General features: G+C 43.7%; 2 protein-coding genes and 1 pseudogene across 2 annotated transcripts; all 3 read right to left on the bottom strand.

Annotated features, from left to right (window-relative positions):
• Positions 1-3,439: 3,439 nt before the first annotated feature.
• LOC104667296 lies at positions 3,440-4,568 on the bottom strand (annotated as a pseudogene).
• A 21,127-nt stretch (positions 4,569-25,695) lies between these two features.
• Positions 25,696-56,380, bottom strand: LOC115898642 (melanoma-associated antigen C1-like). Its single transcript, XM_030933662.1, is given in 6 exon segments — positions 25,696-27,328; positions 27,330-28,698; positions 30,574-31,020; positions 31,154-31,343; positions 31,523-31,631; positions 56,301-56,380. Coding segments are annotated over 6 exon segments (3,525 nt in total). The 3' UTR covers positions 25,696-25,998.
• Positions 56,381-63,845: 7,465 nt separating this feature from the next.
• LOC115898643 (melanoma-associated antigen C1-like) lies at positions 63,846-66,995 on the bottom strand. The gene is given in 3 exon segments (XM_030933663.1): positions 63,846-65,181; positions 65,183-66,656; positions 66,992-66,995. Coding segments are annotated over 3 exon segments (2,814 nt in total).
• Positions 66,996-72,089: the final 5,094 nt, after the last annotated feature.

Raw genomic sequence — 72,089 nt, forward strand, 5'->3', positions numbered from 1 at the left:
GTCGTTATGGTATAATCAACTAACACGTGGTGGGTCCTGGCTCTCATGTCACCCAGGAATCCAAGCTGATTTTGCCCTATTGCTCCACATTGCAACAGATGTTAACTCCTAAACAGACATGAAAGCATTTGAATGATGCACTGGCTTCTGTCTAACTACAAATGAACCACTCAGGAAGACAAGGTAGACAAAAAAGCGAGGGGCACTTGTAATCTCTCGCATAAGCCATTATGGTGCTCAATTAAAAGCAGCTATTATAATTCATGACAGTAAGTCTTTTATTTTATTGGAATGGTTTATGGGAATGCCAGCATTGCCTTGAAATCTTCCAACTTATTCTTGTTCTTATGAGGTGACTGGCAATATGAAATACAGGATTACATCTCGCTTTAAAACAATTCCTTAAGTCTTGGCAGGGAGGGTCAACCTTATTCCCTCAATAGCACTTTTCTGCACTGTCCTTTTTATAACTTACACAATTCCTTTAGGCTGAGAATTCTCTCATTCATTTTGGTGTATGATAAATATCCTACTCTGAGAGCCTCTGCTTCCCTCCACATGACTAAACTTTCCTGATCAGCTGTACATGTGCCTGTGGCATGCTGCAAACCAGGATTTTCCTGTGAGGCAGATATACAGACAAGAGAGAGTGGAAAGATGGTTAACCATTGTTGGTTCTTCTCATTAGAGCTAGTATGTCTGCCATGGAACCCTTGTCACCTCCTAGGCAGTCTTCATGATTTTGTTATTATTTTGCATTTTAGAAATTCAGCTTCTAGTATATCATTTGCAAAGAGATTTTATAGTCTTTCCTCATCTACAAAGATTATGAGGGAAACGTTGGTTTTTGATCATCTATGAAAGCTCATTTAACTATGTTTGGGTTCAGTGCACTGTTTCAAATAATGCGTCTTATTAAAATCCTACCACAGATATCACATATTAAGAATCTTTCAAATACTCTGTCTATGCCTTTAGAATTACATCTCTAAAACCAGTATATTATGTGGTAAATCAGATTCTACTCACCGGTCTATGTGGAAATACATTGAGAGTGTGTTGAAGATGCCCAGGATAGGTATTGAAATGTCACTATCCAAAGTGAATAGTCACATCAAAGGGCTGTTACCACAGAGGACTCAGGGGGAGGGATGGATGAGTCAGGGAACTTCTGCACGGAGTAAGAATGGTCTATCTCAGGGGAAGGGCAGGTGATTCGGGGCTTTTGCATTGGGAGCAGGGCACAGCATTCAGAGGGAGAGACACTAGTGACAAAATAGTCCCCTGGACATGTTCCAGAGTTGCACAAGAGAACATACAGGGAAGATCAAAAGGACAGTGCCGTAATGTAGGAAAGTACTGAGGCTGGACAAAAATGCCAGCACCTGGACATAGTCAGTTCTCAAGAAACCTTGGGCTTAGAACACGAGGACTGTAGGTAAAGAAAGCCAATAATGATCCCTGAATCGTACTTTATTCTCATTATCACCTTCATTCTTTAGGCCTAACTTACAACTTTGGCCACAGGGTTCATCTTTATGTTACTTGAGAGACATTAAGCATGAAGAGAAGTGACTTAGATTAAAGACTGTTCTCGGGCTGGGAGAAGTGGGGATAGAGTGGGCCTAGATAAAAATCAGGTCAGGGCTCAAGTCCGAGTCACTTTCTAGCAATGTGATATTGGGGAATTTAACAACAGATATGAGCCTTCCTCAGGCTGGGAATAGTGGGGACAGTATGAGTCTAGATGAATTCAGAGCAAGGCTCAAGTCCCAGCCCTGTCACTCTCCAGCGATGTGATCTTATGGAATTTATCAAGCACTGTGAGCCTCAGGTTCTTCATCTGTAAAAGGGGTTTCATAAGCCTTGCCTTGTAGAATTGCTGGAATGTATGTAATGTGAGTAAAACACCTGGCACAATGCCTGACATATATTGGAAATTTAACAAATGGCAGTTGTTATCAATATGATTATAACCCCAAAGGCTACCACTGTCTTTTGTGAAAATTCAGCTGTTTTTGTTATTCAAAACATTTCAGCATATGTAGTTGAATATGTCATGGAGTACCAACTCAACTAAAAATTCGGCTTCATAAATAAAACTCATCACGTTTTCTTTCTGAAACGATATATTGTATAATTTGGGTAAGGGAAGAATTCCCAAGGTGGAATGCAACTCAATGATCCTAGAATTTAAGTCAAGGACCAACTCCTTTTCACCTTCCCCAATGCTCGTCCATCCAAACCACTACTTTTATTTGTCCCCCACTAAAAATAGCCCTTGCTTAGAGTTGACCAACTTATATTCAAAATAACCTAATTAAATGTCCTTTCCATGAAGTGGTCTCTGGCTCTCCTAGGCCAGGGAAGTTGAGTGCCAGCCTAGAGTGTTCTGGGAAGCACTTCAAGGGATTATCGTTCTATTTCTCAGGAAACCCTTGCAGGTGATGAGTATCAATCACCTAGTTCTCGCACTGTGTTCAAGCTCACCAGTAAGAGAGCTGCAGGACACCTTCCATTACTTCCCTATGTGGAGACTCCTCTCTGCCTCATCCTCCAGCCAGAAGGAACTGCTCAAAGCAGTTTTCCATTCCAGGTTTTTCTCTCACCTTCTGAGAGTCCGGGTTGTTGCCAACACCCAGCTTCATAACAATCCGTTCCCACAGAAGCAACTGCAGTTTTCCAAAATCCCAAGCTGCCTTAGCTCAGGACCTTTATACTCGAAGGCTCACACGAGAGTCTAACCTCCTCAGTCCTTTTTTAAGTTGTTCTTTAAATTGTAAAGAACATCTTACCACCTTCTTGATATGGCTTCTGCTCCAATAATCTCCTGTTTTATGAGTAGGGGTAAGTCATGCTTTTCACACTATCCCTACTATGAAGAGTGCCTTCCCAAAGCATATGCTTAAATAATGTTCAGCAAATAAAGGAGTCAGTGGGGCCTTCTTGTATTCAGAGTTAATTTCTGCTACTTTTTTGAATATGCCAAGCCAGGCAAGGTATACATATTTAATTTTTAAGAGTAAGAGAATAAAGGGTATGAGGAGATGCAAATATTAGCCATCCTTTATTTTGTTCAACTACTGAACTGCAGAGTACTTTCACATTTTAAAGAAAATTCCTATTATAATACCACACTATCCTGTTACAGATCACAAAATAAGAGAGAAGGTTTTCCCAATTTTTTAACAAAATATAAAATTCTTACTTTTAAGTCAGACAAATGGCAAGACGTGTGTAAGTAATATTCATAAATTGAGATTCTGAAACCAATTAAACCTGCTACTAAAGTAAAAGCATTTGAAAATAACCAAAAGAAAAACAGGTAAATCACCCACATGAAACAGAAATGCAGAGAACACTGTTTTATCTCCAGCCCCACCTGGGCCCTCCACTATGTAGAACCTCAACTGCCTTCTTCAAACACAAAGGGAAGAAACTACCCTAGACTTCTCTCAGGACAGGAGAAGTTGCTGGACATGAAACTGAAGCTTGCGCTGGGCGTGGCAGTGGCATCATCTGCGGTGGAAATTATGGCCTGGGCTCTCTCTCCCACATCTTTCAAAGCATCTTTGTACCAGCATGGAAAGGAAATAGGGATACTATTGTTTAGCTTGGCCAAAACCTCTAGTACTTTCTTCTTGGTGCTTTCTGAATGGGCTCTTGGACCCCACAGGAATTCATAACGTGGAGGAGAACTGTTGGGCACCTCCCGATACTCCAGGTAATGTTCCTGCACCCAAACTTTAATGAGGAGCTCCCTGGGCTCCCCATAGACGAAGTGCTCCCTCCCAGCATACACCCCTATTGCCTTCAGCACTTCCCAGATGACCTTCTCAGAGGCACAGCTGCCCTTTATGAAGATCATACTCAGAATAAGAATCAGGAGGCAGTTCTTGGACCTGCCCTTGTCATCACTACCCTCATCGGTGAGGTCTACTGTGTTTGCAAACACATAGAAGTGGTCAGGGCCCACTTCTGTCAGGGCAAGGCCAAAAAGAAGCTTTATGAACTCACCGGCTTTCTCGAGTATCATAGGAAAGTAGTCTTTGTACTTGGTGATGACAATTGTCAGCATCTCTGACTCTGTTATAGGCTCCTTTGTTTGATATTTGAGGAGCAGGAACTCGGCCACCTTTTCATCTAGTGCATATGTGAAAAAAGAACTCACTCTCTGGCAGGCCAGGACAGGTACTGGCATCCTCCTCTTTTTGGCTGCTGGACTCTTCATTCATTGGGCTTCATGAAACAGAAGACGAGCAGGAGCTCAGAGGATTCTGGGGAGGACATTGGGAAAGACCCTGTGGAGGACTCTTGGGAGTGCTCTGAAGAAGACTTGACATCCCAGCAGAGTGCACCTCGTCCTCCTCAGGACCACCAAGAATCAGAGACGAGGATGAGGAGGAGGAAGAGGAGGAAAATACTAAGTAGAAAGTGGAAGAGGAAATGGAGGCTTCCTCCTCTTCCTCATCTGTGGGATCCTGTGCATCTATCCAATCCTCTCTCACAACTGGGTACTGGGAGTCCTCCTCAAAGTTGGGGAATGGAACACTTGGAAAGAGAGGCATAACGACTTCTTCAGGAACAGCAGGTAAACGTATCAACAGGGATATGGATGATGGGATCCAACAGGCCTGTGGAAGAGAGTGACACTGTGAGTGACCTCAGCTGATAAACTCACCCATGATGGCTCAGCCAAAGGCAGACCTACAGCTCCTCTTCTCTTAAGGTGATGTTCTAGGGCCTCACAGGTCGCCTCTCTTCCTAGAGAGATTGTCCCCTGGGCACCTGTAAGAGGATGTGAGAAAGCACCTCAGGGCACAGTTGGCAGGCAGAGCCTGAGGCACCAGGAATGACAGTGGGTGGGTAGGGCCGGGTGCTGAGGAGTCTTCTCTGTTTGTGGGGGTAGAGCCTTTGTTACAAAGTCAGGGTGTGCACTCACCTTGACTCCTGGCACTGCCTGGGCCTCCCCTGCTCTGCTGACTTTAGGAAGTGCAACTCAGACCCAGGTCTTCACATCCTGGTTCCTGGAGCACCTGCAAGAGGAAGTGAGGGAGGGAGCCCCTCAGGCTAAAGACTGCAAACAGAGCCTTGGACCTCCCAGGGCTGACAGGGGCTGGCCAGAATCGCAGAGCTCCATAGTTCTGGGCTGCTTGGCCCCCTCGGAATTTAATTAGCAACCTCACAGCTTCTCAGACAGGGCCAGACCCCCACCACTCTGCTGGTCTGAGGCAAAACCTCAGAGCAAACTCCACATCCCTGAGAGCAGTGGGAGGTGGTGCGGTGGCAGCCACTTCCCAGCACTCTCCCACAGGGGCGGTCGGGATAGCCTCACGCCTGTTCTGGTGCACTTGTCACTCCTCCGTCCTCACTCTTGTCCCCAGCAGGGTCTCGGAATCTTCCCTCTGCCAACCAGAAGCAGCTCCCCTGCTGACTTGCCACGGGACCCCCAGACCAAGGCCTCCCCCTCCCCTCCACCTCTCACCTAGAAATGAGAGGGCTGCGGCTCAGCCTGAGCTGACTGGGGCGCTCTAAGAGGGTTGATTTGAGGAGCAGGGTGGGAGTCTCCGGGAATCCGTCCTCTGAGGTGGGAGTTCCCCGAGTCTCCCTCAAAGTCTTCCTATTTATTCCCTAGAGGGCCGGCGCCTCCTCCCTTCTTCTATCATGAGGACCCCTCAGCCCTCGGCAGCCATTTTCCTGTCTGGGACCTACAGGTTCGACGGCAGGGGCAGAACACCTGCCAGGGTTTCTTCTCTCTGTGGTGGGAGGTCCCTCAGTTCTTCCTCAGGGCCCTTACCTTGAGGATTGGCCAGGTCTAAGACTTCCCTCTGCTGAACTGAGACAAGCGTCCTCACAAAGTGCCTCAGGTCCTTCAGACTCCCAGGGTGCAAGTCGGGAAAGCACATCCAGGAACCCTGCCGGGCTTGACCAGAGCTGACAGCAGGGGCAGCGAGGGGTGGGGCCTCCTCTCTGCGGAGGAGCCAACCGGCACGTGTCAGTCTCCTTCCACCCTTTCCTGAGCACTTTCTGGTCGCCCTCCACCCCTTCCTGCTCACTCCCTAAGCTTTGCTGACCTCTACCTTCTCACCTCCCCAGTCCTTGACACCCTCCTCCCGCCCCTTTTTCCAGGGCTGACAGCAAGGAGTGTCTCTTTGCAGCCTCGGCGTCCCCTCCCTGGTAGGAGGTCATCGTCCTTCCACAGAGTTCTCTTCTTGATTATTGGCCAGTCCTGGGGCTTCTCCCTCTGCTTAACTGAAGCTGCTCTGCTCAGAGAAAACCTCCCCTCCAGCCGACTCCCAAAGTGGAAGTCAGAAAGTTGTAAATCTGGGGACCCTGATGGGCTCCTCCAGAGCTGGCAGCAGGCACAGGGACAGGACAGGGGGCACTACCAGTCATGGGTGTTCCCTTCCTGCCTTCCTGAGAGGCTGTGCCTGGACTCCTGAAACGGCCTGGGCTGCCTGTCTCTGTGCATCTGAGTCTTTCACCTCCGAACAAGCCCCTCCCATCCCTGAGACCTGCAAGGTGCAAGAGAGGGAGAATCCCATCCACCCACAGTGGTATAAGACCTCCCATGCCCAACACAGGGCTCCACTGCCCCTGTCTGAAATGGGGTAGGAAAGCCCCTCAGTCTCCCTCAAGGTATTAGTTCTTACGGGGCCTCCACTCCCTCCCTCTCCTGTCCAGACAGCAACATTTGTTCCTTCAGCCGCTAAGATGCATTCCAACCGTTTCCACTTTAACTACTGCTGAGTGTGAAGTTAGCATCACCTCTCCCATAGCCTATGTTAAAGGCTTCCTTATTGTTGCCTTTTTTCCTATCCTTGTTCCTGAAAACACCGTTGTCTTTTCAGCAGCCCATGTTCCTTTTAAAAACCAGTATGTGATTATCGTTTTAAATACACACATCAGATTTAACTAGAATGTGAAGTTATCTGTGTTTTGGAAAATGCACGTACTCCCATATCTACCAACCAAGTATCATACTGACCGGTTCCACCTGCCTAAAATTCTCCTGTGCATCCCGTTTGAAGTCAATCACTGCACTCTACTAAGCTCCTAGTGAGGAAAGAGAGAGACCCTCTCATATTGTTTTATATTGTTTTATACTCAGTACCTATTTTAAGAAAAAAACAAGGAAGTAAAACCAAAGACAGGCAGCCCCCGCCAGGCCCGAAACCAGGCCTGGGCCTGCCTGGCCTAAACCCAGTAGTTAAAAATCAACTCATAACTTAGAAACCGATGTTATTCATAGATTCCAGACATTGTATAGGACACTGTGAAACTCCCTGCCCTGTTCTCTTTCTCTCTGACCACCGGTGCATGCAGCCCCTGTCACGTACCCCCTGCTTGCTCAATCACGACGCTTTCATGTGAAATCTTTAGTGTGATAAGCGCTTAAAAGGGGCAGAAATTGTGCACTTGGGGAGCTCGGATTTTAAGGCAGTAGCTTGCCGATGCTCCCAGCTGAATAAAGCCCTTCCTTCTACAACTTGGTGTCTGAGACGTTTTGTCTGCGGCTCATCCTGCTACACTAGCAACTCTCTTCTGTTTTTAGTTCCTGTAGTTTTAACTTTTCCAATTTGTCATATGACTAGGTTTGTAAGATACTGACTTAAAAGTGTGCCTGTACTCTTTTTTTATCACAACTATCAAGGAATGAGAATTTCTGTTATTGTATATCCTCTCTTACATTGAGTATTTTAGATTTTCAGGTTTTAGCCATTCTCATAAACATGTATTGGAATCTTCTTTGTGGTTTTTGTTTGCATCTCCCTAATGACATATGAAATTTGTCATCTTTTTATGTGCTTTTTTTTCCCATCGGTATACCCCCTTAATAAAGTGTCTATTCAAATCATTTGCATCTTTTTATAGATGAATAAACTTCATTTTTAGAACATTGCTAATACAAAAATACAAAGAGAAAACCTCATCAGAATTAGAGTTCCTACATAGCTACACCACCCACCCTGCCCTGCTTGCTGCACACACACACAAAGTGTCTCTTTTTATTTATATTTTGTATTATTATGACATGTTTGCTACAACTGATGGACTTGTATTACCTCATTATTAAGTCCATGGTTTACGTCAGGACTCACTCTTAACGCCGAGGATAGTGTATATTTTGATAAGGGTGTAATGGCAAGTATTCATCATTATAGTATTACACAGATTGTTTTACCATCCTAGACCTCCTCTGTGTTCCACCTAATTATCAATCCCCTGTGCACCAACCCCAACACTCAGCCCCTGGAAACCAGTAATATTTTTAGCATATTCTTTGTTGCCTGTTCCAGAATATGGTGTGATTGAAATCGTACATTATGTAGCCTTTTTAGAATTTTCTTCTTTCACTTAGCAATAGGCTTTCATGATACCTCCAGGTCTATCCCAAACAACGACTGAAAGCTCCTGTTGCTCAACACGCATGTCGACATTTGATGTTGCATGTTTGGGATGTCAGCCATTTTCCTAGGGGTAGAGTGCTATCTCCTAGTTGTTTTAATTTGCGTATCTATAATGACATAGGACATTCAACAGTGTTATGTACTTATTTTCCATTCCTATATATTCTTTGCTGGCATAACTTTTCAGATTATCTTGCCCATTTTATATTTGGTTTTCTTTTTTCTCACGATTGGATTTCCAGAGTTTTGTGACTTTCTCACAGTTTTGGAGTCTGGTGGTCCAAGAGCAAAGTGTACACAAGGTTGTTTGGTGCTGAGGGCTGTGAGGGCAGGATGTTTTCCAGGCTCTCTCCCTGCCTTGTAGATGGCTGTCTTCACTCCGTGTATGTTCACATGGTTATCCCTCTACTCATAGCACGGTGTCCAAATTTCCCCTTTTTATAATGACTCCCATTATATGGGATTAGGACCAGCATTAATAACCACATTTTTTTAAACTCTTAGTTTAAGTTCATGATACATGTGCAGGATGTGCAGGCTTTTTACGTATGTAAATGTCTGTCATGAAGGTTTGTTATATATATTATTTCATCACCCAGATATTAAGCCAATATCAATTAGTTATTTTTCCTGACCCTCTCCCTCCTCCCACCCTCTGTCCTCTGGTAGGCCTTAGTGTGCATTGTTCCCCTCTATGTGTCCGTGTGTTCTCAATGTTTAGCTCCCACTTATAAGTGAGAACATTTGACATTTGGTTTTCTGCTCCTCTGTTACTTTGCCAAGGATAATGGCCTCCAGCTTCATCTATTTTCCTGCAAAACACCTCATCTCATTCCTTTTTATGGCTGCATAGTATTCCACAGTGTATATATACCACCTTTTCTTTATCCAGTCTATCATTGATGGGCATTTAGGTTGATTCCATGTCTTTGCTATTGTGAATAGTGCCTCATTGAACATACACTTGCATAAGTCTTAATAATAGAACCATTTATACTCCTTTAAATATATACCCAGTAATTGGTTTGCTGGCTCAACTGAATGCTATTTCTGTCTCTAGGTCTTTGAGAATTTGACAGACTATTTTCCATAAGGGTTGAACTAATTGACACTCCCACCAACAGAGTAAAAATATTCCTTTTTCTCCACAGCCTCACCATGATCACTTATTTTTTGACATTTTAATAATAGCCATTCTGTCTGGTGTGAGATGGTGTCTTGCTGTAGTTTTGATTGGCATTTCTCTAGTGATCAGTGATGTTGAGCTTTTTTCATATGCTTCTTGGCAGCATGTATGTCCTCTTTTGGAAAGGGTCTGTGCATGTCCTTTGCCCACCTTTTAATGGGTTTTTTTCATTTAAATTTCTTTAAATTGTTTATAGATGCTGGATATAGATCTTCATCAGATGTACAGATTACAAAAATTTTCTCCCATTCTCTAGGTTGTCTGTTTACTCTGTTGATAGTTTCTCTTGCTCTGCAGAAGTTCTTTACTTTAAACACATCCTGTTTGTCAATGCTTGCTTTTGTTGAAACTATGTTTAGCATATATGTCATGAAATGTTCTCCCGTGTGTACGTCCTGAATGGTATTGCCTAGGTTTTTTCTAAAGTTTTTATTGTTTTGGGTTTCACATTGAAGTCTTTAATCCACCTTGAGTTATTTTTGTATGTGGTAGTTTCAATTTTCTGCTTAGGTCTAGCCAGTTCTTCCATCACCAGTTATTAAATGGGGAGTCCTTTACCAATTGCTTGTTTTTGTCACGTTTGTCAAAGATCAGATGGTTTTAGGTGTGCAGTATTATTTCTGGATTCTCTATTATTTTTCCACTGGTCTATGTGTCAGTCCTTGTACCAGTACCATGCTGTTTGGTTACTATAGCCTTGTAGTATAGTTTGAAGTCAGGTAGCATGATGCCTCCAGCTTTTTTTGTTTGTTTGTTTAGGATAGCCTTGGCTATTTGGGCTCTTTTTTGGTTACATACGAATTTCAAAATAGATTTTTGTTTCTAGTTGTGTGAAGAATGTCAGTGAAAGTTTAGTGGGAATAGCATTGAATCTATAAATTGCTTTGGGCAGTATGGCCATTTTCACCATACTGATTCTTCCTATCCATTAGGATGGAATGTTTTTCCATTTTCTTGTGTCACCCCTGATTTATTTGAGCAGGGATTTGTCTTTCTCCTTGTAGAGATATTTCACTTCCCTTGTTAGTTGTATTCCTAGCTATATTATTCCTTTTGTGGCAGTTAGGAATGAAAGTGCATTCATGATTTGGCTCTCAGTTTGCCTGTTGTTGGTATATAGGACTGCTAGTGATTTCCGTACATTGATTTTGTATCCTGAGACTTTGCTGAAGTTGTTTATCAGCATAAGAAGCTTTTGACATGAGACAATGGCGTTTTCTAGATATATGATCATGTCATCTGCAAACAAAGATAGTTTGACTTCCTCTCTTCCTATTTGAATACGCTTTATTTATTTATATTGCCTGAGCGTCCTGGCCAGAACTCCCAATACTATGTTGAATAAGAGTGGTGAAGGAGGGCATCCTTGTCTTGTGCTAATTTTCAAGAGGAATACTTCCAGCTTTTGTTCATCCAGTATAATATTGGCTGTGAGTTTGTCATATACAGCTCTTACCATTTTAAGGTATGTTCCCTCAACACCTAATTTATTGAGAGTTTTTAATAAGAAAAAATGTTGAATTTTATCAAAAGCTTTTTTGGCATCAATTGAGAAAATGTTGCAGTTTTTATCTTTATTTCTGTTTATGTGATGAATCACATTTGTTCATTTGTATATGTCGAACCAACCTCACATCCCAGAAATCAAGCCCACTTGATCCTGGTGGATAAGCTTTTGATGTGCTGCTGGATATGATTTGACAGCATTTTGATGAGAGTTTTTGCATCAATGTTTGTTAAGGATATTGGACTAAAGTTTTCTCTTTTTTTGTTTGTGTCTGCCGGGTTTTGGTATGAGGATGGTGTTGGCCTTATAGAATGAGTTAGAGAGATGTTCCTCCTTTTCAATTTTTTTTTTGGAATGGTTTCAGTTGGAATAATACCATTTCTTCTTTAATAACCACATTTTAACTTACTTGCCTCTGAGATAATCCCGTCTCCAAATAATGCCACATGTAAATTTCAACATAAGATTTTACTGGGGATGCAACTGAACCTATTATAGTGGAAAGGGAATTGGCAGACCTATACGTATATTATTACCCATGTTTAGTTATAAACACACACACATGCTCATATACGTATAAATTATATTTAAAAACCACACCTATCTTTCTCAAAATTCTAAATCAGCTTTTAAATGTAAACACCACATGGTTAATTGTGGAAATTTCTGAATAGGGGGCTGAATTTTGGAGGAACTTTCCAAAGGGGAGAATTGTGATTTCTACCTATTTTTAAAATTTTTGCAACAGAAATATATGCAGTATTCATTTGTAAGGAAAGTATTGAAATAAGCCTAAGAAAAGCATGAGGAGCAGTCCAGTGGGAAGATAAAGTAACAGTAAGCTCATGGAACACCAAGAAAAAAAAATCCTTAAAATTTACATGACTTAACACAACAAGTTAATTTTTTGTACATAAATTCTGATTTTAGTTGGCAGGGTGTTATGGGCTGAATTGTGACTCACCCCAAAAATTCATATATCCAAGTCGTCAAGCCCAGTATCCCAGAATGTGACTGTATTTGAAGACAGAAACTTTGAAGAGGTAATTAAGGTAAAATGAGGTCTTAAGGTCAGGTTCATATTCAGTATGACAGGTGTCCTCATAAGAAGTGCAGATTAAGATACAGACACACAGACCGAGGAACAATCATGCAAGAATTCAGTGAGAAAGTGGCCATCCGCAAGCCACAGAGAGACCAGAGAAGAAATCAAACCAACCAACATCTTGATCTTGGAGTTATTATTTTGTAAATTTTCTGTGAATCTAAAACTATTCTAAAGCAAAATTTTTTTGTAAAAATAGTAAATAGAAGCAGGAGAATTAGGGAAGGAAACTAGAATTCAAAGTAATATTTTGATAGGGTGGTTAGTTTCCTTTACTTTTTTTCCTTCTCTGTCTTCCAGCCTGGACTTAAAGGCATATAAAACTGAAGAATTGCACATGATATAGAGACAGAAAGTGATCAATGTCAATTTATGTTTGCATTTTTTTCTAGAAAAACCTTTGTGTTTGAAGAAATAGGATAGGAGATTCCTAAAAGACAAAGAGAACATGAGAAATTCCTTTCTTCTTCAAGGCTGGCCTCCAGGCAAGCCAGCGCCATTCCTGAAGGTATAATCTTTCAATGAGAGCACCAGCCACAGCTGGTCAGGCATCAAAATTCTGAGTGAGGTACATCCTTCCTTCTGTCAAGAAGACCTTTGTTCCAAAAATATGGGAGAAAACCTCTCTGTTATTTTTCTCTTTATATGCTCTCACTATTTAGCCAGGGAGGCAAACCCATAAAAAGTAGGTGGATGGCATAGTGGAATGTACTAGAAGCCCATTTTCTAGTAAGAGTACCAGAAAGAGAGTCAGAGAATGTAGAGGAGTGTGGTAGTCAGTTTGGCTTGCCAAAATGAAAATGCCAAATATTGAGGATTACGTTACAACCTACGCATTTTCATCGGGGAGGTGCACAAACAAAAAAATCAATGTGAGAATGGGATTGTATCAAATAAAATTGATGTTATTGGATCAAATCCAACCTTGTCATGCAGGAATCTTTTATTTTTAATTTATGTTTTATTTTATTATTATTATTTTTTTGAGACGGAGTCTCACTCTATCACCCAGGCTGGAGTATAGTGGCGCGATCTTGGCTCACTACAACCTCCGCCTCCCGGGTTGAAGAGATTCTTGTGCCTCAGCCTCCTGAGTAGCTGCGATTACAGACGCCTGCCACCATACCTGGCTAATTTTTTTTTTTTTTTTTTTGGTAGTTTGAGTAGAGATGGGGTTTCACAATGTTGAACAGGCTGGTCTTGAAGTCCTGACCTCTGGTGATCTGCCTGCCTCAGCCTCCCAAAGTGTTGGGATTACAGGCATGAGCCACCGCACCCGGCCAGCAATCTTAATATAAAAAGAACACCAGAGCTTGGATAACTGAAATAGGAGTAATTAAAACCAAGGTATCAGATTAACTTCTTTCCCTTAGCAACACACTTTTTTTGTTCATCCCTGTCTTTCCATGTCTGGCAGGCCTTTTCTTTTTATGGCTGCATGGTAATCCATTGTATAGGTGTATGACAGTTTGTTTATACTGTTGGTGGGAATGCACATTGGTAAAACCACTACAGAGAACAGCTTGGAGACTCTTCCAAAAATGAAAACAATACTACCATACTATCCAGTAATCCCACTCCTCGGTATTTACCCCAAATGAAGGAAATCAGTACACTGAAGTGCTACCCGCACAACCATGTTCACTGCAGCACGATTAACAGTAGCCAAGATTAGAAAGCAACCTAAGTGTCCATCAGCAGATGACCGGATAAAGAAATTGTATCACATATACACAATGGAGTACTATTCATCCATAAAAGCAATGAGACCCTGTCTTTTGCATCAACATGGATGGCACTGGAGGTCATTATGGTAAGTGAAATAAGCCAGGCACAGAAAGACAAATTTCACATGTTCTCGCTTACTTGTAGAAGCTAAAAATCAAAACAATGGAATTCATGGAGACAGAGTGTAGAAGGATGGTTACCTGAGACTGAGAAATGTAGAGGGGTGTTGGGGGAGAAGTGAGGATGGCTAATGTTTATAAAAAACTGTTAGAGAGAATCAATAAGACCTAGTATTTGCTATCACAACAGGGTGACCGTAGTCAAAATGATTTAATTGTACTTTTTGAAATAACTAAGAGTGTAATTGGATTGTTTGAAACACAAAGGATAAATGTCTATGCTTGTGGATAACCCATTTCCCTGATGTGATTATTACACATAGCAAGCCTATATCAAAATACCTCATGTAACCGATAAACATACGCAAGTACTATGTAAATGATTATTTTCTCAGAAAATAGTGTTGATATTTACCAGGATAAATATCACCTGACATTTGTCCACCTTGATGTCCACTCTGATGACGTTCCTTTTTTTGGTGACCTGTTCCTTCTCTCATGTTGCCATTAATATTTTTTCTTTCATCTTGACATTGAAGAATATGATGATTCTGTGACTTGGGGGTTGTCTTATATAGTATCACACAAGGATTCTCTGGATTTCCTGAATTTGAAGGTTGACCATCCAACAAGGGTGGAGTAATTTTTGTGAATGATATCCTCAAATTTGTTTTCCAAGTTGCTTGTTCTTTCTCCCTGTCTTTTAGGGATGTCAATGTGTTGCAGGATTGGTCTCACTATATGATCTCAAATTTCTTGGAGGTTTGAGGCGTTATTTTTTATTATTTTTTCTATATAGTTTTTTTCTGACTGAGTTGATTTGGAGAACTGGTTTTCAGGCTCAGAGATTTTTCCTCTGCTTGGTCTATTCTGTTGTTAATACTTTTAATTACATTATGGGATTTTTTTCAGTGAATTTTTTGGCCTTACCTGTTCGCTTGGTTCCTTCTTAAAATGGTGATTCCATCTTTCATGTTTCTGTCATTTTATTGGATTCCTTAGATTCCTTGGATTTGGTTTTGACTTTCTCCTGAATCTCGATGATCTGTGTCCCTATCCAGATTCTGAACTCTGTCTCTTATTGTAGCCATTTCACCCTGCTTTAGAACCATTGCTGGAGAACTAGTGTGGTAGTGAGGAGGGAAGAAGAGGCTGTGGTTTCTGGAGTTGCTAGAGTTCTTGTGCTGGTTCTTTCTTATCTGTGTGGGCTGATGTTCCTTTGCTAATTGAAGTTTCTTTACTTTGAATAGGTTTTATATTATTTTATACTCGCTGATGCCCTTGAGGGTTTGACGGTAGTGGGTTTTGTCAAGAGGCTTCATTTCTGGAAGTTGTTAGGGGGCAAAAGCTCAGGTCAGTACTCTTGGGCTGTGTGCTCCACCTTTGGGGACTGGTACCAGGCCCACATCATTGTTCCCTGTCCCTGTGATGTAAAGCAACTACTCTGCTAGAGACACCGAGGTGTTCCTTGTCCACTGACAATAACACTCTGCTGGGAGTTGCTGTCTAAAGTGCTTCAGGGCAGCAGCAGCAGAGTCAGTGCTCAAATGCGCATACCACCAGCAAGAGCGGAACGCTCAGCTTATTAATAGATAAAAATATATAAACTTCTTAGGTATAAAATCAACACAGGAAAAATAAACGTTGTTTTTCTGCAGCAACAATGAATATGAAAATAAAGAAAATACAACCTCTAACCTATCATTTCTTTGGGCATGAAGGCATCTGTGAATCACCTGATTCTAAAATATAAAGACATGCAAATGGCCAAGCATAGTCAACACACTCTTGAAAAAGAGCAATTCATCCACCAGATAGTAAGAATTCAAAAGAAGCTATTGTAATGAAGAGTTTGAGATTTGGGTGCAGGGATTAACAGAGAGACCAATGGAACTGAATGGAAAGTCCTGAAAAACAAAACCAACAAAATGTATGAATGCAAGCTTAATTGATTAAAAAGTGTTGCAGCTTTAGAGCTGGAGACTGTCTTATTGAAATAAGTATCAGTGGAACTACTAAATATCCATATAAAAAATTTGATGTAAGTAGAACCCTTTTTCATATTATCCAAATATGCCATTATAGGGATATTTAATACCTACTTTAAAAATGTTTATTATAAAAACTTCAAAAACACAGAAATGCACAGAAAAATAAATAAGTCTTTGTATAGATTATCTTTTAGTGAGTCACCATTATGAGTAAATTAGAGCATCAGTAAGGCTGGAGTTGAAAGAACTGAAAGATGCTAGGGTCAATGGTAACAAGAGGAGCAAGATGATATAAGTCAAAGAGGAACAGAGGAAATGTCATATCCTCTCACCCCCTTGTCTCAGCCATAGAAGGCCTAGCTGCTTTCATAAGCCTTTGCTTTTTGACAGGAGAACTTAGATCTCAATAGTAGCTGGGGGAAGGCTACCTGGGACCATGATGGATTTATTCCCCCTCTTACTTGAACCGTCCTCCTGCTGCCCTCTGGAACTCTGGGGATTCAAGGAATATAACCTGAACAGTTGTATTGCAGAAAGTCATGACGGACGGTTGTTGTGTTGATGACAGACACACTGACCAGGTCCACAAACACTTTACTAACTTAGTGGCAGTGCCAGATTGCTCACATGATAGGAGTAGAGGCCTATCTCCCTCTTCACATGGATAAGAGCTCCACACACTTCTGTTCAGCTGATCTTACTCCTGACAGTACTCTCAGGAGGATTCATGAATCCTGAGATTCCAAAAAAGTTTGACTTGTGGCTTTGCCCGAGATATCCCTGAGGATTAGGGTTCTGTCCACCCAGTATGGTCAGGATCAACTCAGCTGTGCATGAGCTGACTTCCTTCCTTAGCTTTGTCTCCATATCCCAGGCGCAGTTGGCCTCTGCTCATAGCCAGGATTGGTGGATCATCAAACCTCAGTGCTCAAGGTGGAAACCCACAGACAAGGAAGCTCTTCTGCCAGACTGGGAGGCAGCTGGTGTGTAAATTCCAGCTCTGGCTCCCATGTCCTTGGGAATTATCCTCATGGAGCTTTTCTTCTGAGGTCCCAAGAAGGGAGCATTTCTTATGAATAGTAAAAAGAAAATGGCAACCTATCCTTTTACCTCCTGGCATTGGAAATAATTCTCCTGTCCAGAAGAGAGAGGGACTAATGTGGGATTGAATCCGTGGGGAGTGTCAGGGGCCTATTAAAGGAGTGAACACAACCCTTCTCCAAACATACCCCAAATGACTCGCCTTCACTTCCTATTTCTCACTTAGATTCAGCCTTCAGTGAAGATACTGCCACTGCCAGTGGAGGTTTACCATAGGTGCCATGAATGTAGAATTGTTGGGCACCAGGTTGAAGGAGGGGAGGGCATTCCCAGATTTCAGGGAATAAGAATCATTTGAGTGTGTGTAAGAGAGGTTACAAAATACACATGAAGGCTGTCAAAAAATGGAAAAACCAAAGTGTGTCTTCATGTGATATTTGTTAACATCAAAGGTGGCACAATTTATACTTTTGTGCTTGATTTCTCCCTTTGTCTTATCCCAAATCCAATCCAATGGCAAGTTTTTTCCTTCAACCTCTAAAATTTATTCCAAATGCTTCCAATTTTTCAATCTCCATTACTACTGCTGTGTGTGATGTTAATATTATCTCTCACCTAGATGAGGTTAAAGGCTTCTTTGTTTTTGCTACCTGAAGAAAAACCCCAATCCATGGAATGGATGGAGCTAGAGGTCATTATTCTTAGCAAACTAACACAGTAACAGAAAACTAAATACTACATGTTCTCACTTATTAGTGGGAGCTAGAGAGGAGAACACATGGACACATAGATGGGAACAACACACACTGGGTCCTTTCAGAGGGTGGCGAGTGGGACGAGGGAGAGGATCAGGAAAAATAATGAATGGGTACTGGGATTAGATGTGTGATGAAATAATCTGTACAAGAAACTCCCATGACAAAGTTTACCTAGGTAACAAACCTGCACTTCTAAGATAAAAGTTCAGAAAAATATTCAAACCACACATCAAATGCAACTATTATGTGAAGTTACATGTATTTTGGCAAATGCATGGAGGCCCATATGTACCACCCGAGTATCATAATGACCAGTTTCATCAACCTAAAATTCTCCCGTGCATCCCATTTGAGGTCAGTCACTGCACTTCCGCAAAGGCCCTGGCAACTACATTCTGCTTTCAGTTCCTATAGTTTTAGCTTTCACCATGTCATAGGAAGAAGTGCAGAAAATACTGATTTAACAGTGCAGCTGTATCAGTTTTCATCACAACTAGCAAGGAATGAGAATTCCTGGGGTTCCATATCCTCTCTTATGTTTGATATTTTTAGACTGTTGGATTTTAGCTATTGTAATAAGTGTGTATTGGAATCTTCTTTGGTTTTTGTTTGCATCTCCCTAATGACAAATGACATTACATGCCTCTTTCCAATAAGCATATACTGTTTGATACTGTGTCTGTTCAAATTATTTGCATGTTTTTAAAAAACAATAGGCTTCATTTTTAGAGCATTGCTAATCCAAAAATACAGAGAGAAAACTTTGTCAAAATTACAGAGTTTCCCATATCTACACCACTCTCCCTGCCCTGCCTCACGCGTACACACACACACACACACACACAGTGTCTCCTATTATTTACAATTTGTATTATTATAGCATGTTTGCTACAAGTGATGGATCTATATTGATACCTATTTATTAACTCAAGTCCACAGTTTACATCAGGACTCACTCAACACTGCGGATGCTATAGGTTTTGATAAGTGTGAAATGGCAAGTATTCATCATTGCAGTATCATACGGAATTGTTTCACCCTCCTAAATCTCCTGTGTACTCCACCTATTGATCAATCCCCCATTCCTCAACTCCAACCCCTCAGCCCTTGGAAACCACTAATATTTTTAGCGTATTCATCTTGCCTGTTCCAGAATATCGTTTGATGGGAATCATATATTATGTCGCCTTTTTATATTTTCTCCTTTCACTTAGCAATAGGCTTTCACGATTCCTTCAGGTCTGTCCCACTAACACGGATTGAAAGTTCCTGTTCCTCAACACACATGTGAACATTTGTTGGTTCAGTGTTTTGGGTTTCAGCCATTCTTCTGGGTCTGTAGTGTTGTATCTTAGTTGTTTCAATTTGTGATTCTCTAATCATATATGACATTGTATTATTCTGTTTTCACACGGCTATAAAGAAATGCCTGAGACGGAATAATTTATTTTAAAAAAGAGGTTGAGTTGACTCCCAGTTCCACATGGCTGGGGGAGGCTTTAGGAAACTTATGATCATGGCGGAAGGTGAAGGGGAAGCAGGTACCTTTTGTAAAAGCTGGCAGGAGGAAGAAACACGAAGGATGAACTTCAAAATACGTATAAAACCATCAGATCTCATGAGAACTCACTCACTACAAGGGGAAAAGCATGGGGGAAACTGCCCCCATGATCCAATCACCTGCCTTCCTCGACATGTGGGGATTAAAATTTGAGTTGAGATTTTGGTGGGGACACAGAGCAACACCATAAGAGAAATTGAATAGTTGTTTATGATTCCTTAATATTCTTATATATCCTTTGGTGGGGTAACTGCTTAGAATTTTTTGTCCATTTTAAATTGGGGTTTGTTTTCTTATGACTGGGTTTCGGCATTTTGTGCATATTTAAATATATCTATTTTATCAGATATGTGTGTCCCAGAACATTTATCCCAATCTCTGGCTTGTCCTTTCTCTTAGGAGTCCTTTAGAGTAGAAGTTGTTAATTTTAATGAAATGCAATTTATATCTCTTTTCTTAGATGTTGGCACTTTTGGTGTTGCATCTCAAAAAGTCACCACCAAACTCAAGGTCAACTAGGGTTTGCACCTGTAAGTTTGACCAAACTTTTGGTGATGCATCTAAAAAAGTCATTACCAAACCCACACTCACCTCGGGTTTTCAGCCATATGTTTGAATAAGGTTTAAAATTCTGATAAAATATGTTTGACAACAAATGAATCATTTCCACATAAACAAATGTGTAGGGAAATTAATTGGTGAAATCTTTGGGAGAAAAAGTCAGTAACATTTTAAAAGGTATAAAATAATTCATACCCTGTTCACTTCTCCTCAGCTTCCACATTGATATGTATTCCTTATAAGGAATTTTATGCATTTGTCCCAGAATTTATGCTCAAATATGTTGATTATATTTGTATTAATTTTAGCCACAAAGAAAAAGCAAATACATGTTCATCAGGAGGAGGTAGGTCCAGTCTGTTATTGTGCAGAAATAAATTGGCATTCTCGGGAGAAGTTGCCAAAGTAAGGCAGATCTCTATGTGCTGTCATGGAAAGATGCTGGGTACATTTTAATAAGTGAGTATCACGGCATGTTAGGGTTGCAATAGCAAAGTACCATAACCTGGATGACAAAACAACAGAAATTAACTGTCTCACAGTTTTGGAATCTGGTAGCCCAAGAACAAGGTGTACACAAGATTGGTTCCTTATGAGGGCTGTGATTACGGGATGTTTTCCAGGCTTCTCTCTGTGCCTTGTACCGAGCTGTCTTCCCTCCGTGTCTACTCACATTGTCATCTCTCTACTCATATCTCTATGTACAAATATCCCCTTTTTATAGCGACTTCCATTAAGGCCAGCATTCATAACCTCATTTTAACACGATTGTCTTTGAAATAATCCTATCTCCAAATCAATGCCACAATGTAGAATTTTGCGGAACAGGCAATTGAACCTATAATAGTGGCAAAGGTAAGTGGCAGATCTATATGCATATCAGTATATCATTACACATGTGTGTGTATATGTACATATATGTGTATATAATGTTTATGAAAGGCAGAAATCAAAAATCATATTTTAAAATTTACACGGCCCCATTGTTACTTGTGCGAACTTCTGAGTAGGAGGCTGAGTTTTGGAGGAACTTTGTAATGAAAAGAATGCAATTTCTATGTATTTTTAGAACTCTTGCAAGAAAAATACGTGCACTATTTACTTTTAAGTAAAATATTGAAGTAATCCTAGGAAAAGGAAGAGGAGCACTCCAGTAGTCACATTAAGTAACAGTAAGCTGATGGAACAGAAAAAATTCCCTGAAAGTACAATGGCTTACCACAAGTTCATTTTTGTGCACATAAATTCGGATTGAAGTTGGCAGGGTGTTATGGGCTGAATTGCACCCCTCTTTCCAAGTTCATATATCCAAGTCTCAAACCCCAGGACTGCAGGATGTGACTGTATTTGGAGACAGAGCCTTGAAGAGGCAACTAAGGTAAAATGAGCTCTTATGGTTAGGATCATATTCAGTATGACTGGTGTCCTCATAAGAAGAGCAGATTAAGATACAGACACACAGACCGAGGAACAAGCATGGAAGAATTCACAGAATTCTTGCCACTAGCAAACCATGTAGAGGCCAGGGAGGAAATCAAACTGGCTAACATCTTGATCTTAGATATTTAGCCTCCAGAAGTGTGAGAAAATACAATTCTATTGTTAAAGTCACCCAGTTTGTGGTACTCTGTGATGGTATAATAAGCTAATCCGCAGCGGGTCCTGGCTTTCACCTCAGCCAGGAATCCAAGCTGCTTACACCTTGTAGCTCCACATCACAACAGATGTTAAGTGCTGAACAGAAACGGAAGCATGGGAAAGATGCACTGGCTTCTGTCTAACTACGAATGAACCAGCCAGGAAGGCGAGCTAGACAAGACAGAGACGGGCACTCGGAGTCTCTCCCATATGTTATTACGGTGCTCAATGAAAAGGAATTATTATAATTGATGACAGTAAGTCTCTTCATTGCTTGGGATTGTTTCTGGGAATGTCTGCATAGCCTTGAAATCTTCCAGCTTTTTCTTGCACCTACGAGGTGATTGGTGGTTTCAAATACAGGATTACATCCAGTTTTAAAACAATTCTATAAGTCTTCACAGAGACGATCAACCTTACTTCCTCAATATCACTTGGCACTGTCCTTTTAATAACCTATATAATGTCTTTAGTCTGAGAATTCTCTCATATATTTGGTGTATGATAAATAACCTGCCCTGTGAGCCTCTGCTACCCTCCATATGACGGAACATTCCTGAACAGCTATACATGTGCCTGTGGCTCACTGCAAGTCAAGATTTTCCAGTGGGGCAGGTACACAGAGAAGAGACAGTGGAAGGATGCTTAACTATTGTTTATTTCTCATCAGAGCTGGCATGTCCCCCAAAGTACCCTGCTAACCTCCTAGGCAGTCTTCAACATTTCATTATGGTTTTGTTTTCTTAGAAATTCACCTTCTTGTAGATCATTTACAAGGGGATGTCTATAGCCTTTCCTCATCCACAAACTTTATGAAGGACAGATTGGTATTTGATCATCTACAAAAGCTTATTCATCTCTGTTTGTGTTCAGTGCCCTGTTTCAAATAATGCATCTCATTAAAATCATACTACAAGTATCAAATATTAGGAAGATTTCAAATAGGCTGTATCTGACCTTAGGATTGCATCCCTAAAACCCATGTGTTATGTGGCAAATCAGATTTTACTCTGCAGCCTATGTGGAAATACGTTAGCAGTGTGTTGAAGATGCCCAGCCTACGTATGGAAATGACACTATCCAAAACGAATATTCACATTGAAGGGCCATTATCACAGAGGAGCCGGGGGAGGGATGAATCACTCAGGGAACTTCTCCAGGGATACACAGTGCTCTATGTCAGGGGATGGGCAGATGTCTCTGGGCTCTTGCACTGAGGGCTGGGCACAGGTTTCAGAGTGTGAGACCACAGTGAGAAGTGAGTCCGCAGACCAGCTTCCAGAGTTGCACAAGAGAGCACCCAGGGGAGATCAAATGGAGGGTGCTGTAATGTGGGAAAGGCCTGGGGCTGGACAAAAGTACTGGCACCCAGACAGAGTCAGCTCTCAAGAAACCTAGGTCTCATAATGAAAGAATTTCAGTAAAGAAAGCCTAAAACCATTCCTGAATTTTATTGATTCTCATTGTCACCTTTCTTCTCTAGGCCTATCTAAATATTTGTCACAGGTTTCTTTTTTATGTTATCTGAATGTTGCGGGAAGTCAGGGACCCCAAACAGAGGGACCGGCTGGAGCCATGGCAAAGGAACATAAATTGTGAAGATTTCATGGGCGTTTATCACTTCCCTAATTATACTCTTAAAATTTCTTATACCTGTCTTACTTTAATCTATTAATCCTGTTATCTTCATAAGCTGAGAATGTACATCACCTCAGGGCCACTGTTATGATTGCATTAACTGTTCAAATTGATAGTAAAACATGTGTGTTTGAACAATATGAAATCAGTGCACCTTGAAAATGAACAGAATAATAGCAATTTTAGGTAACAAAGGAAGACAACCATAAGGTCTGACTGCCTGTGGGGTTGGGAAAAAAGAGCCATATTTTTCTTCTTGCTGAGAGCCTATAAACGAATGTGCAAGTAGGAGAGATATCGCTAAAGTGCAAGTAGGAGAGATATCGCTAAATTCTTTTCCTAGCAAGGAATATTGATATTTAATACTCTGGGAAAGAACTGCATTCCTTGGGGGATGTCTATAAATGGCCGCTCTGGGAGTGTCTGTCCTATGCAGTTGGAATAAGGACTGAGATACGCCCTGGTCTCCTGCAATACCCTCAGGCTTACTAGGGTGGGGAAAAAAAAAACCCACCCTGGTTAAATTTGAGGTCAGACCAGTTCTCTGCTCTGGAACCCTGCTTTCTGTTAAGATGTTTGTCAAGACAATATGTGCACAGCTGAACATAGACCCTTCTCAGGAGTTCCTAATTTTGTCCTTGCCGTGTTTCCTCAGAAGCATTTGACCCTTGTTCTCCTTTTTGCCCTTTGAAGCATGTGATCTTTGTGACCTATTCCCTGCTCATACACCCCCTCCCCTTCTGAAATCCCTAATAAAAACTTGCTAGTTTTGTGGCTCAGGTGGGCATCACGGACCTACCGATATGTGATGTCACCCCTGGTGGCCCAGATGTAAAATTCCTCCCTTTGTACTCTTCCTCTTTATTTCTCAGACTGGCTGACACTTAGGGAAAATAGAACCTACATTGAACTATTGGGGGCGGGTGTGCCTGATATCTGAAAGACATTAGGAAGTGTGAAGAGAAGTGACTAACAGGAAGAAGAGTATGCTCAGGCTGAGAGGAGTGGGGACAGTGTGGGTCTCGATGAATTCAGAATTCAAGTGCCAGCCCAGTCACTTTCTAATCATGTGATGATCATGTGATCGTGGGGTATTTGTCATGAGCTATAAACCTCAGCTTTTTCGTCTGTAAAATGGGTTTGGTAATCCCTGTTCTGTAGAATTGCTGGAATGTATACACTGTGGGCAAAACACCTGGCAGAGAGCTTGGTACACCTTGGAATTTTAATAAAGGGCAGTTGTCATCAATATGATTACAACCCCAAAGTCTACCACTGTCTTTTGAGAAAAATTCAGCTCTTCTTTTTGTTATGCAAAACGACTCACAGAACATCTAGCTGAATATGTCATAGAATATGAACTGAACCAAAAGTTTGGCTTCATAAGTATAACTCAGGACATTTTCTTTCTAAAAGGATATATTGTATCATTCAGGTAAGGAGAGGCTTTCACAGCTGAATGCAACTCAATGACTATAGATTTTGAGTTAAGGACCAACTCCTTTTCGCCTTCCCCACTGATCATCCATCCAAAACACTAGTTTTATTGAAGCTCCACTAAAATCTACACATTGCTTAGACTTGTCCACATTACATTCAAAAGAACCCAATTAAAACTCCTGTCAATGGAATGGGCTTGGGCTCTCCCAGGCCTGGCAAATGAGTGTCAGCCTGGAAGCTTCTGAGCACATCAAGGGATTCTCACCATATTTCTCAGGAAACCTTGCAGATGATGGGCATCAACCACCTAGTCCTTGCACTGTGTTCACGCTCCCCAGTGACAGAGCCACAGGACACCTTCCACGACTTCCCCATGTGGAGACTCCTCTCTGCTTCATCCTCCACCCAGAGCGAACTGCTCAAGTAGTTTTCCATTCCATGCTTTTCTCTCACCTTCTGAGTCTGGGCCCTGCCACCACCCGGCTTCATAACAATCAGCTCCCACAGAAGCACCTGCATTTTCCCAACGCCCAAAACTGCCTGAGCTCAGGGCCTTTTTACTCAAAGCCTCCATCTGGAGTCTCACCTCCCCACTCCTTTTGAAACTTACTCTTTAGATTGTAGAAACAACCTTACCACATTCCTGAAATGGCTTGTGTAGCTACACTCTACCATTTTAGGGGTAGGGATAAGTCTTGTTTTCAATAGTAACTTCACTACTAACAGTAATTTCTATGAGCAAATGCTGATATAATGGTCATCAAATAAATGAGCACTGACACTTTTATTTGTTACATTTTACTTTCTGCTACTTTCTTACATAAGTCAAGCAAACCAGGTATGTATCTTTAGTTTCAAGAACAACAAACTAAAGGGCCTGAGGAAATGCACATATTAACAATCCTTTACTTTGTTCCACTATTTAACTGCAGAGTTCCTTCAGTTTCAAGAAAATTCGTACAGCAATACATTCACCTGTGACACATCACAAAATGGGGCAGAAGGTTTTCCCAATGTGGTGTGTTTGTGTGTGTTTTTGTTTTTACAAAATATCAAACTGTTACTCTTAAACCAGATAAACAGCAATACACGTGTGACTAATATTCGTAAACTGAGATCCTGAAGCTATTTAAACCTGTCATTAATAGGAAAAGCATCTGAAAAATACCCAAAAGGAAAACAGGTAAATCCCGCAACTGCCCCTATGGAACAGAAGTGCAAACAGCACTGTGTTCTCCCCAGCCTCACCCGGGCCCTCCACCACGAAGAAACTCAACTGCCCTCTTCAAACTCAGAGGGAAGAATCTACCGACTTCACTCAGAAGAGAAGCTGGGGGACACGACACTGGGGCTTGCACTGTCTGTGGCAGGGGAGTCATCTGTGGTGTCAATTATGGCCTGGGCTCTCTCTTCCACATCTTTCAAAGCATCCTTGTACGAGGGTGGAAAGGAAATAGGGACGGTATTGTTGAGCATGGCCAAAAACTCGACTACTTTCCTCTTACTGATTTCTGAATGAGCTCTTGGGCCCCAAAGGAATTCGTAACGTGGAGGAGCAGTGTTGGGCACCTCCCGGTACTCTAGGTAACGTTCCTGCACCCAAACTTTAGTGAGGAGCTCCCTGGGCTCCCCAAAGATAAAGTGCTCCCTCCCAGCACGCACCCCTATTCCACTCAGCACATCCCAGATGACCTCCTCAGAGGCACAGGTGCCCTTCATGAAGATGATACTCAGAATAAGAATCAGGAGGTGGTTCGGGGGCATGCCCTGCTCATCACTCAGACTCCCCTCACAGCTGAGCTCTAATGTGTTTACAAAGATGTAGGAGCCGTCAGGGTCCACTTCTCTCAGGGAAATGCCAAAAAGAATCTCTATGAACTCACGGGCTTTCCTGAAGATCATAGGAAAGTAGCCCCTGTACCTGCTGATGACATTCGTCACCATCTCTGCCTTTGTGACAGGCTGCTTCGCTTGATATTTGAGGAGAAGAAACCGCACCGACTCGTCCACCTTTTCATCCAGTGTATAAGTGAACAAGGGCTCGCTCTCTATCAAGGACTCACTGTCTGTCAAGGACTCGCTCTCTAGCAAGGTGTCTGAGGTGCTTGTATCTTCATCTACTGGGCTGCTGGACTCTTCACTGAATGGGCTCAAGGAAGTGGAGGAGGAGGAGGAGCTCACAGCACTCTGGAGAGGAGACTGGGCAGGCCCCTCAGGAGGACTCTGAGGACTCTCAGGGGAACTCTGGGAAAGACTCAATGCAGTGGAGGAGGAGGAGGAGGAGCTCACAGCACTCTGGAGAGGAGGCTGCGCAGGCCCTTCAGGAGGACTCTCAGGAGAACTCTGGGAAAGACTCAATGAAGTGGACGAGAAGGAGCTGACAGGTCTCTGGAGTGGAGACTGGACAGGCCCCTCAGATGGACTCTGAGGACTCTCATGGGGACTCTGCAGAAGACTCGCTAAAGTGTAGGAGAAGGAGCTGAGAGGTTTCTGGAGAGGAGACTGAGCAGGCCCCTCAGGGGGTCTCTGAGGTCTCTCAGGGAAATCCTGGGGAAGACTCAGTGAAGTCGAGGAGGAACAGATAATCACAGGACTCTGGAGAGAAGACTGGGAGTCCTCCCCCTGAGGAGGGGTGTGAGGAAAGCGGAGACAAGGAGACCTCCCACTCAAGAGGACTCTGAGGAATGTAGAGAGGAGACAGGGAATCCTCCCCCTCAGGAGGACTCTGGAAAGGAGACTGGGAGTCCATCCCCTCAGGAGGGCTCTGAGGACTATAGAAAGGAGACTGGGCAGGCCCCTCAGGAGGGCTCTGAGGACTTTCAGAGAAACTCTGGGGAAGGCTCAATGAAGTGGAGGAGGAGTAGATGCTTACAGGACTCTGGAGAGAAGACTGGAAGTCCTCCCCCTGAGGAGGCCTATAAGGAAAATGGAGAGGAGAGAGGGAGTCCTCCCACTGAGGAGGAGTCTGAGGAATATGGAGAGGAGACTGGAAGTCCTCCCCATCAGGAGGACACGTATGAATCTGGAGACGAGACAGACAGTCCTCCCACTCAGGAGGATTCTGAGGAATCTGGAGAGGAGAAAGGGTATTCTCCCACTCAGGAGGACTCTGGAACGGAGACGGGGAGTCCTCCCCCTCAGGAGGACTCTGAGGACTATGGAGAGGGAACTGAGAGTTGTCTCCCTCGGCAGGACTCTGAGGAATCTCGAGAGCAGACTGGGGAAAACCCTCAAAAGTACTTTGAGAACTCTCAGGGGAACTCTGGAAAACACTCAGTAAAGGGGAGGAGGAGGAGCTCACAGGAATCTGGAGAGGAGACTGGGGAAAACCCTCAAAAGTACTTTGAGAACTCTCAGGGGAACTCTGGAAAACACACAGTAAAGTGGATGAGAAGGAGGAGCTCACAGGAAACTGGGGAGGATACTGGGGAAAACCCTCAAAAGTACTTTGAGAACTCTCAGGGGAACTCTGGAAAACACACAGTAAAGTGGATGAGAAGGAGGAGCTCACAGGAAACTGGGGAGGAGACTGGGGAAAACCCTCAAAAGGACTTTGAGAACTCTCAGGGGAACTCTGGAAAACACACAGTAAAGTGGATGAGAAGGAGTAGCTCACAGGAAACTGGGGAGGAGACTGGGGAAAATCCTCAAAAGGACTTTCAGAACTCTCAGGGGAACTCTGGAAAAGACTCAGTAAAGTGGAGGAGAACAAGGAGCTCGCAGGATTCTGGAGAGGAGACTGGACGTCCTCACCCTCAGGAGCGCTCTGAGAAATCTGGAGAGGAGACTGGACGTCCTCACCCTCAGGAGGGCTCTGAGAAATCTGGAGAGGAGACAGGGAGTCCTCGCCCTCAGGAGGACTCTGAGGATTCTGGAGAGGAGACTGGGAGTCTTTCCCCTCAGGAGGACTCTGGAGAAGACCCGGGGAGTCCTCCCACTCAGGATGACTCAGACGACTCTCAGCGGAACTCTGGAGAAGACGCGGCATCCCAGCAGCAGGCATCTCCTTGTCCCCTGGAGAACACAGAATCAGAGAAGAGGATGAGGATGAGAAGGAAGAAGAGGAGGCAGAGGAGGAGGGGAATAAAAAGTGGAAAGAGGAAGAGAAAATGGAGGAGGCTTCCTCCTCTCCCTCCTCTGGAGGATCCTCTGCATCTACCAACTCCAGTATGAAATTTGGCTTCTGGAAGCCTTGCTCAAAGCTGGGGCATGGAAGGTTTGGAGAGAGAGGCATGATGAATATTGTTCAGGAGCAGCAGGTAAACGTGTGAGCACGAATGGGTATGATGGGATCCCACAGGACTGAGGGACAGAGGGACAGTGCCAGTAGCCTCAGCTGAGAAACTCACCCATGATGGCTCTGATAAAGGCCGGCTTACAGCTCTTCTTCTCTTACGGTGGTGCTCTAGGGCCTCACAGGTCGCCTGTCTTCCTAGGGCCTTTGCCTCCTGGGAACCTGTAGGAGGATGAGAAAGCACCTCAGCGCACAGCTGGCAGGCAGGGTCTGAGGCACCAGGAATGACAGTGGGTGGCTACGGGCTGGGTGCTGCTAGGTCTGCCCTGTTTCTGGGGGTAGGGCCCTTGGTACAGAGTCAGGCTGTGCACTCACCTTGACTCCTGGCAGTGCCTGGGCCTCCTCTGCTGTGGTGCTTTTAGGATGTATGTGTCCCTCACACCCAGGTCTTCAACTCCTGATTCCTGGAGCACCTGCAAGAGGAAGTGAGGGAGACCCTCCAGTTATGACGGCAGCTGGTGCTGGCCAGACTCCCAGAGTCTCACAGTTCTGAGGTTCATGGCCCCCTCAGAATTCAATTAGCATTGTCACATGTTCTCAGACAGGGCCAGGCCCCCACCACTCTGCTGGCCCGAGGCAAAACCTCAGGTGAAATTCCACAGCGCTGAGAGCAGTGGGAGGTAATGAGGTGGCAGCCACCTCCCAGCACTCTACCACGGGGGTGGTCCGGGTGGCCTCACGTCTGTTCTGAGGCACACGTTGCATCCAGAATTGGTGGGTTCTTGGTCTCACTGACTTCAAGAATGAAGCCGCGGACCCTCGTGGTGTTACAGTTCTTAAAGATGGTGTGTCTGGAGTTTGTTCCTTCAGACGTTCAGATGTGTCTGGAGCGTCTTCCTTCTGGTGGGTTGGTGGTCTCGCTGTCAGGAGTGAAGCTGCAGACCTTCACGTTGAGTATTACAGCTCTTGAAGGTGGCGCATCTGGAGTTGTTCCTTCTTCCCCGGGGGGCTTCGTGGTCTGGCTGGCCTCAGGAGTGAAGCTGCAGACCTTCGTGGTGAGTGTTACAGCTCTTAAAGGCGGCGTGGACCCAAAGAGTGAGCAGCAGCAAGATTTATTGTAAAGAGCAAAAGAATAAAGCTTCCACAGTGTGGAAGGGGACCCAGCACTTTGCCACTGCTGGCTTGGGCGGCCTGCTTTCCTTCCCTTATCTGACCCCACCCACATCCTGCTCATTGGTCCACTTTACAGAGAGGGTTTGGTCTATTTTACAGAGTGCTGATTGGTCCGTTTTGACAGAGTGCTGATTGGGGTGTTTACAATCCTTGAGCTACAGCCAGAGTGCTAGACAGAAAAGTTCTCCAAGTTCCCACTAGGTTAGCTAAATACAGAGTACCAATTGGTGTATTTACAAACCTTGAGCTAGACACAGAGTACTGACTGATGTATTTACAAACCCTGAGCTAGAGACAGAGTGCTGATTGGTGTATTTACAATCCCTTAGCTAGACATAAAGGTTCTCCAAGTCCCCACTAGACTCAGGAGCCCAGCTGGCTTCACCTAGTGGCTCCTGCACTGGGGCTGCAGGTGGAGCTGCCCGCCAGTCCCGAGTGGTGCCTGCAATCCTCAGGCTTGGGCAGTCAATGGGACCAGGCACCATGGAGCAGGCGGCAGCGCCCATTGGGGATGCTCGGGCCACGGGGGAGGCCACCCAGGAAGGGGGGCCCAAACATGGCGGGCTGCAGGTTCCAAGCCCTGCCCTGTGGGGAGGCAGCTGAGGCCTGAGGAGAACTTGAGTGCAGTGCGGCCCGCCGGCACCCTCTGCAGCTGCTGGCCCAGGTGGTAGGCCCCTCACTGCCCTTGGTCGGAGGCTCCAGCTGACCGCTCGGTGTGTGGGTCCCACCGAGCCGGCGCCAGCCGGAACTCGCGCTAGACCGCCAGGGCAGCACGCAGCCAGGGTCCCCACTCACGGCTCTCCCTCCACACCTCCCTGCAAGCAGAAGGAGGCTGCTCTGGCCTCTGCCAGCCCAGAGAGGGGCTCCTACAGTGCCGTGGCGGGCTGAAGGGTTCCTCAAGCGCCGCAGCGTGGACGCAGAGGCCGAGGCTGAGGAGTCACCAAGAGCGAGGGCTGATAGCACGTTGTCACCTCTCAATGTGACCCCTCAGGCCTCACTCTTGTCCCCAGCAGGGCCCGGGAGTCTTCCCTCTGCCAGCTGGAGGCAGCTCCCCATGCTGACTTGCCAGGGGACCCCAGAACAAGGCCTCCCCCTCCCCGTCCCCTACACCCCTCACCCAGCAACGAGAGGGCGGCTGCTCAGCCTGAGCCGACTGGGGCGCTCTAGGAGGGCTGATTTGAGGAGCAGGGTGGGAATCTCCGGGAATCCGTCCTCTGAGGTGGGGGTTCCCCCGGTCCTCCTCAATGTCTTCCTATTTATTCCCTAGAGGGCCGGCACCTCCTCCCTTCCTCTGACGTGAGGACCCGTCCCTCAGCCCTCGGCTACCATCTTCCTTTCCGCGAACTACAAGTCCCACGGCAGGGGTACAGCAAGCCAGGCCAGCTTCTCTCTGTGGTGGGGGGTCCCTCAGTTCTCCCTCGGGGCCCTCACCTTGAAGACTGGATAGGTCCCCTCCGCTGACCTGAGACGAGCCTCGTCACAAAATGCCTCAGGTTCTTCAGCCTCCCAAGATGGACGCCGGAAAGTACATCCGGGAACCCTGCCGGAGATGATCAGGATTGACAGCAGGGCTAGCGTGGGGCGGGGCCTCCTCTCAGAGGAGCAACCAACCCCCTCTTGTCAGCCTCCTTTCCATCCCTTCCTTCCCACCTCCAGGATGTGCTCCAGCCCTTCCTGCTCACTCCCTAAGCCTTGCCGGACTCGTCCCTCCCACCTCCCCAGTCCTTGACACTCACACCCCACCTTTTTCCAGGGCTGACAGCAGGGAGTGGCAGGGTGCAGCCTGCGCCTCCCCTCCGTCTTGGGAGGTCACTGTCCTTCGACAGAGTTCTCTTCTTGTTTCGTGACCAGCCCTGGGGCAACTCCCTCTGTTTAACCGAAGCTGCCTTCCTTAGAAAAAATCTCCCCTCTAGCTGACTCCCAAAGTGGAAGTCAGAAAGTTGTAAATCTGGGGACCCTGATGGGCTCCTCCAGAGCTGGCAGCAGGCACAGGGACAGGACAGGGGGCACTACCAGTCATGGATGTTCCCTTCCTGCCTTCCTGAGAGGCCGTGCCTGGACTCCTGAAACGGCCTGGGCTCCCTGCCTCTGTGCATCTGAGTCTTTCACCTCCGAATAAGCCCCTCCCATCCCTGAGACCTGCAAGGTGCAAGAGAGGTCGAATGACATCCATCCACGGGGGTTATGGCCTCCCAGGCCCCAGGTAGGACTCCGCTGCCCTCCGTCCGAAATAGCGTGGGAAGGACCCTCTGTCTTCCTCTATTCCTGACACAGCCTCCACTCCCTCCCTCTTGTCTCCAGAGACTGTTTTTCACATCAAGGTTCCCATTTCCATGAAACCCGCAAGAGGGACTGGAGCACCCTAGCATCTCTCCCTAACGGCCCTGCCCAAGGCCTCCCAGGAGGAGTGAAAATGGGCTGGTTTTGGGGGGGTCCTCCTGTGTCCATAGTGGGGTAGCTCACCAGTCCGTCCTCTGTATCAGCCTGGGGATGCCTGGAAGGCCCCTGTCATGATGTTCTGCTCTCATGATCTGAACTGAGACTCACCAGAGCACAGCCTTGTCCTCTTTCTCCCCGCTAAGATGTCAGGGGACACCCCTGTGGGTCACCATGCCCCTGGGCCTCCCGGGGATGACAACAGGTGGGGAACTGGTTTCTGTGGATCCTCCTCTTTGTGGGCAAGAAGTCTCTGCAGTTTTCCCTCAGAGGCCTCATCTGACTACTGGCTGCTCCTGGGTCTTCTATCCTTCCCAAGATGACAGTATGACCCAGGGACAAAAATAATGTGACTTTATCCTGAAGAAAACTGAAAATCTCTACCTCACCATGGTGATCAAATTAACATCATTAATGACAAATTGTGTTGGTACTCTGTGCCGTCGGTATGATATGATAAGAATGGCACTTCACTTCTCTGTTCATCTTCCAAGAAAACATAACCTACATCAAATCATTAAAAAAAATCAGATAATTCCCAATCAAAGGCTATTTACCAAAATACCTGACCATACATCTCCAAACTGTCAGTGTTTTCAAAAGCAAGAGAAGTCTCAGTGAACTGGCACAGCCAAAGGGCATTGAAAGAGACATGGTGAATAAATGTAATGGAGTATCCTCAGGGGATCCTGGGACAGAAAATAAATTTTCGTGACAAGGAGATAAATGTGAATAAGTATGTTTGTTAATAAACAAAGGATGTTTGCATATCACTATTGGTTCATTAGTTTTAGGAAACCTTACCAAGGTAAGATGTTAATAACAGGGTGAATAGATTATGGGACATAAAAGAATGTTCTTGAACATTGCATCAATTTTCTTTTAAATCTAAAATTATTCTAAAATAAAATAACGTGAAAAAAATGTGATCAAACTAGATAAAAGATATGTATGCAAAACCTGTATCAGATATGCCTTCTAAATATTTTCAATATTGAAAGTAGAAGTTTGAACTTGGGACTTAACCTAGAGTTTCTGCTACAAGTATTTCTACTACTCTTTATACTAGAGGTAGTGGTAAATGTTGTAAAGCAAAGAGGAATAAATGAAAGGAATGAGGATTGGCTAGTTGGAAACCAAACTTCTGTGATTAATGGATGACATTACTGAGCACGAAAAGAATCCAAAAGAACTAAAGATAATTTACTCAATTTATAAGAGTATATCAGTTTTCTAGTATAAGGTCAGTATTCAAACGAACATCCACTAAGAAAAATACTTAACCAAAAATCCATCCATCTAAGAAAAATACTTAACCAAAAATAATAATTTTACAGATGAAAATATTAAAATGTTTTTAAGAGTATTAATGAAGACTCACATAAATATAAACTAAAAAATAATTCATAGGCATGAAGATTCAATTTTTTAAATGTGTTAGTTCTTCCAAAAAATAGAGGAAAATATAGAATAATTGAAATCCCAAATCAAAACAAGCGAATGGCTTTGGACATGTATGAGTCACCTGATTCTAAATATAAAGACATGCAAGTGGTCAAGCATAGTCAATACACTCTTGAAAAACAGGAATTAGTCTACCCGACAGTAAGAATTACAAAGAAGCTAATGTGATGAAGAGTTTTAGATTCAGGTGCAGGGGTTGGTTGATAGACCAATGAAACTGAATGGACAGTCCTGAAAAACAAAAGCAAAAAAAAAAAAACCTGTGCACATGCATTCTTACCTGATTAAAAAAAAATTCAGAGCGCGAGCGACACAGAAGACCGGTGATTTCTGCATTTTCAACTGAGGTACTGGGGTCATCTCACTAGGGAGTGCCGGACAATCGGTGCTGGTCAGCTGCTGCAGCCTGACCAGCGAGAGCTGAAGCAGGGCGAGGCATCGCCTCACCTGGAAGCGCAAGGGGGAAGGGGGATCCGTTTTCCTAGCCAGGGGAACTGAGACACACAACACCTGGAAAATCGGGTAACTCCCACCCCAATACTGCGCTGTAAGCATACAGGCATTCCAGGAGAATATATCCCACACCTGGCCGGGAGGGTCCCACGCCCACGAAGCCTCCCTCACTGCTAACACAGCAGTCTGCCGCGATCTATCCGCAAGGCAGCAGCGAGGCTGGGGGAGGGGCGCCCGCCATTGCTGAGGCTTAAGTAGGTAAACAAAGCCGCTGGGAAGCTCGAACTGGGTGGAGCTCACAGCAGCTCAAGGAAGCCTGCCTGTCTCTGTAGTCTCCACCTCTGGGGACAGCGCACAGCTGAAGACCAACAGGGGAAGTAGCGGGAGCCGGTGCAGACGCGAACGACTCTGTCTGACAGCTTTGGGGAGAGCCGCGGATCTCCCAACGCGGAGGTTGAGATCTGAGAACGGACAGACTGCCTGCTCAGGTGTGTCCCTGACCCCTGAGTAGCCTAGCTGGGAGAAATCCCCCACTAGGGGCAGTCTGACACCCCACACCTCACAGGGTGGAGTACACCCCTGAGAGGACACTTCCAAAGGAAGAATCAGACAGGTACACTCGCTGTTCAGCAATATTCTATCTTCGGCAACCTCTGCTGCTGATACCCAGGCAAACAGGGTCTGGAGTGGACCTCAAGCAATCTCCAACAGACCAACAGAGAGTCCTTCTGACTGTCAGAAGGAAAACTATCAAACAGGAAGGACACCTATACCAAAACCCCATCAGTTCGTCACCACCATCAAAGACCAGAGACAGATAAAACCACAAAGATGGGGAAGAAGCAGGGCAGAAAAGCTGGAAATTCAAAAAATAAGAGCGCATCTCCCCCTGCAAAGGAGCGCAGCCCATCACCAGCAACGGATCAAAGCTGGTCAGAGAATGACTTGGACGAGAGGAGAGAAGAAGGCTTCAGTCCATCAAACTTATCAGAGCTAAAGGAGGAATTACGTACCCAGCGCAAAGAAACTAAAAATCTTGAAAAAAGAGTGGAAGAATTGACAGCTAGACTCATTAATGCAGAGAAGATCATAAACGAAATGACAGAGATGAAAACCATGACACGAGAAATACGTGACAAATGCACAAGCTTCAGTAACCGACTCGATCAACTGGAAGAAAGAGTATCAGCGATTGAAGATCAAATGAATGAAATGAAGCGAGAAGAGAAACCAAAAGAAAAAAGAAGAAAAAGAAATGAGCAAAGCCTGCAAGAAGTATGGGATTACGTAAAAAGACCAAATCTACGTCTGATTGGGGTGCCTGAAAGTGAGGGGGAAAATGGAACCAAGTTGGAAAACACTCTTCAGGATATCATCCAGGAGAACTTCCCCAACCTAGTAGGGCAGGCCAACATTCAAATTCAGGAAATACAGAGAACGCCACAAAGATACTTCTCCAGAAGAGCAACTCCAAGACACATAATTGCCAGATTCACCAAAGTTGAAATGAAGGAAAAAATCTTAAGGGCAGCCAGAGAGAAAGGTCGGGTCACCCACAAAGGGAAGCCCATCAGACTAACAGCAGATCTCTCGGCAGAAACTCTACAAGCCAGAAGAGAGTGGGGGCCAATATTCAACGTTCTTAAAGAAAAGAATTTTCAACCCAGAATTTCATATCCAGCCAAACTAAGTTTCATAAGTGAAGGAGAAATAAAATCCTTTACAGATAAGCAAATGCTTAGAGATTTTGTCACCACCAGGCCTGCCTTACAAGAGACCCTGAAGGAAGCCCTAAACATGGAAAGGAACAACCGGTACCAGCCATCGCAAAAACTTGGCAAAATGTAAAGACCATCGAGGCTAGGAAGAAACTGCATCAACTAACGAGCAAAATAACCAGTTAATATCATAATGGCAGGATCAAGTTCACACATAACAATATTAACCTTAAATGTTAATGGACTAAATGCTCCAATTAAAAGACACAGACTGGCAAACTGGATAAAGAGTCAAGACCCATCAGTCTGCTGTATTCAGGAGACCCATCTCACATGCAGAGACATACATAGGCTCAAAATAAAGGGATGGAGGAAGATCTACCAAGCAAATGGAGAACAAAAAAAAGCAGGGGTTGCAATCCTAGTCTCTGATAAAACAGACTTTAAACCATCAAAGATCAAAAGAGACAAAGAAGGCCATTACATAATGGTAAAGGGATCAATTCAACAGGAAGAGCTAACTCTCCTAAATATATATGCACCCAATACAGGAGCACCCAGATTCATAAAGCAAGTCCTTAGAGACTTACAAAGAGACTTAGACTCCCATACAATAATAATGGGGGACTTCAACACTCCGCTGTCAACATTAGACAGATCAACGAGACAGAAAGTTAACAAGGATATCCAGGAATTGAACTCATCTCTGCACCAAGCGGACCTAATAGACATCTATAGAACTCTCCACCCCAAATCAACAGAATATACATTCTTCTCAGCACCACATCGCACTTATTCCAAAATTGACCACATAATTGGAAGTAAAGCACTCCTCAGCAAATGTAAAAGAACAGAAATTATAACAAACTGTCTCTCAGACCACAGTGCAATCAAACTAGAACTCAGGACTAAGAAACTCAATCAAAACCGCTCAACTACATGGAAACTGAACAACCTGCTCCTGAATGACTATTGGGTACATAACGAAATGAAAGCGGAAATAAAGATGTTCTTTGATACCAATGAGAACAAAGATACAACATACCAGAATCTCTGGGACACATTTAAAGCAGTGTGTAGAGGGAAATTTATAGCACTAAATGCCCACAAGAGAAAGCAGGAAAGATCTAAAATTGACACTCTAACATCACAATTAGAAGAACTAGAGAGGCAAGAGCAATCACATTCAAAAGCTAGCAGAAGGCAAGAAATAACTAAGATCAGAGCAGAACTGAAGGAGATAGAGACACAAAAAACCCTCCAAAAAATCAATGAATCCAGGAGTTGGTTTTTTGAAAAGATCAACAAAATTGACAGACCGCTAGCAAGGCTAATAAAGAAAAAAAGAGAGAGGAATCAAATAGATGCAATAAAAAATGATAAAGGGGATATCACCACTGACCCCACAGAAATACAAACTACCATCAGAGAATACTATAAACACCTCTACGCAAATCAACTAGAAAATCTAGAAGAAATGGATAATTTCCTGGACACTTACACTCTCCCAAGGCTAAACCAGGAAGAAGTTGAATCCCTGAATAGACCAATAGCAGGCTCTGAAATTGAGGCAACAATTAATAGCCTACCCACCAAAAAAAGTCCAGGACCAGATGGATTCACAGCTGAATTCTACCAGAGGTACAAGGAGGAGCTGGTACCATTCCTTCTGAAACTATTCCAATCAATAGAAAAAGAGGGAATCCTCCCTAACTCATTTTATGAGGCCAACATCATCCTGATACCAAAGCCTGGCAGAGACACAACAAAAAAAGAGAATTTTAGACCAATATCCCTGATGAACATTGATGCAAAAATCCTCAATAAAATACTGGCAAACCGGATTCAGCAGCACATCAAAAAGCTTATCCACCATGATCAAGTGGGCTTCATCCCTGGGATGCAAGGCTGGTTCAACATTCGCAAATCAATAAACGTAATCCAGCATATAAACAGAACCAAAGACAAGAACCACATGATTGTCTCAATAGATGCAGAAAAGGCTTTTGACAAAATTCAACAGCCCTTCATGCTAAAAACGCTCAATAAATTCGGTATTGATGGAACGTACCTCAAAATAATAAGAGCTATTTATGACAAACCCACAGCTAATATCATACTGAATGGGCAAAAACTGGAAAAATTCCCTTTGAAAACTGGCACAAGACAGGGATGCCCTCTCTCACCACTCCTATTCAACATAGTGTTGGAAGTTCTGGCTAGGGCAATCAGGCAAGAGAAAGAAATCAAGGGTATCCAGTTAGGAAAAGAAGAAGTCAAATTGTCCCTGTTTGCAGATGACATGATTGTATATTTAGAAAACCCCATCGTCTCAGCCCAAAATCTCCTTAAGCTGATAAGCAACTTCAGCAAAGTCTCAGGATACAAAATTAATGTGCAAAAATCACAAGCATTCTTATACACCAGCAACAGACAAGCAGAGAGCCAAATCAGGAATGAACTTCCATTCACAATTGCTTCAAAGAGAATAAAATACCTAGGAATCCAGCTTACAAGGGATGTAAAGGACCTCTTCAAGGAGAACTACAAACCACTGCTCAGTGAAATAAAAGAGGACACAAACAAATGGAAGAACATACCATGCTCATGGATAGGAAGAATCAATATCGTGAAAATGGCCATACTCCCCAAGGTTATTTATAGATTCAATGCCATCCCCATCAAGCTACCAATGAGTTTCTTCACAGAATTGGAAAAAACTGCTTTAAAGTTCATATGGAACGAAAAAAGAGCCCGCATTGCCAAGACAATCCTAAGTCAAAAGGACAAAGCTGGAGGCGTCACGCTACCTGACTTCAAACTATACTACAAGGCTACAGTAACCAAAACAGCATGGTACTGGTACCAAAACAGAGATATAGACCAATGGAACAGAACAGAGTCCTCAGAAATAATACCGCACATCTACAGCCATCTGATCTTTGACAAACCTGAGAGAAACAAGAAATGGGGAAAGGATTCCCTATTTAATAAATGGTGCTGGGAAAATTGGCTAGCCATAAGTAGAAAGCTGAAACTGGATCCTTTCCTTACCCCTTATACGAAGATTAATTCAAGATGGATTAGAGACTTAAATGTTAGACCTAATACCATAAAAACCCTAGAAGAAAATCTAGGTAGTACCATTCAGGACATAGGCATGGGCAAGGACTTCATGTCTAAAACACCAAAAGCAACGGCAGCAAAAGCCATAATTGACAAATGGGATCTAATTAAACTAAAGAGCTTTTGCACAGCAAAAGAAACTACCATCAGAGTGAACAGGCAACCTACAGAATGGGAGAAAATTTTTGCAACCTACTCATCTGACAAAGGGCTAATTTCCAGAATCTACAAAGAACTCAAACAAATATACGAGAAAAAAACAAACAACCCCATCAAAAAGTGGGGAAAGGATATGAACAGACATTTCTCAAAAGAAGATATTCATACAGCCAACAGACACATGAAAAAATGCTCATCATCACTGGCCATCAGAGAAATGCAAATCAAAACCACAATGAGATACCATCTCACGCCAGTTAGAATGGCAATCATTAAGAAGTCAGGAAACAACAGGTGTTGGAGAGGATGTGGAGAAATAGGAACACTTTTACACTGTTGGTGGGATTGTAAACTAGTTCAACCATTATGGAAAACAGTATGGCAATTCCTCAAGGATCTAGAACTAGATGTACCATATGACCCAGCCATCCCACTACTGGGTATATACCCAAAGGATTATAAATTAGTCTACTACAAAGACACATGTACACGTATGTTTATTGCGGCACTATTCACAATAGCAAAGACTTGGAATCAACCCAAATGTCCATCTGTGACAGACTGGATTAAGAAAATGTGGCACATATACACCATGGAATACTATGCAGCCATAAAAAAGGATGAGTTTGCGTCCTTTGTAGGGACATGGATGCAGCTGGAAACCATCATTCTTAGCAAACTATCACAAGAAGAGAAAACCAAACACCGCATGTTCTCACTCATAGGTGGGAACTGAACAATGAGATCACTTGGACTCGGGAAGGGGAACATCACACACTGGGGTCTATCATGGGGAGGGGGGAGGGGGGAGGAGGGAGGGATTGCATTGGGGAGTTATACATGATATAAATGATGAATTGATGGGTGCTGACGAGTTGATGGGTGCAGCACACCAACATGGCATAAGTATACATATGTAACAAACCTGCACGTTATGCACATGTACCCTAGAACTTAAAGTATAATAAAAAAAAAAAAAAAAAAAAAAAAAAATTCACAGCTTCAGAGCATGGAACAGCCTTGTTGAAATTGATGTCAGCAGATCAACTGAGTATCCATATAAAAACCCTAATTTAAGTGGAACCCTTCTTCACCCTATACACAAAACTGTTACTAGGAGATTTAAAGCCTACTTTAAAAATACTGTATTCCAAAAAATAAAATAAGAAACTTCAAATATACTTGGACATATATAGAATAATAAATAAGTCTTTGTTTAGATTATTTTTTATGGAGTCAGCAGTAAAAATATATTAGAGCATCAGTAAGGATAGAGGTGAAAGGATTGAAAGAGGCTGGGGATGTTGATCCTGTCAGTAACAGAAGGGAGCAAGATAATATGAGTCAAACGGGAAGGGAGGCAATGGCAGCTCCTTCCATTCCCTTGTCTCAACCAATAGAAGGTCTGGCTACTTTCAAGAGCCTTTTGCTTTCTCAGAGTAGGACTTAGAACTCAACAATGGCTGGAGGAAAGCTGCCTGGAACAATGATGGATTTATTCCCCTTCCTATTAGACCAGTCCTTCTGCTGACCTCTGGAACTCTAGGGATCCGAGAAATACAACACAAGCAGTTCTATTCCAGAAAGTCATGAACAGGGGATGTCGTGTTGATGACAGAAACCTGACCAGGTCCACAAACAGTTTATCGACTTAGAGCCAGTGCCAGCTTGCCCAAATGTGATTGGAGTAGAGGCCTAAGACCCTCTCCATATGGATTGGAGGTCCACATGAAAGGAATTCCAGCTGCTCTTACTCCTGACAGGACCCTCAGAAGGATTCAGGAGCCCTGAGATTCCAAGAGAGGTTGACACGTGATTTTGCCAGATAATTCACTGAGGGTTGGGGTTCTGTCCACCCACTACGGCCAGGATCAACTGAGTCGTTTATGAGCTGACTTCCCTCTTCAGCTCTGGCTCAGTGTCCCAGGGGCAGTGGGCCTCTGCTCATAGCCAGGATTGGTGGATCGTCAAACCTTAGCACTCAAAGTGGAAACCCACAGACAAGGAAGCTCTTCTCCCAGCCTGCGAGGGACCTGGTGGGTAAATTGCAGCTCTGGCCCCCATGTCCTTGGGAATTATCCTCATGGAGCTTTTCTTCTGAGGTCCCAAGAACGGAGCACTTCTTATGGAAGGTGAAAAGAAAATGGCAGCCCATCCTTTTATCTTCTGGTATTGGGAGGAATTCTGTCCAGAAGAGAGAGGGACTAATGATCTTGGGATTGAATCAGTGGGTCAGTGTCAGGGAGCTTTTTAAAGGAGTGAACACAACCCTTCTCTAAACATGCCCCAAATGACTTATCTTCAGGTCCTTTTCCTCACTTTAGTTTCAGCCTTCAGGGAACATGCTGCCTGTGCCAGTGAAGGTTTACCATAGTTGCCATGAATGTAGATTTGTTGATCATGGAGTTGGGGGAGGGGAGGGCATTCCCATAGTTTGTGGAAGAAGTAACATTTACCTGTGTATCAGAGAGGTTATAAAACATACATGAATTCTAACAATAAACCATAAGAACCAAATCATGGCTCGATTTCACTTTTGTTAATAGTAAAAGTGGCAAGATTTGTGTGTGTGTGTGTGTGTGTGTGTGTGTGTGTGTGTGCTGGATGCCTCCATTTCTTTATCTTAACCCCCGTCCAATGCAACAGCATCTTCTGTTCCCTCAACTACTAAAGTTCATTCCAAATCCATCTACTTAGGTCAATCTCTGTTACTACGGCTTTGGGTGAAACTAGCATCTTCTCTCCCCTAGACTATGGCAACAGTTTCCTTATGGTTGCTTCCTTTGTTTATTTTTCTCTTTATCCCTGTAAAATCCATTGTCTCTTCAGCAGCCCATTATTTTTTACAAATTCCAAACCATAGTTAATTTTCTAAGATTACACACATCAGATTTAACTATTATGTAAAGTTATATGCATTGTAACAAATGCATAGAGTCCTGTATGTACCACCCAAGTATCATACTGACCAGTTCCATCAGCCTACAATTCCCCTGTGACGTCAATCTCTACACTTCTCCCAAGGCCCTAGAAGCTATGTTTTGTTTTTCTTAATAGTTCCTAGAGTTGTAACTTTCGCAGAATATCATATGAATAGGTTCATGCAATATTCACTTCTAAGAGAGTGGGTGTATCATTTTTCATTTTAACCAGCAAAGAATGAGAATCTCTGTTGCTCCATAACCTCTATGACATTTGGTATTTTAAGATTTTTGGATTAGAGTCATTCTAGTAAGTGTGCAGTGTAATATTTTCTGGTTTTCCTTTGCATTTCCCTAATGGCAAATGAATTTGGTCATCTTTTCAAATGCCTCTTAGCAATTGGTATATTCTCTTTTGTGAAGTGTCTGTTCACATCATTGGCTTTGTTTTTGTTGTTGTTGTTGTTGAAATGGAGTCTTGCTCTGTCCCCCAGGCTGGAGCGCAGTGGCGCCGTCTCTGCTCATGGCAAGCTCTGCCTCCTGGTTCATGCCATTCTCCTACCTCAGCCTCTGGAGTAGCTGGGACTACAGGTGCTACAGGCGACCGCCACTAAGCCTGGCTAATTTTTTTTTTTCTTTTGTATTTTTAGTAGAGACGGGGTTTCACTGTGTTAGCCAAGATGGTCTCGATCTGACCTCGTGGTCTGCCCACCTCGGCCTCCCAGAGTGCTGGGATTACAGGCGTGAGCCACTGTGCCCGACAGAATATTGCTGATCAGAAAATTCAGAAAGCAAACTTCATAAGAAACACACAGTTCCCACGTATCTCCACTCCCCCACACCCTGTGTGTGCATGCACGCACATACACACACACACACAGCAACTCACATTATTTACATTTTGTAATGTTGCACATTTGCTGCAATTGCACACACACAGCAACTCCTATTATTTACATTTTGTAATAATGTTGCACATTTGCTCGGATCGATTGACCTGTATTGCTACATCATTAAGTAAAGTCCACATTTTACATCAAGACTCAGTTTTAGTGTTGCACGTGATGTTGGCTTTGGCAAACGTATAATGATAAGTATTCACCCTTACAGTAACATACAGAATTGTTTCCTCTTCCCAAATCTCCTGTGTGCTTCACATATTCATCTCTCCCCTTCCAACTTCTACCACCTCCGAGGCCCCAGAAACCACTGAACTTTTCATTGTATCCACAGTTACCTGCTCCAGAATATGGTTGGAATCATCAATTATGAGCCATTTTTATATTTTCTCTTTTCACTTAGCAAGATGCTTTCACAATTCCTCTATGTCTATGCCACTCCACTAACAAGGACGGACAGTTCCTGATGCTCCACATACTTGTCAGAATTTGTTGTTTCAGTCCAATGGATTTCAGCCATTCTCATGAGTATCTAGTGCTATCCCCTGGTTGTTCTAATTCTAATTTACAATTTCTTTACTCTCTCTCTCTCTCTCTCTCTCTTTTTTTTTTTTTTTTTATGACACGCTGTCTCACTCTGTTGCCCAGGCTGGAGTGCAGTGGTGCGATCTCAACTCATTGCAACCTCCGCCTCCTGGGTTCAAGCGATTGTCCTGTCTCAGCCTCCAGAGTAGCTGGGACCACAGGCATGTGCCACCACCCCCGGCTAATTTTTTGTATTTTTAGTAGAGACGGGGTTTCATCACATTAGCCAGGATGGTCTCGATCTCCTGACCTCGTGATCTGCCTGCCTGGGCCTCCCAAAGTGCTGGGATTACAGGTGCAAGCCACCACACCCAGCCTTAAATTGCAATTTCTTAATGACAAATAATGTTAAAAACCTTCTCTTATATTTATTTGTCATTCATATATATTCTCCGGTGAGGTGCCTGTTCAGATTTCTTTTTCTTTTTTTCTTTTTTTTGCCCATTTTAAATCAGACTTTTTGTTTTCTTACAGTTGGATCTTAAGTGTTTAGTGTATATTTTAATGTATGTCTTTTGTCAGAGGCTGGTTTCACAAATCTTTTATCCTTGCCTTTGTCTTGTTTTTCATTCTCTTTGCAATGTGTTTGGCAGAATAACATTTGTTAATTTTAACAAAACTCAATTTATCTCTTTTTTCCTAGATGGTTGGTGCTTTGGGTGTTTCATCTAAAATTGTTAGGTGACCAAACCCATAAAGATTGCACTCGTAAGTTTGACCAAAATTCAATAGATTGATAAAGTATGTGTGTGAAAATGTAAGGTATTCATATACATTTATTTTGTAGAAAATTAATTGCTGAAACATTTTGGGAAATAAGTGAGCAACATGTTAAAAAATAGAAAACATTCATGCTCTGTTTATTTTGACTCAGTTTCCACATTCATATGACTTTTGTATAAGAAATGACATGAATTTGCCCAAGAATTTATGTTCAAAGTTGTTGATTGTAGTTCTATTAATTACAGTCACAAAGGAGAAATGAATATATGTTCATCGGGAGAAGATTTGTTCAATTTGTTATTTCACAGAAATCAATTAGAATTCTAGGGAGTTATTACAAAAGTAACATAAATCTATATGTGTTTTCATGGAAAGCTTCTGCATCCATTGTAATAAGCAAGTATTTTGGTTTGTTAGGACGCCATAGTACACTACCACAAGCTGGGTGATAGAAACAGGGATTTCCTGTCTCACTGTTTTGGATTCTGGCAGTCCAAGAGCAAGGTGTATGCAAGGTTGGTCCTTTCTGAGGCTATGAAGGAAGGATGTTTTCCAGGCCTCTTTCTGTGCCTTGTAGATGGCTGTCTTTACCCCATGTCTGTTCACATTATCATATCTCTATACGTATTTCTGTATCCAAATTTCCCGCTTTCGTAAGGACTTTAGTCATATCGGATAAAGGCCCTCATTAGTAAGCTTACCTAACTTGATTGCCTCTAAAATGATCCTGTTTCCAAATCATGCCATATTTGGTTAACATACGATTTTGGGGAGGAGACAGATAAACTTAGAATAGTGGTAATGGCAAGTGGCAGATCTATATGTGTATCATTTCCCATGTATAGATATATAGTGTGCATATATATATACATATACATATATATGCACATCTATGTGTATAAAAGTCTGAAATCAGGTTTTAGTTTTTACAAACCACATCGTTAATTGTGGTAACTTCTGAGTGAGAGACTGAATTTTAGAGAAAATTTATGAAGGAGAAAATTGTGATTGATATGTAATTTTAGAAGTTTTTGCAACAAGAACATATGCACTATTTTCTTTTAAGTAAAATATTGAAGTAAGCCTAAGAACAGGAAGAGGAGCAGTGCCGTAGTCACATAAAGAAACAGCAAGCTGATGGAACAGAAAAAAAAATTCCTGAAATTTAAATGGCTTTACACAACAAGGTTGCTGTGATGCGCATCAATTCTGATTGGAGTTGGCTGGGTGTTATGGACTGAATTGTGCCCCTGCCCCAAATTCATATATCCAAGGTCTTAAACCTTGGATATTTTGACATAGAACCTTTGAAGAGGTGATTAAGGTTCAAAAAAGTCATATACGTAGGACCTTATTCAATATAACTAATGTCTTTATAAGAAGTGGAAATTAGGACACAGACACACATACCAGGTACTAACCACGTGAGAATTCAGTCAGAAGGCAGAGCCATTTCCAAGCCACAGAACAAAGCCACAGGATACACCAAATCAGCCAACCTCTTGATCTTGGATTTTCAGCCTTCGGAAATGTGAGACAATAAATTTCTGTTGTTTAAGCCACCCAGCCTGTGGTAATTATGGGATAATAAACAAATACACGATGAGTCTCGGCTCTCGCGCGATCCAGGAATCAAGGCTGCTTCCAGCTTTGAGCTCCACATCACAACCTATGGTAACTGCTGAAGTGAAAAGAAAGCATGGAGTTGTTTCACTGGCTTCTCCCTAACTACAAATACGCCATCCAGGAAAGAGAGGCAGACACGATAGAAATGGGCACTTGTAGTCTTTCCCATAAACCATGACATTGCTCAATGATAAGCAACTATGAACATTTATGACGATAAGTCCCTTCATTTCTTGGAAGAGTTTCTGGGAAGGCAAACATTGCCGTGAACTCTCCCAACTATTTTCAGATCCTAGTAGGAAATTGCGAGTTCCAATACAGTATTACATCTACTTTTAAGACAATTATTTAAGTCTTCACAGGGAGGGCTCCACCTTTTTTCCTCAATACCAATTTCTGCACTGTCATTTTTTGTTTTGGAGGGGGGAGGTGGACAGAATCTCACTCTTGTCACCCAGACTAGAGTGCAGTGGTGCCATCTGGTTTCACTGCAACCTCTGCCTCCCAGGTTCAAGTGATGCTCCTGTTGCAGCCTCCCGACTAGCTGGGATTACAGGTGGCCACCACCACGCCTGGATAATTTTTTTGTATTTTTAGTAGAGACGGGGTTTCACCATACTAGCCAGGCTGGTCTCAAACCCCTGACCTCAGGTGATGCACCCGCCTCAGCCTCCCAAATTGCTGGGATTACAGGCGTGAGCCACCATGCCCGGCCTACACTGTCATTTTAGTAAGCTATAAAATCTCTTTAGGCTAATAATTTTCTCATTCTTTTGATGTATGCTAAATATCTTACCCTGTGAACCTCTGCTACCTTCCAGTGACTGGCCGTTCCTACAGTTGCACAGGTGCCTGTGACACACTGCAAACCAGAATTTCCCTGTGGTGCCGCTACACAGACAAGAGACAGGGGAAGGATAGTGCACTACTGCTTTCTTTTTACATCAGAGCTAGCATGTCCGCCAAGGAACCCTTGTTCGCATCATGGGTGTACTTCAGAATGTTGTGGTAGTTTTGCTTTTTAGAAATTTAGCTTCTTGTAGTTGTTTATTTACAAAGTGATTTCTATAGTCTCTTCTACAAAGTTTATGGGGAAGCTTTGGTTTTGGATCACCTATGAAAATTCATTCCTCTGTGTATGTGTTCAGTGGCCTCTTTCAAATAATACATCTTTTAAAAATCCTACTCCTAATATCAAATTTCAGGATGATATCAAATCTCTGTCTCTGACCTTAGGATTCCATCCCTAAAACCAGTATATTGTGTGGCAAATAAGATCTACTCACCAGCTTATTTGGGAATGCTTTGAGAGTGTGTTGAAGATTCCCATTATGGGTATTGAAACATCACTGTCCAAAACGCACATTTAGATCAAAGAGCTGTTGTTATCACAGAGGATGCTGGGTGAGGGATGGAGCATGCAGGGAACGTCTGCAGAGAGTAGGAATGGCCTATGGCAGGGGATGAGCAGTTGACTCCAGGCCACAGCCCTGGGAGCAGGCCGCAGCCTTCACAACAAGAACCCTTAGTGACAAGCTGATCAGCAGACCAGGTTCCAGAATAAGACAAGGGAGCACAGATGGCAGGCAGAGCCCCAGACTCGGAAACTGGTAGTAGGTGGGGAGTGCTGGGTGCTTAGTGGTGGGAGGTCTCCGTCCTTTCAAAGAGTTCTCTTCTCATTAAGTGGCCAGCCCTGGCGTTCCTCCCTCTGCTTAACTGAAGCTGCCCTCCTCAGAGAAATCTTTTACTCTGGCTGATTCCTTTTTTTTTTTTTTTTTTTTTTTTTTTTGAGACGGAGTCTCGCTCTGTCGCCCAGGCTGGAGTGCAGTGGCCAGATCTCAGCTCACTGCAACCTCCGCCTCCCGGGTTCACACCATTCTCCTGCCTCAGCCTCCCGAGTAGCTGGGACTACAGGCACCTGCCACCTCGCCTGACTAGCTTTTTGTATTTTTTAGTAGAGACGGGGTTTCACCGTGTTAGCCAGGATGGTCTCGATCTCTTGACCTCGTGATCCGCCCTCCTCGGCCTCCCAAAGTGCTGGGATTACAGGCGTGAACCACTGCACCCGGCCTCTCTGGCTGACTCTTAAAATGGAAGTCAGAAAGTTGTACGTCTGGCAAGCTTGATGTCCTCCAGAGCTGGCCACAGGCACAGGGACATGGGAGGGGCACTACCATCCATGGGTGTTCCCTTCCAACCTTCCTAGGTGCTGTGCCTGGACTCCTGAAACTGCCTGGGCTGCCTGCCTCTAGCCAGCTGAGTCTTTCACCTCCGAATAAGCCCCACCCATCCCTGAGACCTGCAAGGTGGAAGAGAGGCAGAATCGCATCCATCCACAGTGGGACTGGGCCTCCGAGGGTCTATCTTCCCTCCCTCTTCTGTCCAGACAGCAACCATTCTTCTGTAATCCTCTCAAATCCATTCCGAATCCTTCCCCTTTACTGCTGTGTGTGAAGTTAATATCAGCTCTCACTTAGCCTATGTCAAAGGCTTTCTCATTGTTGCTTCTTTGCCTATTCTTGTCCCAGAAGAAAACCGTCATCTGTTCAGCAGCCTGGAATCCTTTTAAAAAATCCAATTCGTGTTTATGTTTTAATATACCCACATCAGATTTAACTATGAGGTGAAGTTATATGTGTTTTGGCAAATGCATTGAGTACTACCTTTACCTCCCAAGTACCATACTGACCAGTTCCATCACCCTAAAAGTCCTGTGCGCATCCGATTTGAGGTCAGTCACTACACTTCTCCACAGCTCCTAGCAACTATGCTCTCTTTTCAGTTCACATTGTTTTAACTTTCACAATTTCTCATATGCGTAAGTTCATAAAATACGAGTTTAAAAGTGTGGCTGTATCATTTTTCATTACAACTAGCAAGGAATGAGAATACCCGTTGTTCCATATCCTCGCTTACATTTGGCATTTTAGATTTTCAGATTGTAGTCATTCAAACAAGTGTGCATTCCAATTTTTTTTTGTATTTTGTTTACATCTCCCTAATGACAAATGATGTTATATGCTTCTTTGCAGTGTGTATATCCTCTTTGGTAAAATGTCTGTTCAAATCATTTGCATCTTTTAAACAACTAACAGACTTCATTTTTAGAGCATTGTTAATCCAAAAATACAAAGAGAAAACCTCATCAAAAGTACAGAGAATTCCTAAATATCTACACCATCCTCCTGCCCTGCCCCATGCATGCACATGCACACACACACACACACACACACACACACACACACACACACAGTGTCTCCTATTATTTACATTTTGTATTATTATGGCATACTTGGTACAGTTTATTTGACTTCTATTGATGCCTCATTATTAAGTCGAGTCCACAGTTTACATCAGGACTCACTCAACATTGTGGATGCTATACTTTTGATACGTGTGTAATGGCAAATATTCATCATTCCGTTATCATACAGAATTATGTCACCATCCTAAATCTCCTGTGTACTCCACCTATTTATCAATTCCCCATGTCCCACCCGCTACCCATCAGCCCGTGGAAACGACTGATATTTTTAGTGTACTCATAGTTGACCATTCCAGAGTATTGTATGACTGGAATCTTACATTATGTCGCCTTTTTAGCTATTCTTCTTTCACTTAGCAATATGCATTCACGATTCCTCCAGGTCTATCTCACCAACGGTGCCTGAAACTTCCTGTTGCTCAAAATGCACGTCGACATTTGATGTTGCAGTGTTTGGGATGTCAGCCATTCTCCTGGGGGTCGAGTGCTATCTCCTAGTTGTTTTAATTTGCATATCTGTAATGACATAGGACATTCGACAGTTTTATGTGCTTATTTTCCATTCGTATATATTCTTTGCTGGCATATCTTTTCAGATTATCTTGCCCATTTTATATTCGGTTTTCTTTTTTCTCACGATTGGATTTCCAGAGTTTTGTGACTTTCTCACAGTTTTGGAGTCTGGTGGTCTGAGAGCAAAGTGTACACAAGGTTGTTTCGTGCTGAGGGCTCTGAGGAGAGGATGTTTTCCAGGTTCTCTCCCTGCCTTGTAGATGGCTGTCTTCATGAAGGTTGGTTATATGTATTATTTCGTCACCCAGGTATTAAGCCAATATCCATTAGTTATTTTTCCTGACCCTCTCCCTCCTCCCACCCTCTGTCCTCTCGTAGGCCTTAGTGTGCATTGTTCCCCTCTATGTGTCCGTGTGTTCTCCACATTTAGATCCCACTTATAAGTGAGAACATTTGACATTTGGTTTTCTGTCCCTCTGTTACTTTGCCAAGGATAATGGCCTCCAGCTTCATCTATTTTCCTGCAAAACACCTGATCTCATTCCTTTTCCTGGCTGCATTGTATTCCACGGTATATATATACCAGATGTTCTTTAACCAGTCTATCATTGATGGGGATTTGGTTGATTCCGTGTCTTTGCTATTGTGAATAGTGCCTCATTGAACATACACTTGCATATGTCTTAATAATAGAACCATTTATATTCCTTTAAATATATGCCCAGTAATTGGTTTGCTGGCTCAGTGAATGCTATTTTGGTCTCTTCGTCTTTGAGAATTTGACAGACTATTTTCCCCAACAGTTGAACTGATTGACACTCCCACCAACAGAGGAAAAATATTCCTTTTTCTCCACAACCTCACCATGATCTCTTATTTTTTGACATTTTAATAATAGCCATTCTGTCTGGTTGAGGTGGTATCTCACTGGAGTTTTGATTGGCATTTCTCTAGTGATCAGTGAGGTTGAGCTTTTTTCATATGCTTCTTGGCAGCATGTATGTCTTCTTTTGGAAAGTGTCTGTGCATGTCCTTTGCCCACATTTTAATGGAGTGTTTTTTTTCCTGTAAATTTGTTTAAATTCCTTGGAGATGCTGGATATTAGACCTTTGTCACGTGCACAGATTGCAAAAATTTTCTCCCATTCTCTGGGGTGTCTGTTTACTCTGTTGATAGTTTCTCTTGTTCTGCAGAAGTTCTTTACTTTAAATACATCCTGTTTGTCAATGCTCGTTTTTGATGCAACTATGTTTAGCATCTTTGTCATGTAATTTTCTCCCGTGCCTATTTCCTGAATGGTATTGCCTAGGTGTTTTCTAAAGATTTTATAGTTTTGGGGTTTACCTTGAAGTATTTAATCCACCTTGAGTTATTTTTGTATATGGTGTAAGGAAGGGGTGTAGTTTCAATTTTCTGCATAAGGCAAGCCTTTGTTCAACAGGGAGTCCTTTACCAATTGCTTGTTTTTGTCACGTTTGTCAAAGTTCAGAATGGTTTTAGGTGTGCAGTCTTATTTTGGGTTATCTATTCTATTCCATTGGTCTATGTGTCAGTTCTTGTACCGGTACCATACTGTTTGGTTACTTTAGATTGTAGTATACTTTGAATTCCGGTGGCGTGAAGCCTCTAGCTTTGTTCTTTTTGCTTAGGATGGCCTTGGCTATTTGGGCTCTTTTTTGGTTACATGTGGATTTCAAAAAATTTTTTTTCTAGTTGTGTGAAGAATGTCAGTAGAAGATGAGTGGGAATAGCATTGAATCGATAAATTGCTTTGGGCGATATGGCCACTTTCATGATACTGATTCTTCTTATCCTTGAGGATGGAATGTTTTTCCATTTGCTTGTGTCATCCCTGATTTATTTGAGCAGAGATTTGTCTTTCTCCTTGTAGAGATACTTCACTTCCCTTGTTAGTTGTATTCCTAGCTATATTATTCCTTTTGTGGCAAATGTGAAAAAAGTTCATTCGTGATTTGGCTCTCACCTTGCCTGTTATTGGTGTATAGGACTGCTAGTGATTTCTGTTCATTGATTTTGTATCCTAAGACTTTGCTTTGAGGTATGTTCCCTCAACACCTAATTTATTGAGAGTTTTTATTATGAAGGAATGCTGAATTTTATCAAAAACTTTTTCTGCATCTGTTGAGATAATCACGTGGTTTTTATCTTTGTTTCTGTTTATTTGATGAGTCATATTTGTTGATTTGCATGTGTTGAACCAATCTTGCATCCCAGAAATCAAGCCTACTTGATCCTGGTGGATAAGCTTTTTGATATGCTGCTGGATACGGTTTGCCAGTATTTTGATGAGCATTTTTGCATCAATGTTCTTCAAGGATATTGACCTGAAGTTTTCTTTTTTGTTTGTTTGTCTGTCTCTGTCAGGTTTTGGTATGAGGATGATGTTGTCCTCATAGAATGAGTCAGGGAGACGTTCCTCCTTTTCCAATTTTTTTGGAATTGTTTCAGTAAGAATAATCCCAGCTCTTCTTTAATAACCACTTTGAACTTACTTACCTCTGAAATAATCCTGACTCCAAATAATGCCACATGTAAACTTCAACATAAGATTTTAGTGGGGATGCAACTGAACCTATAATAGTGGAAAGGGAAGTGGCAGACCTATATGTATATTATTACCTATGTGTAATTGTAAACACAGACACACGCTCATATATGTATAAATTATATAAAAAAAAAACTTTCTCAAAATTCTAAATCAGCTTGTAAATGTAAACACCACATGGTTAATTGTGGAAACTTCTGAATAGGGGGCTGAATTTTAGAGGAACTTTCCAAAGGGGAGAATTGTGATTTCTACCTCTTTTTTAAATTTTGCAACATAAATATAGGCAGTATTTATTTGTAAGGAAAATATTGAAATAAGCCTAAGAAAAGCATGAGGAGCAGTCCAGTAGGAAGATAAAATATGGGTAAGCTCATGGAGCAACAACAACAAAATCCTTGAAATTTACATGACTTAACACAACAAGTTTATTTTTTGGCACATAAATTCTGATTTTAGTTGGCAGGGTGTTATGGGCTGAATTATGACTCACTCCAAAAACTCATATATCCAAGTCTTCAAACCCAGTATCCCAGAATGTGACTGTATTTGAAGACAAACTTTGAAGAGGTAATTAAGTTTAAATTTTTTTTGTATTATTAGTAGAGACGGGGTTTCACCATGTTGAACAGGCTGGTCTTGAACTCCTGACCTCTGGTGATCCACCTATCTCAGCCTCCTAAAATGCTGGGATTACAGGCATGAGCCACTGCTCCTGGCCAGGAATCTTAACATAAAAAGGATACCATAGCTTGGATAACTGAAATAGGAGTAATTTATAACCAAGGAATCAGAGTAACTTCTTTCGTTTAGCAACACGCTTTTCATGTTCATACCCGTCTTTCCATGTCTGGGAGGCCTTTCCTTTTTATGGCTGCATAGTAATCCATTGTATAGGTGTATGACAGTTTGTTTATACTGTTGGTGGGAATGCACATTGGTAAAACCACTATGGAGAACAGCTTGGAGACTCTTCCAAAAATGAAAACAATACTACCATACTATCCAGTAATCCTACTCCTCGGTATTCACCCAAGATGAAGGAAATCAGTACACTGAAGAGATACCCGCACAACCATGTCCACTGCAGCACTATTAACAATAGCCAAGATTATAAACAACCTAAGTGTTCATCAGCAGATGACCGGATAAAGAAATTGTATCACATATACACAATGGAGTACTATTCATCCATAAAAGCAATGAGAGCCTGTCGTTTTCATCAACATGTGTGGCACTGGAGGTCATTATGATAAGTGAAATAAGCCAGGCACAGAAAGACAAATTTCACATGTTCTCGCTTACTTGTAGAAGCTAAAAGTCAAAACAATGGCGTTCATGGAGATAAAGTGTAAAAGGATGGTTACCTGAGGCTGAGAAATGTAGAGGGGGCCTGGGGGAGAAGTGAGGATGCCTAATGTTTACAAATAACTGTTAGAGAGAATCAAAAAGACCTAGTATTTGCTATCACAGCAGGGTGACCATAGTCAAAATGAGTTAGTTGTACTTTTTGAAATAACTAAAAGAGTGTAATTGGATTGTTTGAAACACAAAGGGTAAATGTCTATGCTTGTGGATAACCCATTTCCCTGATGTGATTATTACACATAGCAAGCCTACAGTCGAAGTACCTCATGTAACCCATAAGCATACGCAAGTACTATGTAAATGATGATTTACTCAGAGAGAAGTGTTGATATTTACCAGGATAAATATCACCTGACATTTATCCACCTGACGTCCACTCTGATGACGTTCCTTTTGTTGGTGACCTGTTCCTCCTCTCTAGCTGCCTTTAATATTTTTTCTTTCATCTTGACATTGGAGAATATGATGATTATGTGACTTGGGGATGGTTGTCTTGTATAGTATCTCACAGAGATTCGCAGGATTTCCTGAATTTGAAGCTTGGCCATCCAACAGGGGTGGAGTAAGGTTTGTGAATGATACCCTCAAATTTGTTTTCCAAGTTGCTTCTTCTTTCTCCCTGTCTTTTAGGGATGACAATGTGTTGCAGGACTGGTCTCACTACCTAATCTCAAATTTCTTGGAGGTTTGAGGCATTAATTTTTATTCCTTTTTCTCTATATTTGTTTCTGACTGAGTTGATTCAGAGAACTGGTTTCAAGCTCAGAGATTTTTCCTCTGCTGGGTCTATTATGTTGTAAATACTTTTACTTGCGTTATGAAATTCCTTTAGTGAGTTTTTTGGCCTTATCTGTTCACTTGGTTCCTTCTTAAAATGGTGATTTCATCTTTCAGCTTTTATATCATTTTATTGGATTCCTTAGATTCCTTGGATTTGGTTTTGACGTTCTCCTGAATCTTGATGATCTGTGTCCCTATCCAGTTTCTCAATTCTCTGTCTCTTATTGTAGCCATTTCACCCTGCTTTAGAACCATTGCTGCAGAACTAGTGTGGTAGTGAGGAGGGAAGAAGAGGCTCTGGTTTCTGGAGTTGCTAGAGTTCTTGTGCTGGTTCTTTCGTATCTGTGTGGGCTGATGTTCCTTTGCTATTTGAAGTTACTATACTTTGAATGGGTTTTATATTATTTTATACTCGCTGATACGCTTGAGGGTTTGAAGGTAGTGGGTTTTGTCAAGAGGCTTCATTTCTGGAAGATGTTAGGGGGCAAAAGCTCAGGTCAGTACTCTTGGGCTGTGTGCTTCACCTTTGGGAACTGGTACCAGGCCCACATCATTGTTCCCTGTCCCTGTGATGTAAAGCAACTGCTCTGCTGGAGATACCGAGGTGTTCCTTGTCCACCGACCACAACACTCTGCTGGGAGTTGCTGTCTAAAGTGCTTCACTGGGGCAGCAGCAGCGGAATCTGTGCTCAAATGTGCATACCACCAGCAACAGCGGAACACTCAGCTTATTAATAGATGAAAATATATAAACTTCTTAGGTATAAAATCAACACAGGAAAAATAAACTTTGTTTTTCTGCAGCAGCAATGAATATGAAAATAAAGAAAATACAACCTCTAACCTATCATTTCTTTGGACATGAAGGCATCTGTGAATCACCTGATTCTAAAATATAAAGACATGCAAATGGCCAAGCATAGTCAACACACTCTTGAAAAAGAGCAATTCATCCACCAGATAGTAAGAATTCAAAAGAAGCTATTGTAATGAAGAGATTGAGATTTGGGTGAAGGGATTAACAGAGAGACCAATGGAACTGAATGGAAAGTCCTGAAAAACAAAACCAACAGAATGTATGAATGCAAGCTTAATTGATTAAAAAGTGTTGCAGCTTTAGAGCTGGAGACTGTCTTATTGGAATAAGTATCAGTGGAACAACTAAATATCCATATAAAAATTTTGATGTAAGTAGAACCCTTTTTCGTATTATCCAAATATGCCATTATAGGGATATTTAATACCTACTTTAAAAATGTTTATTATAAAAACTTCAAAAACACAGAAATGCACAGAAAAATAAATAAGTCTTTGTATAGATTATCTTTTAGTGAGTCACCATTATGAGTAAATTAGAGCATCAGTAAGGCTGGAGTTGAAAGAACTGAAAGATCCTGGGGTCAATGGTCACTTCAGTAACAAGAGGAGCGAGATGATGTAAGTCAAAGAGGAACAGAGAAAATGTCACGTCCTCTCACCCCCTTGTCTCAGCCATAGGAGCCTTAGCTGCTTTCATAAGCCTTTGCTTTTTGAGAGTAGAAGTTAGATCTCAATAGTAGCTGAGGAAGGCTACCTGGGACCATGATGGATTTATTCCCCCTCTTACTTGACCCGTCCACCTGCTGCCCTCTGGAACTCTGGGGATTCAAGAAATATAACCTGAGCAGTTCTATTCCAGAAAGTCATGACGGACGGCTGTTGTGTTGATGACAGACACACTGACCAGGTTCACAAACACTTTACTAACTTAGTGGCAGTGCCAGATTGCTCACATGATAGGAGTAGAGGCCTATCTCCCTCTCCACATGGATAAGAGCTCCACATACTTCTGTTCAGCTGATCTTACTCCTGACACTACGCTCAGGAGGATTCATGAGTTCTGAGATTCCAAAAAAGGTTGACTTGTGGCTTTGCCAGAGATTTCCCTGAGGATTTGGGTTCTGTCCACCCAGTATGGTCAGGATCAACTCAGCTGTGCATGAGCTGACTTCCTTCCTTAGCTTTGTCTCCGTGTCCCAGGGGCAGTTGGCCTCTGCTCATAGCCAGGATTGGTGGATCATCAAACCTCAGCGCTCAAGGTGGAAATCCACAGACAAGGAAGCTCTTCTGCCAGACTGGGAGGCAGCTGGTGTGTAAATTCCAGCTCTGACTCCATGTCCTTGGGAATTATCCTCATGGAGCTTTTCTTCTGAGGTCCCAAGAAGGGAGCATTTCTTATGAATAGTAAAAAGAAAATGGCAACCTGTCCTTTTACCTCCTGGTATTGGAAATAATTCTCCTGTCCAGAAGAGAGAGGGACTAATGTGGGATTGAATCCGTGGGGAGTGTCAGGGGCCTTTTAAAGGAGTGAACACAACCCTTCTCCAAACATACCCCAAATGACTCACCTTCAGTTCCTATTTCTCACTTAGATTCAGCCTTCAGTGAAGATACTGCCACTGCCAGTGGAGGTTTACCATAGGTGCCATGAATGTAGAATTGTTGGGCACCAGGTTGAAGGAGGGGAGGGCATTCCCAGATTTCAGGGAATAAGAATCATTTGAGTGTGTGTAAGAGAGGTTACAAAATACATATGAAGGCTGTCAAAAAATGGAAAAACCAAAATATGTCTTCATGTGATATTTGTTAACATCAAAGGTGGCACAATTTATACTTTTGTGCTTGATTTCTCCCTTTGTCTCATCCCAAATCCAATCCAATGGCAACTTTTTTTCCTTCAACATGTGGGGATTAAAATTTGAGTTGAGATTTCGGTGGGGACACACAGCAAAATCATAAGAGAAATTGAATAATTCTTTATGATTCCTTAATATTCTTATATATCCTTTGGTGGGGTAACTGCTTAGAATTTTTTGTCCATTTTAAATTGGGGTTTCAGTTTTCTTATGCCTGGGTTTTGGCATTTTGTGCATATTTAAATATATCTATTTTATCAGATATGTGTGTCACAGAACATTTATCCCAATCTCTGGCTTGTTCTTTCTCTTAGGAGTCTTTTAGAGTAGAAGTTGTTAATTTTAATGAAGTGCAATTTATATCTCTTTTCTTAGATGTTGGCACTTTTGGTGTTGCATCTCAAAAAGTCACCACCAAACTCAAGGTCAACTAGGGTTTGCACCTGTGAGTTTGACCAAACTTTTGGTGATGCATCTAAAAAAGTCATTACCAAACCCAAACTCACCTCGGGTTTTCAGCCATATGTTTGAATAAGGTTTAAAATTCTGATAAAATATGTTTGACAACAAATGAATCATTTCCACATAAACAAATGTGTAGGGAAATTAATTGGTGAAATCTTTAGGAGAAAAAGTCAGTAACATTTTAAAAGGTATAAAATAATTCATACCCTGTTCACTTCTCCTCAACTTCCACATTGATATGTATTCCTTCTAAGGAATTTTATGCATTTGTCCCAGAATTTATGCTCAAATATGTTGATTATATTTGTATTAATTTTAGCCACAAAGAAAAAGCAAATACATGTTCATCAGGAGGAGGTAGGTCCAGTCTGTTATTGTGCAGAAATAAATTGGCATTCTCGGGAGAAGTTGCCAAAGTAAGGCAGATCTCTATGTGCTGTCATGGAAAGATGCTGGGTACATTTTAATAAGTGAGTATCACGGCATGTTAGGGTTGCAATAGCAAAGTACCATAACCTGGATGACAAAACAACAGAAATTCATTGTCTCACAGTTTTGGAATCTGGTAGCCCAAGAACAAGGTGTACACCAGATTGGTTCCTTATGAGGGCTGTGATTGCGGGATGTTTTCCAGGCTTCTCTCTGTGCCTTGTACCGAACTGTCTTCCCTCCGTGTCTACTCACATTGTCATCTCTCTACTCATATCTCTATGTACAAATATCCCCTTTTTATAGCGACTTCCATTAAGGCCAGCATTCATAACCTCATTTTAACATGATTGTCTTTGAAATAATCCTATCTCCAAATCAATGCCACAATGTAGAATTTTGCGGAACAGGCAATTGAACCTATAATAGTGGCAAAGGTAAGTGGCAGATCTATATGCATATCATTATATCATTACACATGTGTGTGTATATGTACATATATGTGTATATAATGTTTATGAAAGGCAGAAATCAAAAATCGTATTTTAAAATTTACACGGCCCCATTGTTACTTGTGCGAACTTCTGAGTAGGAGGCTGAGTTTTGGAGGAACTTTGTAATGGAAAGAATGCAATTTCTATGTATTTTTAGAACTCTTGCAAGAAAAATACGTGCACTATTTACTTTTAAGTAAAATATTGAAGTAACCCTAGGAAAAGGAAGAGGAGCACTCCAGTAGTCACATTAAGTAACAGTAAGCTGTTGGAACAGAAAAAATTCCCTGAAAGTACAATGGCTTACCACAAGTTCATTTTTGTGCACATAAATTCGGATTGAAGTTGGCAGGGTGTTATGGGCTGAATTGCACCCCTCTTTCCAAGTTCATATATCCAAGTCTCAAACCCCAGGACTGCAGGATGTGACTGTATTTGGAGACAGAGCCTTGAAGAGGCAACTAAGGTAAAATGAGCTCTTATGGTTAGGATCATATTCAGTGTGACTGGTGTCCTCATAAGAAGAGCAGATTAAGATACAGACACACAGACCGAGGAACAAGCATGGAAGAATTCACAGAATTCTTGCCACTAGCAAACCATGTAGAGGCCAGGGAGGAAATCAAACTGGCTAACATCTTGATCTTAGATATTTAGCCTCCAGAAGTGTGAGAAAATACAATTCTATTGTTAAAGTCACCCAGTTTGTGGTACTCTGTGATGGTATAATAAGCTAATCCGCAGCGGGTCCTGGCTTTCACCTCAGCCAGGAATCCAAGCTGCTTACACCTTGTAGCTCCACATCACAACAGACGTTAAGTGCTGAACAGAAACAGAAGCATGGGAAAGATGCACTGGCTTCTGTCTAACTACGAATGAACCAGCCAGGAAGGCGAGCTAGACAAGACAGAGACGGGCACTCGGAGTCTCTCCCATATGTTATTACGGTGCTCAATGAAAAGCAATTATTATAATTGATGACAGTAAGTCTCTTCATTGCTTGGGATTGTTTCTGGGAATGTCTGCATAGCCTTGAAATCTTCCAGCTTTTTCTTGCACCTACGAGGTGACTGATGGTTTCAAATACAGGATTACATCCAGTTTTAAAACAATTCTATAAGTCTTCACAGAGACGATCAACCTTACTTCCTCAATATCACTTGGCACTGTCCTTTTAATAACCTATATAATGTCTTTAGTCTGAGAATTCTCTCATATATTTGGTGTATGATAAATAACCTGCCCTGTGAGCCTCTGCTACCCTCCATATGACGGAACATTCCTGAACAGCTATACATGTGCCTGTGGCTCACTGCAAGTCAAGATTTTCCAGTGGGGCAGGTACACAGAGAAGAGACAGTGGAAGGATGCTTAACTATTGTTTATTTCTCATCAGAGCTGGCATGTCCCCCAAAGTACCCTTGTTACCTCCTAGGCAGTCTTCAACATTTCATTATGGTTTTGTTTTCTTAGAAATTCACCTTCTTGTAGATCATTTACAAGGGGATGTCTATAGCCTTTCCTCATCCACAAACTTTATGAAGGACAGATTGGTATTTGATCATCTACAAAAGCTTATTCATCTCTGTTTGTGTTCAGTGCCCTGTTTCAAATAATGCATCTCATTAAAATCATACTACAAGTATCAAATATTAGGAAGATTTCAAATAGGCTGTATCTGACCTTAGGATTGCATCCCTAAAACCCATGTGTTATGTGGCAAATCAGATTTTACTCTGCAGCCTATGTGGAAATACGTTAGCAGTGTGTTGAAGATGCCCAGCCTAGGTATGGAAATGACACTATCCAAAATGAATATTCACATTGAAGGGCCATTATCACAGAGGAGCCAGGGGGAGGGATGAATCACTCAGGGAACTTCTCCAGGGATACACAGTGCTCTATGTCAGGGGATGGGCAGATGTCTCTGGGCTCTTGCACTGAGGGCTGGGCACAGGTTTCAGAGTGTGAGACCACAGTGAGAAGTGAGTCCGCAGACCAGCTTCCAGAGTTGCACAAGAGAGCACCCAGGGGAGATCAAATGGAGGGTGCTGTAATGTGGGAAAAGCCTGGGGCTGGACAAAAGTACTGGCACCCAGACAGAGTCAGCTCTCAAGAAACCTAGGTCTCATAATGAAGAATTTCAGTAAAGAAAGCCTAAAACCATTCCTGAATTTTATTGATTCTCATTGTCACCTTTCTTCTCTAGGCCTATCTAAATATTTGTCACAGGTTTCTTTTTTATGTTATCTGAATGTTGCGGGAAGTCAGGGACCCCAAACGGAGGGACCGGCTGGAGCCATGGCAAAGGAACATAAATTGTGAAGATTTCATGAGCGTTTATCACTTCCCTAATAATACTCTTAAAATTTCTTACACCTGTCTTTAATCTATTAATGCTGTTATCTTCATAAGCTGAGAATGTACATCACCTCAGGGCCACTGTTATGATTGCATTAACTGTTCAAATTGATAGTAAAACATGTGTGTTTGAACAATATGAAATCAGTGCACCTTGAAAATGAACAGAATAATAGCAATTTTAGGGAACAAGGGAAGACAACCATCAGGTCTGACTGCCTGTGGGGTTGGGAAAAAAGAGCCATACTTTTCTTCTTGCTGAGAGCCTATAAACGGATGTGAAAGTAGGAGAGATATCGCTAAATTCTTTTCCTAGCAAGGAATATTAATATTTAATACTCTGGGAAAGAACTGCATTCCTTGGGGGATGTCTATAAATGGCCACTCTGGGAGTGTCTGTCCTATGCAGTTGGAATAAGGACTGAGATACGCCCTGGTCTCCTGCAATACCCTCAGGCTTACTAGGGTGGGGAAAAAAAAAACACCCTGGTTAAATTTGAGGTCAGACCAGTTCTCTGCTCTGGAACCCTGCTTTCTGTTAAGATGTCTGTCAAGACAATTATGTGCACAGCTGAACATAGACCCTTCTCAGGAGTTCCTAATTTTGTCGTTGCCGTGTTTCCTCAGAAGCATTTGACCCTTGTTCTCCTTTTTGCCCTTTGAAGCATGTGATCTTTGTGACCTATTCCCTGCTCATACACCCCCGCCCCTTCTGAAATCCCTAATAAAAACTTGCTAGTTTTGTGGCTCAGGTGGGCATCACGGACCTACCGATATGTGATGTCACCCCTGGTGGCCCAGATGTAAAATTCCTCCCTTTGTACTCTTCCTCTTTATTTCTCAGACTGGCCGACACTTAGGGAAAATAGAACCTACATTGTACTATTGGGGGCGGGTGTGCCTGATATCTGAAAGACATTAGGAAGTGTGAAGAGACGTGACATAACAGGAAGAAGGCTATGCTCAGGCTGAGAGGAGTGGGGACAGTGTGGATCTCGGTGAATTCAGAACTCAAGTGCCAGCCCAGTCACTTTCTAATCATGTGATGATCATGTGATCGTGGGGTATTTGTCATGAGCTATAAACCTCAGCTTTTTCGTCTGTAAAATGGGTTTGGTAATCCCTGTTCTGTACAATTGCTGGAATGTATACACTGTGGGCAAAACACCTGGCAGAGAGCTTGGTACACCTTGGAATTTTAATAAAGGGCAGTTGTCATCAATATGATTACAACCCCAAAGTCTACCACTGTCTTTTGAGAAAAATTCAGCTCTTCTTTTTGTTATGCAAAACGACTCACAGAACATCTAGCTGAATATGTCATAGAATATGAACTGAACCAAAAGTTTGGCTTCATAAGTATGACTCAGGACATTTTCTTTCTAAAAGGATATATTGTATCATTCAGGTAAGGAGAGGCTTTCACAGCTGAATGCAACTGAATGACTATAGATTTTGAGTTAAGGACCAACTACTTTTCGCCTTCCCCACTGATCATCCATCCAAAACACTAGTTTTATTGAAGCTCCACTAAAAATCTACACATTGCTTAGACTTGTCCACATTACATTCAAAAGAACCCAATTAAAACTCCTGTCAATGGAATGGGCTTGGGCTCTCCCAGGCCTGGCAAATGAGTGTCAGCCTGGAGGCTTCTGAGCACATCAAGGGATTCTCACCACATTTCTCAGGAAACCCCTGCAGATGATGGGGATCAACCACCTAGTCCTTGCACTGTGTTCACGCTCCCCAGTGACAGAGCCACAGGACACCTTCCACGACTTCCCCATGTGGAGACTCCTCTCTGCTTCATCCTCCACCCAGAGCTAACTGCTCAAGTAGTTTTCCATTCCATGCTTTTCTCTCACCTTCTGAGTCTGGGCCCTGCCACCACCCGGCTTCATAACAATCAGCTCCCACAGAAGCACCTGCATTTTCCCAACGCCCAAAACTGCCTGAGCTCAGGGCCTTTTTACTCAAAGCCTCCATCTGGAGTCTCACCTCCCCACTCCTTTTGAAACTTACTCTTTAGATTGTAGAAACAACCTTACCACATTCCTGAAATGGCTTGTGTAGCTACACTCTACCATTTTAGGGGTAGGGATAAGTCTTGTTTTCAATAGTAACTTCACTACTAACAGTAATTTCTATGAGCAAATGCTGATATAATGGTCATCAAATAAATGAGCACTGACACTTTTATTTGTTACATTTTACTTTCTGCTACTTTCTTACATAAGGCAAGCAAACCAGGTATGTATCTTTAGTTTCAAGAACAACAAACTAAAGGGCCTGAGGAAATGCACATATTAACAATCCTTTACTTTGTTCCACTATTTAACTGCAGAGTTCCTTCAGTTTCAAGAAAATTCGTACAGCAATACATTCACCTGTGACACATCACAAAATGAGGCAGAAGGTTTTCCCAATGTGGTGTGTTTGTGTGTGTTTTTGTTTTTACAAAATATCAAACTGTTACTCTTAAACCAGATAAACAGCAATACACGTGACTATTATTCGTAAACTAAGATCCTGAAGCTATTTAAACCTGTCATTAATAGGAAAAGCATCTGAAAAATACCCAAAAGGAAAACAGGTAAATCCCGCAACTGCCCCTATGGAACAGAAGTGCAAACAGCACTGTGTTCTCCCCAACCTCACCCGGGCCCTCCACCACGAAGAAACTCGACTGCCCTCTTCAAACTCAGAGGGAAGAATCTACTGACTTCACTCAGAAGAGAAGCTGGGGGACACGACACTGGGGCTTGCACTGTCTGTGGCAGGGGAGTCATCTGTGGTGTCAATTATGGCCTGGGCTCTCTCTTCCACATCTTTCAAAGCATCCTTGTACGAGGGTGGAAAGGAAATAGGGACGGTATTGTTGAGCATGGCCAAAAACTCGACTACTTTCCTCTTACTGATTTCTGAATGAGCTCTTGGGCCCCAAAGGAATTCGTAACGTGGAGGAGCAGTGTTGGGCACCTCCCGGTACTCTTGGTAACGTTCCTGCACCCAAACTTTAGTGAGGAGCTCCCTGGGCTCCCCAAAGATAAAATGCTCCCTCCCAGCACGCACCCCTATTCCACTCAGCACATCCCAGATGACCTCCTCAGAGGCACAGGTGCCCTTCATGAAGATGATACTCAGAATAAGAATCAGGAGGTGGTTCGGGGGCATGCCCTGCTCATCACTCAGACTCCCCTCACAGCTGAGCTCTAATGTGTTTACAAAGATGTAGGAGCCGTCAGGGTCCACTTCTCTCAGGGAAATGCCAAAAAGAATCTCTATGAACTCACGGGCTTTCCTGAAGATCATAGGAAAGTAGCCCCTGTACCTGCTGATGACATTCGTCACCATCTCTGCCTTTGTGACAGGCTGCTTCGCTTGATATTTGAGGAGAAGAAACCGCACCAACTCGTCCACCTTTTCATCCAGTGTATAAATGAACAAGGGCTCGCTCTCTATCAAGGACTCACTGTCTGTCAAGGACTCGCTCTCTAGCAAGGTGTCTGAGGTGCTTGTATCTTCATCTACTGGACTGCTGGACTCTTCACTGAATGGGCTCAAGGAAGTGGAGGAGGAGGAGGAGCTCACAGCACTCTGGAGAGGAGACTGGGCAGGCCCCTCAGGAGGACTCTGAGGACTCTCAGGGGAACTCTGGGAAAGACTCAATGCAGTGGAGGAGGAGGAGGAGCTCACAGCACTCTGGAGAGGAGGCTGCGCAGGCCCCTCAGTAGGACTCTCAGGACTCTCAGGAGAACTCTGGGAAAGACTCAATGAAGTGGACGAGAAGGAGCTGACAGGTCTCTGGAGTGGAGACTGGGCAGGCCCCTCAGATGGACTCTGAGGACTCTCATGGGGACTCTGCAGAAGACTCGCTAAAGTGTAGGAGAAGGAGCTGAGAGGTTTCTGGAGAGGAGACTGAGCAGGCCCCTCAGGGGGTCTCTGAGGTCTCTCAGGGAAATCCTGGGGAAGACTCAGTGAAGTCGAGGAGGAACAGATAATCACAGGACTCTGGAGAGAAGACTGGGAGTCCTCCCCCTGAGGAGGGCTGTGAGGAAAGCGGAGACAAGGAGACCTCCCACTCAAGAGGACTCTGAGGAATGTAGAGAGGAGACAGGGAATCCTCCCCCTCAGGAGGACTCTGGAAAGGAGACTGGGAGTCCATCCCCTCAGGAAGGCTCTGAGGACTATAGAAAGGAGACTGGGCAGGCCCTTCAGGAGGGCTCTGAGGACTCTCAGAGAAATTCTGGGGAAGGCTCAATGAAGTGGAGGAGGAGTAGATGCTTACAGGACTCTGGAGAGAAGACTGGAAGTCCTCCCCCTGAGGAGGCCTATAAGGAAAATGGAGAGGAGACAGGGAGTCCTCCCACTCAGGAGGACTCTGAGGAATCTGGAGAGGAGACTGGAAGTCCTCCCCATCAGGAGGACACGTATGAATCTGGAGACGAGACAGACAGTCCTCCCACTCAGGAGGATTCTGAGGAATCTGGAGAGGAGAAAGGGTATTCTCCCACTCAGGAGGACTCTGGAACGGAGACGGGGAGTCCTCCCCCTCAGGAGGACTCTGAGGACTATGGAGAGGGGACTGAGAGTTGTCTCCCTCCGCAGGACTCTGAGGAATCTCGAGAGCATACTGGGGAAAACCCTCAAAAGTACTTTGAGAACTCTCAGGGGAACTCTGGAAAACACGCAGTAAAGGGGAGGAGAAGGAGGAGCTCACAGGAATCTGGAGAGGAGACTGGGGAAAACCCTCAAAAGTACTTTGAGAACTCTCAGGGGAACTCTGGAAAACACTCAGTAAAGGGGAGGAGGAGGAGCTCACAGGAATCTGGAGAGGAGACTGGGGAAAACCCTCAAAAGTACTTTGAGAACTCTCAGGGGAACTCTGGAAAACACACAGTAAAGTGGATGAGAAGGAGGAGCTCACAGGAAACTGGGGAGGAGACTGGGGAAAACCCTCAAAAGGACTTTGAGAACTCTCAGGGGAACTCTGGAAAACACACAGTAAAGTGGATGAGAAGGAGGAGCTCACAGGAAACTGGGGAGGAGACTGGGGAAAACCCTCAAAAGTACTTTGAGAACTCTCAGGGGAACTCTGGAAAACACACAGTAAAGTGGATGAGAAGGAGGAGCTCACAGGAAACTGGGGAGAAGACTGGGGAAAACCCTCAAAAGGACTTTCAGAACTCTCAGGGGAACTCTGGAAAAGACTCAGTAAAGTGGAGGAGAACAAGGAGCTCGCAGGATTCTGGAGAGGAGACTGGACGTCCTCACCCTCAGGAGCGCTCTGAGAAATCTGGAGAGGAGACTGGACGTCCTCACCCTCAGGAGGGCTCTGAGAAATCTGGAGAGGAGACAGGGAGTCCTCGCCCTCAGGAGGACTCTGAGGATTCTGGAGAGGAGACTGGGAGTCTTTCCCCTCAGGAGGACTCTGGAGAAGACCCGGGGAGTCCTCCCACTCAGGATGACTCTGCCGACTCTCAGCGGAACTCTGGAGAAGACGCGGCATCCCAGCAGCAGGCATCTCCTTGTCCCCTGGAGAACACAGAATCAGAGAAGAGGATGAGGATGAGAAGGAAGAAGAGGAGGCAGAGGAGGAGGGGAATAAAAAGTGGAAAGAGGAAGAGAAAATGGAGGAGGCTTCCTCCTCTCCCTCCTCTGGAGGATCCTCTGCATCTACCAACTCCAGTATGAAATTTGGCTTCTGGAAGCCTTGCTCAAAGCTGGGGCATGGAAGGTTTGGAGAGAGAGGCACGATGAATATTGTTCAGGAGCAGCAGGTAAACGTGTGAGCACGAATGGGTATGATGGGATCCCACAGGACTGAGGGACAGAGGGACAGTGCCAGAGGCCTCAGCTGAGAAACTCACCCATGATGGCTCTGATAAAGGCCGGCTTACAGCTCTTCTTCTCTTACGGTGGTGCTCTAGGGCCTCACAGGTCGCCTGTCTTCCTAGGGGCTTTGCCTCCTGGGAACCTGTAGGAGGATGAGAAAGCACCTCAGGGCACAGCTGGCAGGCAGGGTCTGAGGCACCAGGAATGACAGTGGGTGGCTACGGGCTGGGTGCTGCCAGGTCTGCCCTGTTTCTGGGGGTAGGGCCCTTGGTACAGAGTCAGGCTGTGCACTCACCTTGACTCCCGGCAGTGCCTGGACCTCCTCTGGTGTGGTGCTTTTAGGATGTATGTGTCCCTCACACCCAGGTCTTCAACTCCTGATTCCTGGAGCACCTGCAAGAGGAAGTGAGGGAGACCCTCCAGTTATGACGGCAGCTGGTGCTGGCCAGACTCCCAGAGTCTCACAGTTCTGAGGTTCGTGGCCCCCTCAGAATTCAATAAGCATTGTCACACGTTCTCAGACAGGGCCAGGCCCCCACCACTCTGCTGACCCGAGGCAAAACCTCAGGTGAAACTCCACAGCACTGAGAGTAGTGGGAGGTAATGATGTCTCAGCCACCTCCCAGCACTCTACCATGGGGGAGGTCCGGGTGGCCTCACGTCTGTTCTGAGGCACACGGTGCGTCCGGAATTGGTGGGTTCTTGGTCTCACTGACTTCAAGAATGAAGCCGCGGACCCTCGTGGTGTTACAGTTCTTAAAGATGGTGTGTCTGGAGTTTGTTCCTTCACACGTTCAGATGTGTCTGGAGCTTCTTCCTTCTGGTGGGTTGGTGGTCTCGCTGTCAGGAGTGAAGCTGCAGACCTTCACGTTGAGTATTGCAGCTCTTGAAGGTGGCGCATCTGGAGTTGTTCGTTCTTCCCGTGGGTTTGTGGTCTCAGCTGGCTTCAGGAGTGAAGCTGCAGACCTTCGTGGTGAGTGTTACAGCTCTTAAAGGCGGCGTGGACCCAAAGAGTGCGCAGCAGCAAAATTTATTTTAAAGAACGAAAGACTAAAGCTTCCACAGTGTGGAAGGGCACCCCAGCACTTTGCCACTGCTGGCTTGGGCGGCCTGCTTTCCTTCCCTTATCTGTCCCCACCCACATCCTGCTGATTGGTCCATTTTACAGAGCGCTGATAGGTCTATTTTACGGAGAGCTGATTGGTCCATTTTTGACAGAGTGCTGATTGGTACATTTAGGATCCTTGAGCTAGACACAGAGTGCTAGACAGAAAAGTTCTCCAAGTCCCCACTAGGTTAGCTAGATTCAGAGTACAAATTCGTGTATTTACAAACCCTGAGCTAGACACAGAGTGCTGATTGGTGTATTTACAATCCCTTAGCTAGACATAAAATTTCTAAAGGACATAAAGTCCCCACTAGACTTAGGAGCCCAGCTGGGTTCACCTAATGGATCCTGCACGGGGCCTGCAGGTGGAGCTGCCCAGCCAGTCCCGAGCCGCACCTGCAATCCTCAGCCCTTGGGCAGTCAATGGTACCAGGTGCCATGGAGGTGGGGGGGGGGCCATGCCCGTCTGGGAGGCTCGGGTCACGGGGGATCCCACCGTGGAGGGGTGGCTCCAACATGGCAGGCTTCAGGTCCCGAGCCCTGCCCCACGGGGAGGCAGCTGAGGCCCCACGAGAACTCAAGCTCAGTGCCGGCCTGCCCGCCCCCTCTGCAGCTGCTGGCCAGGGTGTTAAGCCCCTCACTGCCCTGGGCCGGAAGCGTCGGCTGGTCCCTCCTTCTGCGGCCCGCCGAGTCGCCCCCGTGCCTGCCAGAACTCCAGCTGGCCCGCAAGCGAGCAGCCCCGGTTCCTGCCCACACCTCTCCTTCCACACCTCCCCACAAGCAGAGGCAGGTGGCTCCGGCCTCCACCAGCCCAGAGAGGGGCTCCTACAGTGCCGTGGTGGGCTCAAGGGATGCTCAAGCACTGCCAGAGCGGTCGCAGAGGCCAAGGCTGAGGAGTCACCAAGAGCGAGGGCTGATAGCACATTGTCACCTCTCAGTGTGACCCCTCAGTCCTCACTCTTGTCCCCAGCAGGGCCCGGGAGTCTTCCCTCTGCCAGCTGGAGGCAGCTCCCCATGCTGACTTGCCAGGGGACCCCAGAACAAGGCCTCCCCGTCCCCGTCCCCTACACCCCTCACCCAGCAATGAGAGGGCAGCTGCTCAGCCTGAGCCGACTGGGGCGCTCTAGGAGGGCTGATTTGAGGAGCAGGGTGGGAATCTCCGGGAATCCGTCCTCTGAGGTGGGGGTTCCCCCGTCCTCCTCAATGTCTTCCTATTTATTCCCTAGAAGGCCGGCACCTCCTCCCTTCCTCTGACGTGACGACCCGTCCCTCAGCCCTCGGCTACCATCTTCCTTTCCGCAAACTCCAAGTCCCACGGCAGGCGTACAGCAAGCCTGGCCGGCTTCTCTCTGTGGTGGGGGGTCCCTCAGTTCTCCCTCGGGGCCCTCACCTTGAAGACTGGATAGGTCTAAGGCTCTTCCCTCCGCTGACCTGAGACGAGCCTCGTCACAAAATGCCTCAGGTTCTTCAGCCTCCCAAGATGGACGCCGGAAAGTACATCCGGGAACCCTGCCGGGGATGATCAGGATTGACAGCAGAGCTAGCGTGGGGCGGGGCTTCCTCTCAGAGGAGCAGCCAACCCCCACTTGTCAGCCTCCTTTCCATCCCTTCCTTCCCACCTCCAGGATGTGCTCCAGCCCTTCCTGCTCACTCCCTAAGCCTTGCCGGACTCGTCCCTCCCACCTCCCCAGTCCTTGACACTCACACCCCACTTTTTCCCAGGGCTGACAGCAGGGAGTGGCAGGGTGCAGCCTGAGCCTCCCCTCCATGTTGGGAGGTCACTGTCCTTCGACAGAGTTCCCTTCTTGTTGCGTGACCAGCCCTGGGGCAACTCCCTCTGTTTAACCGAAGCTGCCCTCCTCAGAGATAATCTCCCCTCCACTGACTCCCAAAGTGAAAATCAGAAAGTTGTAAATGTGGGGACCCTGATGGGCTCCTCCAGAGCTGGCAGCAGGCACAGGGACAGGACAGGGGGCACTACCAGTCATGGATGTTCCCTTCCTGCCCTCCTGAGAGGCCGTGCCTGGACTCCTGAAACGGCCTGGGCTCCCTGCCTCTGCGCATCTGAGTCTTTCACCTCCGAATAAGCCCCTCCCATCCCTGAGACCTGCAAGGAGCAAGAGAGGTCAAATCACATCCATCCACGGGGGATATGGCCTCCTAGGCCCCAGGTAGGACTCCGCTGCCCTCTGTCTGAAATGGTGTGGGAAGGACCCTCAGTCTTCCTCAACCTATTATTACTGATACGGCCTCCACTCCCTCCCTCTTCTCTCCAGAGTCTGTTTTTCAGATCAAGGTTCCCACTTCCATAAATCTCCTAGGAGGGACTGGAGCACCCTTGTATCTCTCCCTACTGGCCCTGCCCAAGGCCTCCTAGGAGTGCAAATGAGATGATTTTGGGGGATCCCCCGTGTCCATAGTGGGGTAGCTCACCAGTCCGTCCTCTGTATCAGCCTGGGGATGCCTGGAAGGATCCCTCGTGATCTTCCGCTCTCATGATCTGAAATGAAACTCACCAGAGCACAGCCTTGTCCTCTTTCTACCCCCTAAGATGTCAGGGGACACCCCTATGGATCACCATGCCCCTGGGCCTCCCAGGGATGACAACAGGTGGGGAGCTGGTTTCTGTGGATCCTCCTCTTTGTGGGCAAGAAGTCTCTGCAGTTTTCCCTCAGAGGCCTCATCTGACTACTGGCTGCTCCTGGGTCTTCTATCCTTCCCAAGATGACAGTATGACCCAGGGAGAAAAATAATGTGACTTTACCCTGAAGAAAACTGAAAATCTCTACCTCACCATGGTGATCAAATTAACATCATCAATGACAAATTGTGTTGGTACTCTGTGCCGTCGGTATGATATGATAAGAATGGCACTTCAGTTCTCTGTTCATCTTCCAAGAAAACATAACCTACATCAAAACATTAAAAAATCTTGTAATTCCCAATCAAAGGCTATTTTCCAAAATACCTGAGCATACACCTCCAAACTGTCAATGTTTTCAAAAGCAAGAGAAGTCTCAGTGAACTGGCACAGCCAAAGGGCATTGAAAGAGACATGGTGAATAAATGTAATTGAGTATCCTCAGGGGATCCTGGGACAGAAAATAGTTTTTTGTGACAAGGAAATATATGTGAATAAAGTATGTTTGTTAATAAAGAAAGGATGTTTGCATATCAATATTGGTTCATTAGTTTTAGAGAACCTTACCAAGGTAAGATGTTAATAACAGGAGGAATAGATTATGAGGCATAAAAGAATATTCTTGACCATTGTCGCAATTTTCTTTTAAATCTAAAATTATTCTAAAATACAGTTTATCAAATATGAAAAAAGTTACCAAACTAGATAAAGGATATGTTTGCAACACCTATGATAGATATGCCTTTTAAATATTTTAAATATTGAAAGTAGAAGTTTGAACTTAGGCCTTATCCTAGAGTTTCTGCTAGAAGTTTTTCTATTACTCTTTATACTAGAGGTAGTAGCAAATGTTGTAATGCAAAGAGGAATAAATGAAAGGAATGAGGATTGGCCAGTTCGAAAACAAACTTTTGTGATTAATGGATGACACTACTGAGCATGAAAAGAATCCAAAAGAACTAAAGATAATTTACTCAATATATAATAGTATATCAGTTTTCTGGTATAAGGTCAGTATTCAAAAGTATGTCCACTTTGTTTTCTGTCAGGGAAAGAGTAGGAAAATAAAAGTAAAGAATATATAATTTTTAAACTCTCATAGTAAAATATCAAATATCTAAGAATAATACTTAACCAAAAACAATAACTTTACAGACAAAAATATTAAAATGTTGTTGAGACATATTAATGAAGACTCACATCAATATAAAATAAGAAAAATTCATAGGCATGAAGATTCAATATTTTAAATATGTAAGTTCTTCCAGAAAAAAAAGGAAAATATAGTTTAATTGCAATCCCAAATCAAAACAAGCAAATGGCTTTGGACATGTGTGAGTCACCTGATTCAAATATAAAGACATGCATATGGTCAAGCATAGTC

This window comes from Rhinopithecus roxellana, chromosome 7 (genome assembly GCF_007565055.1).
Source record: "Rhinopithecus roxellana isolate Shanxi Qingling chromosome 7, ASM756505v1, whole genome shotgun sequence".
In the NCBI taxonomy this organism is placed as follows: domain Eukaryota; kingdom Metazoa; phylum Chordata; class Mammalia; order Primates; family Cercopithecidae; genus Rhinopithecus; species Rhinopithecus roxellana.